The sequence below is a fragment of the Thalia democratica genome, chromosome 8 (genome assembly GCF_965202585.1).
Source record: "Thalia democratica chromosome 8, ktThaDemo2.hap1.1, whole genome shotgun sequence".
Lineage (NCBI taxonomy): Eukaryota > Metazoa > Chordata > Thaliacea > Salpida > Salpidae > Thalia > Thalia democratica.
Window position 1 is genome coordinate 29,434,867 of NC_139172.1, and position 72,089 is coordinate 29,506,955.

At 24.6% G+C, this 72,089-nt stretch overlaps 1 protein-coding gene across 1 annotated transcript; it reads right to left on the reverse strand.

Moving 5' to 3' along the window:
- Nucleotides 1-32,800: 32,800 nt before the first annotated feature.
- Nucleotides 32,801-56,239, reverse strand: LOC145842229 (adenylate cyclase type 5-like). Its single transcript, XM_082949646.1, is given in 24 exon segments — nt 32,801-33,131; nt 33,288-33,412; nt 33,778-33,982; nt 34,277-34,436; nt 36,048-36,154; nt 36,430-36,565; nt 36,843-36,927; nt 36,930-37,023; nt 37,186-37,452; nt 37,697-37,834; nt 38,157-38,232; nt 38,620-38,720; nt 40,054-40,210; nt 41,821-41,936; nt 42,836-42,980; nt 43,330-43,491; nt 43,903-44,030; nt 44,256-44,367; nt 44,535-44,659; nt 45,674-45,823; nt 47,854-48,016; nt 51,136-51,251; nt 51,774-51,865; nt 56,139-56,239. Coding segments are annotated over 24 exon segments (3,129 nt in total). The 5' UTR covers nt 56,167-56,239; the 3' UTR covers nt 32,801-32,990.
- Between the last annotated feature and the right edge of the window lie 15,850 nt (nt 56,240-72,089).

The window sequence follows — 72,089 nt, forward strand, 5'->3', positions numbered from 1 at the left end:
CTGTTTTTAAAGAAAAAATATAAAGATACTATAAGTTAAACTCTAAACAAAAGCAAAATTTTTATCTATTTTTTGTTAAGGTCAAAACATTTTTGTTCAAAAAACTAGGTTTTTTATAAAAGTATAAGTTTAGTTCAAATGTCTACAAATATTTTTTTTCATTATAGACTTGAATTCGTTACATCATTACATATATGCGTAAAATATTAAAGATTTTTTTTACCTAATTAAACAACTTGTCCCACTACTAAGTTTTAATAATCAACAAAAAAAAAATTACCAAGAGTGTAATTTGTTAAAAATAATTTATATTCTATGACTACAACCAAAACAAGTTTTATGAAAGTTAAAAAATTTTTTTAATGTTTATAACACACAGCCGTCACTAAAACAACTTAAATTAAAACCACTTTTATTTTCTCCTGCAAACACTCATCACACACCGAAAAACCCCCAACATAGCAAACGCTTTATGACATCACAGACGAAAGTTGAATGTTTTAATGATGAGCTTTAATTACGCGCATCACATTGCTGATGATGATTTTATATTGGCAGGTTTTGAAGAAGATAGTTTGCAACTTAGTTAGATAATTTGCGACCTCTTTCATTTTATTTACAAAATTAATCGGTTTTTTAGCAGTTATTATAAATTAAGTCACTTTAGTAGTTAAATTCAGCTGATTCTACAAAACCGTTTTTACAATGCTTATACGATTTTTTCTATACACACATTAGCTGTATCTGCGTGTTAGCTAATTGTTTAGAATCAACAAACATTTTTTTTTATAAATTAAATGTATGCTCTTTAAAGATATAAAAGTAAACGTTTATATAGACAAAACTTAAAAAATACGACATTTAACTTCATGAATTTTGTTTTGTTTTTAACTGCAAAACAAAACTAAATAATACGTTTTTAAACTCATTGATAAATTTCGTTGCAATGTTTTGAAATATAGTTTAAGATAAGAAGTTACGTAAATTTATGTAAAGTTTGTTTATTTATTGCTCTGGTTTAAACTTAAACCACCTTTTCTAAACACTAAATATAAAGCAAAAGTTTATTTCAATGGTTACTTTGTTTATAGTTTAAATTCCAGTTTAAAAAAAATATTTACTGTTTCAAACTATTTTAGGTTAAATTTTTAATTGTTAGCTATTTAAAACATAATTTGTTTACTAAGCACTTTTACCTGTTTTTAATAAAACGTCGAACGGTATATTGGCAATTTGAACTTTTTTCTGTATGTGTTTTTAGCACAATGTATTCCATTTGTTAAAAAGTTTTTTTTACTTAATTAGTTTTCCCTAGTAAATTTTTATCTAATATATTGTTGTATACGTACCAAAAGTAAGTTAGTTAAAAATGAGTAGTTCTAACTTTTTTTAATGAAAAATGGTTCAAGTCGTATCAAACAAACTATAAAACTAAATAAGTTATTTAAGTGTAAATATTAACAGGTTTGTTTTTACAAGTATAGAATAATTATCGAACTACAAAAACAAAAACTTGAATTTTTTTGAACGGGAACTTATCTATAGTAAATAAAAATTAGCTGTTTGTATGTGTTCTTTGGATCATAACGAAAACATCATAAACTTAGATTTTTGAGAAAAAGGTTTAAATGCAATTGAAAGAAAAAAAGAACAACATAATTTACTTCGAAACAAAAATACAAAATAGCTCAAAAAAAATCTTGCAGTTTTAATAAAAAATGTAATTGTACGACAAAAAGTTAATCCTATTACAATAAAAAATATCATAAACTGTAACAATGTTAAATCTCTAATCTCTCGAGAACATAAAATATAATGAAGCAACAGCTGTTGAAGGAATTGTTAATTTCAATTTAACATGAATTTAATCACCAGCACGAAAATTCGTTTTTGATGTTGTGGCTTTTTGCATCAGGGCCAAAACTACAGACGTTCTTTGGAAATTTTAATAAAACTAAATTAAAACAAAATCCTTGAAAACTGTTCTGATATTCTTAATTTTGTGTTTCACAAAATCAAAGAGGAATAGCTTAGTTCCTTTTTTATTACTTTTAATTTTTGTTTATAATACTATGAAAGTGAATAATTAAAGGGAAAATAGATTTAAAGTATATTATTGATAGATTGTATATTCTATAACGTTCAACAGAATCAACTTGCAATTTTTCAAATTTTAAAACTAAATTATTTTACTGTAAAGTTATTTTTCATGTTCGTAAACTAGTTTTTTGGAATAAAAATTTATAAACATTCACTTAATTTAAAGGTCAACGATAAGAACTAGTTTTTATATCTTAGTTTAATAGAAGTGTTAAATGTTGATGAAGAAGAAATCTAATGTTTTTTTGTTAAACTGAAGTATCAACAGTGAATAAAAGCTTTAACTATGTAGTTTTTACTGCCTTTAGTTTAAAATTTAAAGTATGTATGCTTAATAGGTTTATACGTTAAGCTTTCTAGTTTTTTTGTCTAATGAAAAGGTCATAACTGATTGAAAACTTAGTTTGATGTAATTTGGAATTACATTACCAACGCAATGTAACCGATACAACAAAATAAAATTACTTTAAAATAAAAATTGATTGATTGATTGTTTTTATCGGTTTCTTAATTTCCTCCGGCTAAAAATTATTTTCAAAACTTTGATATTTTATTTGCTAAACTATTTATTTAACTTTTAACTGATGTTTACTTTTCAAACTGTTTTAGATTACAACTCAAAACAAATTAAAATCTAAAATTGATTTAATGTTGTTTAAAAATGCTTTTATTTTTAAATAATTTTAAGTAGGAACTTAACAACATAACTTTCTAAAAATGGTTTAATTTAGTGATGCTTTTTTTGAATGAAGTCAACTGAATCTATAAAGCTGTACTACTTTAACTTTTTTATGCTTGAAATATTGATAATTGCACAGTTTTTAGATATAAAATATTAAAATTTAGATCTTTAATTTATTACAGATACAAACAAGAAGTGTTCACTTTATACTCAAAAGAAGTTTATAAAATAGCTTAAAAAATTGTTTTGACATAAAATTAAAACATACGGTTCCACTTTAGTCAAACTAAATTTATTTCAACTGTATAAAACACTGTGTTTTATATAAGAAAACAACTTACTAGCCATAACTATTAATTAGCACGTTTTTATTTTAGATAACTCTGTTAAAGTTCAAAGCTAGACATAAAATATTAGCTAGACAAGCATTTAAATATAATAAAACATTCAGCACTTTTTATTAGTAACGATGCCACTAAATTAAAACTTTAATAAAGCAGTTATCATATATTTTTCTCACATTTGTGCAAAATCCAAAACAAACTAGTCAACGAAAAAAACACAAATTTTCTTATATACTTCTATTTTTTCTACAAAATTTAAGCACTTTCTACTCGTATTTTTTCTACCAATTAATTTGTAGCATCTACATGTAATGCTACTAGTATTGCCGCAACAAACTGATATGTAGCATCTACTGGTAGCTGCTACCAACTGATATGTGTTATAAATTTATTTGAAATTAAACAGCAATATCCCCTTTCTTTTATCTGTGGTTAATCTCTCGTTGCTACTACTACTTAATCTGCAAATCTTATAAAAACTGTAAGAGTTTGTTTTGTTCTTTATATAAAGTTTATTTTCAATTTATTTGTTCTAGTTTATTTTTATTTTGAATTTGATACTGTGGATCCGCTTGCAAAATATTTTTTTATTAAATTTTATTCAAGAAATTTTAAAATGTAATACTTTTTTGAGAAAGGTGATATGTTTATAATATTTTAGTTCATATATTCTAAATAAAAGTGTTCTTTTCTAATTATTTTGGTGGTTCGATTTCAATTTCAAATATCTGATAGTCTATAGTTTTAGTTTGTTTACAAGAGGTTCAAATATCACTAAGTAACCAGTTTATATTTTTTGCACTATAGATCACAGTTAAAAATTTAAAACTTTTGTTATTATTGACCAAAAAATCCACTGATTTAATAATAAATTTTTTTATACTTAGTTTTAATTCTTTAACAGATTATTTAACATACGAAGTTTTATTGATTCAAAAGCTAACTCAAGTATATTTTATTTGACCTAAACATTTGAATTAAGGTATTAATAAATAAAAAATGATGCCAAATTTGTTTTTATCACATAATTATTTAGCTTATACACCATTTAAGTATATCTAAAGCAAACTATAATTGTATTAAACCTTTTAATTTTAAAAATATTTTGAAACTTATAAACTACCTTTAAAAAATTTTTTTAGCTCAAAATTTGGTTTAATTTCATTAAAAAAGTTTTTATAAAATAAAGTGTGAATTTTAATTTGGCGTAACTAAATCGTTTTGAAAGTTAGTTTGTTTTCAATGATTAAAATTAAAAACAACAATTTTTACAACACAAGTAAGTGTGCTGAGCTATATGGGTGAAAAATTATGACATTTGCCTTATTTCATAAAAAAAATATTTTAAGGCATTTGCTTTATCGATGTTCATTTAAATTAAACTTTGAAATTTTGAGTTGGCTGAATTTTATATACACGAATATATACAATAAAATTTGAAAGACAAAATATATTTAATGTAAACTCACGACTTGATTCTTCATTGTTAGTATTCATTTCAGTACATAAAGTTTCACAGTCCTGGTAATTAGTACGTTAATTTCAAAAAGTCCAGTTTCGTTATTCACATTTGGCGGGATTTTTGTATGTAAGATTTTAAAATTTAATGATAACTTAGTTATAATAATTATTTTAAATCTAAAAAAACGTTTAATAATTTTGTTAAAAATATTAAAAATAACGGTATAAAAATGTTAGTAATTCTTTAAAATCTGTCTAAAATTAATAAAACAAAAAGTAATACTTGATGTTTGTAACTTTTACTGTTTTAAATAAGGAATTACTTTCAGTCAATTAAAGGAAGGTTATATTTCCAACGTTTTTCACTAACTTATTTATTGAATTTAAATTGAAATGAGTTTTTAGCTTAAAAGATAAATTGAACTGTTTAAAACAAAAAAATTATATTAGTTATAAATTACTTTTTTGCAAATAAACGTTTTAAGGTAAAGTTTAATAAAAAAAAGTAATTTAAATGCAACTTATTCTACATATATAAAAAATACGAAAGTACTAAACTAACAAAAACTAAAAGTAAACCAATATCAAATTAAAAAAAAAATCCATTTTAGAATTATTCTTGATTTGTCTAAAGAAAAAAAACCTCAACTATAACATTCAGTTTGAGTCTATTTAATTGAGTATTTTCAACTTATATTACTTTAATAACAAAATAACCGCTTGATGGTTTACAGCAGTTTTTAAGTTAACAATAAACAATTAAAAAAAATTTTAAGCTAAAACCAATTTACATAATCTAACAAAATATAACTGTAATATATAAATGCCTGTGGCTATATTATAATATTTTTTCACAGTTGTTAACTTCAAATAAACTCGAATATTAACATAATTAAATTTAATATAAGTAGCTGGAAACAAATATTTATTCATTATTTTGACACTTCGATGACAGACGTCTTGTCGTCATAACAATTAAATTTTTGTTACCATGGCAACGTTAAACTTCTTCAAAACAACTATAAACTTCCTGTGGCTACACTTTTTTTTTTTTGTCAAGTTTTAGAATTTTTTCTGTAATCTTTTGCTGACAACTAAGAAAGCTGTTGAAGCTTGATTATAAATTTCTTAACATTATTTTCAAAACTAAAAAGTTAAACTTCAAATTGATATGATATTAATCAATAAATAATAATGTAATACTTTTTTTATATATTTTCATAATTTTTTCTAATTTTGTCTCAACGATAATCAAAACTACTAGCTATAAAACATATTGTGTTTACAATTTGGTATATAAAGTTATACACATAAATAAAACAAAATACTAAAACATTTAAAGTTATAGGGAAAAATATAATTCATATGCTTCTTCAAACGAATAAAAAACTTTATTGATAAAAACTTTCATTAAAACATTGACAGTACCTCAACAAATACAAAGGAAAAACTTTACTATGCTTTCTGTAAAGAAATGAACTATAATACAATAAGTTATAACTAGCAAACGATTAAGCACATTTTTAACCAAAGATAGACTTAAGTATTTTGAAAGAAAAAGTATCAGGCTTTATTTATGATAAAAATAGTTTTACGAGCCAAATGTAAACATTTACAAAAAACTCAGTTTTATCGTAAAAGCCCCTTTTTAAATACAACTGCACAAGTTTATGTTTGCAATAAACATTCTTCTGTTTGTTTTGAACATTAACCACGCTTTTTATTTATGAAAAATTTTAAACAGATGAATTTTCTCATTTTATTAAATATTTCGCTAGAACGTTGTGTATGGAGATTGCTTATAAAAAAAGCTCGTTTTGTTTTTGTTCTACTTTTAAAGTTTTACTGGTCAAGTATTTTTTGTGACCAAATAATGACGTTAGCAAAAGAAAACATAGTTTGCTTACAACACAATTAAATAAGTTTTCATTTACAATTTTTACAAAACAAAGTTTAAAACTTCTGTTGACAAATAACATATATAATTTTGTTTACACATTAGATTTCTAAAAGTATAACAACAAAGCTAAGCGGAAAAAAGTGTTCAATCTTCATAGGTTAAACAATAAAGAAGAATTTTGTGATGTACAAGTTATACTTAAAAACAAAGTTTTTATCTTTAATTTTAGGGATTTTAAAATACAAACTATCAAACACATTACAGTGCTAAGCAAAGTTTAAAGATCGTTAATACATCAGTGATAAATCGATTTACTGCTATTTAAACAAAGTACAGCAGTGTTTAAAGGGATGTGACTTATATATTCAGTTGAACCAATGTATGTTTACTTTGAAACATAAGCGTGTAATGTTTAAACAAAATTGAATGATTAATGACAAGTAGCTGGAATTCGTATGAGTTTACAATAAACTCATTGTAGTAAAATTTAAACTATTTTGTTATTATACCAACACAGGTTAAGCAGTTCAATTTATAATTTCTCATTAAAAATAAAAGACAACATTAGACGGTTTATAAATTTAAGAGTTTCATAAATTTGAATAGAAATACAATTTTCAAAAATGAAAATAAGTAGACACTAAAAACATTTTAAGCAAATATCCAAGTAAACTACTTAATTAATCTTTAAATTAGTTTTTTCAGGGTTTGTATACAAATTAAATATCGTTATTTTGTGACTACCCAATGGCTAGATGATTGTTTCACACAAGCTTTTTAGAGTTTAAAGTTGTCGCTAGAACTAATACAAACTCTTAGATTTATAGATTAAACTGTAATAAATTAGTTTTATTTACTTTTATTAAAACTAAAAAGGCATCTGAAAGTTTTAAATTGTAGCTAAAACTTATAAAATATCTTTGAACTCACAACGTAAATATTTTTTATTTTTTAAATGAAGCAAAACTATAGTATTTTAAAATAAGTAAGCAGATTTCAACGGAAACATGTATTTCTAAATTTGTTTACTTTTAAACAACTTGTAGCAAAAACACAAGGTATTAATGATTTACAAATTACTACCTGAAATAATCATTTTGAGAATTACGTTTGTGCGTTTGTAAAAGTTTAGACTGCAACTAAGGACAAGCTTTTGTATGAAAAATATTCATAGCCAAGAAAAATTTAGTAATAGTTGAACATTACAAAACGAAGCCATCTAACAAGTTGGTTTACTATAAAAAAATTATTCTAGTTATTAAACTTAATCCGGTTTTAAATAAACACAAAGTTTATTATTAAAAACATGTTTTTAGTTTAAGAATATTGTAAATGAAGCTTATAAAACACTATTTTGAAAATAAAGACTTAACACTTCTAAAACAAGATATTTTAGATGTACAATCAAGTTTTCAGTCATTACAAAAGTCTTAAAAAAATACAACTCTTGTTTTTATTATAAAACTTTTCTAGTGTACAAAAAAAAAACGTGCCATGAATTTTTTTAACAGCAAAATCATATATTTAAGAAATTTACTTTATAAAATAATTTTACTAAAGTTCAGCACAATTTTTATATCAAAATTAAAGTTGTTTAGAATAGATTAAGATTTAAAATCCCAGTAGTCTTATAATAACGAAAATGTTAATTTTTTGATTTAATGCTTATGAAAGGTCATAAAGACAAACTTTTGTGTTCATAACGTTTAAATTTGATTATCTTTAATTTGTTGAAACTTACTGATAAAACCGCTAACTTACGTAGCTGTAAACTTTTGTTTTGTTAATTCAAGCAACTGTAAATACAATCAATCCTGAAAGTATAAGTTAAAATGTGTTTTATTATTTAATTAAATCTAAATAGTGAAAAACTAGTTTTTTTTTTTTTAACAAACATATTGTTTTTTTATTTATGTGAACTGAAGACATTTAAATGTTGTTTACAATTGTTTTCCAATCAAACATTATTAAAATGGTCAAGCAAAACAACCGAAAGCAAAGTTAATAGTCGTTGCAGTGTTCGTTTTACAGGTGAAAATAAAATTAGTTTCTTGCTGAGTAGTAAAATATTACTAAGTTGAAATGTTGACATTACAAATTCATCCTCCGCTTGTCATTAATTATATACTTTACAAAAATAATTATTTTATTGTAGTTTGGATAAAAACACTATTTTGTTCACTTTAATAAATATTTATTTGTAATTTAAAATGCAACCTCTCGGATATACAGTTTTCAAAATAGAAAAAAAAAATTGAACAAAAGTTTGCAATTAAACATGTTGATTTAAATTGTTAAAAATAATTATCTGCTAACTTTTGCACCAGAATAAACACTGTTTGCAAAACATAAAAGACTAACTTTTACAAAATAAACTATATCAAAAAGTGTACAAAATTGCACGAGTGCACAAAATTGCACAAAGCTACTTTTACGAAACAATTTTGCACGAGGGAAAAATTGCACAAAGATGAAACTGCACGAACATATTTTTCCACGAAAGGTCGAATTTTTTTTTTGCACGAGAAGACATTTTTGCACGGAGACTATTTTGTACGGGTTGAATATTTTTTCTAATTTTTGTTTTTTTTCATTAATTTTTATTTTTATTTTTGTTTGTTTTTTACTATCACTGTTATCCCTTACCCTCGGTCGGTAATTTTTTTTAAATATATTTTTTTAATTTAATCTTTTTTTAATAGTTTTTATTAGTCATTTTTCTATTTTTACTTTTTATATCACCGTTACCCCTAACCCTTGCCCTCGGTCAGTAACTTATTTTTTTTTAATAGTATGTTTAAGTTTTTGTTTTCTAATTTTTATTTTTTTCTTTTCTGTTTGATTTTACTCTCGTGCAAAAATGTAATTCGTGCAAAATTGACTTCGTGAAATTTTGTAAACTGTATAATTTATTACTGAAAGTTAAAAAAAAAGTTTTTTTTTTAGAAAAGTAAGAAATCACAAGAATTTTAAAACAAAATTCTTAAGTTTTATTAATTTTCAGCATTAATTTAAAAAGTAACTATTTAGATATGTTTTGTAAACTAAAAATTTTTCAAGGAAACTAAAACAAATTTAATTAGTTTTATTTTTAAGTTTTAATCTAAAACCCTTTATATGTTTGAAAAGTTAAATAAATTACAATTTTTTAAAATTTATGATTTTAAAGGCACGACCTGGAGTTTTTGAAGATAAAGTAAAATAAAGAAAAACCAAATAACTTTTAAAGCTACATAAATATCGAATTATTTGTTACAGATAATTCCTGCACAGAGAATTTACCAGATTTGTCAAAGTATTTGAATAAACGTTACATAAGTTCATGTTAATAATTTACATCGACCACAATCTACTAATAACTATAAGTTTTTCTAAATTAAGTTTATTTTTGTTTTGATAATATACTTGAAGTGTTAAGCCGAGACTTTATTAATTTTCGTATTAAACTTAATTTTTCTTTTTCACTATTTTTATTGGTACGTTAGCCTATTGGGAATTTAAAGAAAAACTTTCTGTAAAAACTTTTGTGTTACGTTATAGCTATATTTAACATCCAAATAAAATTAATATCAAGTTTTATAGCAAAGTTTATTTACAGTTTAATTTTTTTTTCTCTTCGTTACTAACATACTTTTGTTTTGTGAATGAATACATGTTTCGTTACAAACTGTTTGCTATATTAAGTTTATTTATACAAATTACCAACAAAGCTTTTGTCTCTCTAATTAAAACAACAAATAATACATTTACTCCTTTTCAGTTACTTTTTTAGTTTAGATCTAAAACCATTTTTCTAAAAAAAATTTTTTGTTTATTTTATACTAATATATAGCTTTAACAAAAAATTAAAATAAATCTCAATTGCTTTTCAGTAAGCTAACTAGATTACGTTCAAAATGTAACAAAAACACATATAAAAAACTCTGTATCTGTTATAAAGTTTTATTCTCTTAGTAACATATTTATGCACTGTTTAAAACCAAAAAAAGAAAAAAAAAACTCAAAACAAGATAAAAATCTGTGCCAAATAAGCCACGTTCTCAAAAACAAACTGGTAGTTATTTTTATAGTTATTTTATCTGCGTTTCTTTTGTTTGAATTGAAAGCTTTCTTGTCATTGTTTTCTTTTCATTGAACAAAAGAAATGGAAATGATACAAATACATTAAAAGTCTTCAGGAAACAAAGAAAATGAAAATAAAACTTGTTTGGAAAGCTACTGTTAATACTTTTTGTTTTTGTCTAATACTTTTCAGTGTCATTTTGAAAATGTGCTATTTTTTCATTGAAAATTATAATAATTTTCAATAACTAACAATAACAAATTATTGTCAACTTCAAAAATAATGAATTACTTAAAAATATTGAATACATCCAGCCTACTTATATTTTGTTAAATTGTAAAAAAAAATTGTAAAAGTAAGAATACTCTAAAAATTAAAAAGTTAAAACTTCAATGATTTAAAACACGACATGCAAAGATTTTTACTCAAAAAACCAAAAAATACACTTTTAATGAGTAGTTGTTCTGAGGCTGAAACCTTTTTTTCTTTTTAACTCCTTGTAAAACAAACTAATATGTAAATACGAACAAACTTATAATTCAAAACTATAATGTATTTTTGTTTCCTAAAACAAGTTTAAGAACGTTTTAAATGTTTGGCAATACCAGTTTTACAACTTGCTAAAAAACGTGTCATCTGTTAATAAATGTAAAGTTGTGCAAACACATAGTTGTAAAAATACTTACTTCTAAGTGATAAATTAGAAACAAACTAAAAAAACCGATGTATATAACATACTATTAAACATTTTAAAAACGTATTAGTTGTTTAAATTTGGAAGCTAAACTTACAGCTAATTGTTTTATAATTTTTAATTCAATTTTCTAAGGCTCCAATTTTAGTTTTAATAAGAAATAAAAAAATTATTAATAGCTTTGACAAACAAAAAGTCTACAAAACCTGTTTTTTATTGAAAATGTTAGGATTGTTTTAAAGATAAATCAATTATCTGATATTTAATTATTATGAATAATTTATCATTTTTAAACCAAAACTAAACCAGATGAAAATATTTATTCATTCTAACTTATTACTTACGAATATTAAGTAAATTTCACTTAAGCACCAAAAATTGTGTGCATAAAAACTGTTTATAGCTTAAAAAAAAAAATTCAACATATTTATTATTTTGACTTAAAAAATAACAAATCTTTTTTCACCGGGCTGAAGACTTTACTCGAAAAATGTAACTGAAACAAGAACCAATAAAAAAATCAAATATTGTATAGTTAATACTGTTCTAAAAACTAACTTTATTAAAAATACAAAATAAATTTTACAAAATAACTTAAAACATGTTTTGAATACACACTATAATCACAATGAAGAAAAACTTACGAACATTTTTCGAGTATTATATGCAAATCGAACTCAATGCATTCATGTTCGTCTTCTTCTAAAGCTTACAAGCAAGAACTAACGAAATTACAAATTCAATTCTCATAGGATGTAAAAACACACACACAAGTTCTAATTAAGCTTAACAAGGAAAATAATATCATCAAACTTTTAATCAATATAGCTGTGCTTGCCTGATCAATTTTTATCATTTGGTTGAGAAAACAACTTTTCATGCATCGATTTATTAGGAGGTTTATTAAAGATCGCAAAATTAATTGAATTACAGTGTTATTTATAGATTCATCAGCTAGTATCTTTTTGTTTTTAAACATTTTTTTTTATTACTTACTTAACACTTGTTTGTTTTAAATATTGTTTTCTTATAATGTTAAGAATAGTATTTTTAATTGATAACCAAAAAGTTCACTTTTATTCATTTGTTTTCTAGTTAATCTATGTTTTTTTTTAATTCAAAAAAATTTAAGTTATAAACTAACGTTTTTTGTTAACTTAATTACTTACATTAAATTGAGAGAAACGATATTACAATATTATTATTTATCTAGATATACAACAGTTAAAACAGATTGAATTATTAATTAAAAAAAACAGTGTTGTTTGTCTTAAACTTAAACTATAACAAACATAAATATAAATGTTTAGAGTTTGTCTTAAAACATTATTTTTTTCAAAAGCTTACGCAATTATTACTTCAACTTGTTAAAAAAAAGCTAATTATTAACGAAATTCTGATTTTAAAATTCCGAAGTTTAAATAAAGTAAAGAACTATTATAGTAACATTAGTCAATTAATTGATATTAGTAAAAAAAATTTACAGACTGTTTTCTCTCAAAATATTAGGTTATAACATAGGTTTCTCTTTTTGTTAATTCTAGTATTTTTATTCTTAAGTGCTGTTTGTTAATTATTGTACGACTAATTATATATAAAAAAGCTTAAAAACAAAACTTATTTATAAAAATCATTTATAAAAATATTAAAAAGTCAATAAAAAACCATTGCAAGTTCTAACTTTAGTTTGAGAACAACTTTTCAAGACAACTTAACTTAAAAACAACCACATAAACCATTACAATCTTGTTACATATTTGTAGTTTTTAACAAACTATCAAAAGATTGATCAATTAGTCATAAATGCACTTTATTTAAGTTCGAGTGAAATCACATTTTAAGAGCTCAATAAAACCAGTTTGTTAATATTCTAAAATTTGGCTCAACAGTTTTTTTAAATTGTTTGTAACGGCAATTAAATTTAGCGTTAAACTTTTAAACGTTTCAAAATTATTCTCGTAAAGAATTTTTAGAAATCCGTAAAATTCTCGGCGGTAATTTCAAAGAAATTTAACAAAAAAAAGTTTTTAAACTATTTGTTTGCAGATGCTATTTACTTTAAAAATACTTTAAATACTTAAAAACTTTCATTTAATATTTAGTATACAATAATTTTTGATACTTTAAGTATTAAAAATCAAGTAATATTAGTTTTTTAATAACTGATGTTTGTTATTTCTGTTTAACGGGTAAAGATTACTTATAATATTAGATCTTTTTAAATTGGAAATTTGATAAACTACCTGGTATTAATAATTATTTTGTTGTTATGTAAAATAAAGTAAGACAAATTATCAAATTAATTAGATTTAAAACGTGTTTGCTTAAAATCTTATAAAAAGTGTTTATATCTATATTTGGTATGTACGGTTTTAAAATAATATTAAACAAAATAATTAAAAAGAAAATATTTTCTTTTTAAAGTATCAAAAATAGCATACCAGTAGAAACCTTTTAGATAAAATAATTAAATTTTACATAAAGGTTAGTACCTCTTTCAAACAAAACCAAGTACAAATAAATAATTAACAAAAAAACTAGTAAAAAGAACTTTTCATTCTCATCGGTGGATAGGTAACTTAATTACCGAATATAATCGTAATAAATAAACTTTGTGTTGAGCTTCATAATACTTGTATCTTACTATATACATTGAGTAAAGGATATGGTAGTATAAAATTTAGTAAACAACGAAAGAGAGAAAAAAACATCTTGCTACGATTAAAAGCATTAATCACTGCAAAGCAATTCAAACGATTCTGAGCTGATTCAAAAAAAAAAAATCTTCTTCTACTCATTGCAGTTTAGTGCAAAAAGTCTGCTACAAAATGAACTGTAATTGTTGAAACAAGTTTGTGCATAGCTGGTAATAAATATGAGAGACTTGTAAGAAAAAGCACAAACGAGAGAATTATACACGCTTACACGTTGAGTCCTTTGGTTATATTATGTTTGGGTATAAAGTTTGAAAAATTTTAAAAATCATTGAAAAATATTACCAAGATAACTTCACACTCGTCCTATATTTATGATTCATAATAACTGATAAATTTTTTACGTTGAAAATATTTTTTTATAAAAAATAAAGTAGTTAAAAACTTACTGCGCACGTATGGTATTTTGTTTCGATCAGGGCTTTATGCAACCTTTATAACTTAAATTAAATTATTATAAATCAATTAACTAAGTTTAAGTTTAAAAAATTTGACACATATTAACCTACACTTTATATTTCAATTAAATTACCCTACGTAGTTTTAATAAACTTATTTAAATTATACACTGTTCAAAATAAAACAAATTCAACCAGTTATTGAAGTAAACGTATAGCTTACTAAAAGTATATATGTTTTAAACTACGTAGGGTACTTTAATTAAAATTTTAGGTGTAAAATGATATGTGTAAAGAGTAAAAAAAAGCTAAAACGAACAAAACTAATAAAATTTACTTTAAATAAAAACTTTTTTAGTAGTTTTGAAGAAGTTTTAAAGAATAACACTTTTGCAAGTCATAATTAAGGAGTAATCTACTCATTATGTTCTTTTCTATTATTTAAAGTTTATGTTTTTTTTCTACGTACATAAAATCAGAAACGAGCAAAATATTTAGTAGTATATAATATATATTAAATTTATGAAAGCAGAAAATAAAATAAAAATTAACACGAATAAAAACAAGAATATTACTCATATACTCTCACGAAGCAATGTAAAAAATTGAAATTACCAATGGAGAGATTATATATAAACTCTTATTATTTTTTAGGTTTTATTTTTAAAAGTTTCAATTTTAAATAATATAATAAAAGTAAATAATAAATTTCCAAATTACACTCCAACATATTTATTTATTTTTTTATCTTTTGTACTTCAAAGACTGTTTTTATAAATTTATTTTTAATAGAAGTTTAAACTACACGGTATACAACTAAACAATTTCAGCATTTAACTTAAAATAAAACTTTTAAAAAGCAATAAAGTTACTCGTTATTTTTTTTTTTGAACTCCTAGACTTTCTTGAAATGTAAAGCTAATTGTCTTTACTAAAAAACTAGCTCAATTTACTGTTAAATGTCAATTTTTAGTACTAATACTTTAGTCGGAATTTTTTTCTAATTAAACATGGAAATAAACAGTTTATTTAATTTGCACTTTTATAAAGTTTAAATATTTTCAAAAGAAGCTTGATACACCAACATTTAAGCGACAATTAAAATCTTATACTCAAATTCCTGAATGTTGATTATTTACTAAATGAAAGAGATTCAGTTTCCTGTAGGTAATGTAGCTTCCTATCAAATAAATTTCAAAAAGCATTAGTTGAAACTAAATTAAATAGAAACTTAAGTATCTGGTACCTTCTGTATATATTAAGTATCGACAGTTTATATTTTGAAACAAGTTAAAATATACACAACACAAACTTAAAAAAGGCTGTAAAATTTTAACATCGGAAAATTTTTGGTATTAATTTTTTATAAAAAAGTAGTCAGCAAGTTTATGACATTAAATATACGTTTATTATAAATAGATTTAACGTTTTTACGAACGTTTTTGGAAACTTTGGAGTTTGTTTTTAATTTAGGTTGAAAAAAGCTAAAAAAGATCTATTTTAAATTCTACAAAAATTGTACAAAGTAACCTACATAAGAATTTTATTTTATTTTTACATATGCTTTTATAGAGAACAAATACAAAATACATATATTTATAAGTAATTTACTAAGAGTTTTAAATTTTACATACATAGTACCAAACCAAGTAAACCATTTTTAAATAATGAAAAAAACAAATAAAAAATTTAAAGTGTAAAGAGTCTAAATACTAAACAATTTTAACTGTACTACTGTTTTTATAAAAGTTTATGCAAAACAGCAATAAATTATCAACTAAATAAAATAGTACTTTTAATTTTAAACATAATCAAGAACATTTATGATAAATACTAAACTTGTGTAAAAGTTAAAGTAAAAGTAGTAATATAATTTAGTTTAAGTGTTTAGGAAAAAAAACTAGTTTGTTGCTGGTTGCCGTACTTAAGCTGGAAAAAGCTGAAGTTTTATTTAATGAAGAAATTGAAAACAAATTGACTAATTTAAAAAAGACAAAAACTTTTATGAATATGAATTATTAAACTAACTTGTTACATAAAAGTATTTCAGTAATTGCTAGTAACACAACTTTAGCTCTTCTTCAAACTTCAACATTATATAATGTATAAAAGTTTCAAACTTTTATAAAACTTTTTAACATCAAAGTTATATAGATGTTATGAGCCGAAATTATATGTTGATGTTAATGAAACCCGTCAAATTATATCATATTCGTATACATCTGCTAAAAAATGCAGCAAATTTAAATTAATATCGATTGACAGTTGGATGTTTATAGGGTAAATTTGAACAGCTATAACAATACTTTAAATCATAGTTGCCAGATTTCAGTTAATTGAAAGCCGAACAAGTTAAAACAAATATACGAATAGCATAGCAAGCATTAACATTCAGGCAACTCTGCTTCTAATAACAAATAAATAAATAAAAAACAGTTAAGCACGTTATTGTTAGATTTTGGTAAATTAACTTTTTTTTTACTTAAGTTGTGATCTTAAAAGTGCACTTGTTAAAACTTACTTTTAAATTAAACTTTAGTTTATTTGTAGTTATAAAACTGCAAAAACAAAACATAATCCATAAGTATTTTAAGTTTACCTCACAACACAGACGAACACAAACTCATTAAACTCTTTGACAATTCCTCTGCTAAATTCTTCATTACTTTGGTAGGTTTGTTAAAATGCACGTCTTCAAAATGGAACTTTTACAAACTAATAATCTAAAAGCAGCATTGCATTTAATTTTCACTTATCAATAAGCCACTTTAAATTTAAGCGAAATATATAATATGTTGTAAAATAGCTCTATGCTGTCTAAATTTTGATTGTTGCATAATTTTCTTTTGCGAAATCCGTTTATACTCTTTACAAAATTTTGACAATAACTTGGCCTTTGTGTATAAAATTAAGAAAGTTACTTTCGTGAGACTAACTTATATAGTTGATATTTTGGCTACATAATGTCTTATGTAAGGATATGCTGTAATTTTTCATTCAAAAACGTGTAAAACTTGAAGGTTTTGGTTAGTTTTTTACAAGGTTAAAATTATGTTTATACTAGTATAACTATTATAAAATAGTTATAAAAAGCAATGACTATCAATTTGTGAGAAAATCTCATATATATTTTATTTTGGCTACATAGCATATTATGCAAGTTTAGGTTGTAAAACGTGCAAATCTTCAAGGTTTTGGTTGTCACCATTCAAGATTTTGGAAATTTTAGTTTATAGTTACTGAATAATTAGCATATAAAATAATATTCATTAATAGCGTTAAAATTGTCAAAACAAATATCATTAACATAAAATAGTTTGTCTGTCTTTTTGTACATAAAATTTGACACATCATGGTAAAAAAATTTGAAAATAAAAGTTAAGGTTGTCTATAAACAAAAATCTGACATGTTAAATTCAAATTTTACATTTGATTGAGGGTATTTTATCTATTTATTTAAAATCAATCTATTCAGACAGTCAGGCATGTTACTTGTCTTTATTTTTAAACATATAAAAATGCATAAATTTTTTGTAATTTTATTTAATTTTGAGTACATAATTTTTATATATATTATGGAAGTTGTCAATGTTTTAGTTAACATTAAAGTACAAAAACATAAAAAGAGCAAAGCTTATATTTATGTTAATACTAATAACAAAATTTTAGCGAGTGTAAATTTACCATGTCATCAATTGTCACTGTAAATCAAATATGACGTCACAAAGCTACTGTTATGTTGAATGATTATGACGTTGTTAATGCATATTTTTTTATGGTCTTTTTCGAGTAGTGTGTCACAAGTAGGTACAAATTAAAAAAAAAACAGTTTTAATTTGAAAATTACAAGATTTTGTAACTCTAACAGTTTCAAAGATAGATACAAAGCTTGTAACATGAATTCTACTATTTATCAACAAAACACAGTTAATTTTATAACATTTATAGAACATTGAAATTTTTACGAGGACATATGTCAAATTTTTTGTTAAACCATCTCACTGTTTATAAAACGTGTATTATTTTTACTTTGGAAGATTCAACAAAATATGTCTTTTATTTTGCCAAAAGCACTTGTATAACTTTAGATATGATTAAAAAATTAATCTATAAATTAATATTCTAAATATATAACAATTGAAATACTTTGTTGAGGAAAGTTCTTAAAGCTATTTTTAACATTTTGGAAATTTTCTATAACAGTTTTTTATTTGGTTTTAGTAAAAAGCTTTTTTTCTTTTTTTGAAAACATTAATACTACTTTTTAGTTACAATTTAAAATTCTTCTTAACTTAGTCTTTGAAGTCAAAACTTTAAACTGATTACATTATACATAAAATGCAATTGAAACAAGTTTCTTATGTGGTCTTTGTCCTTTTGTTTTAGGTTAAAACTGATCAATCTTTAGCACGGGGTGACACTAAATCACAGCGTCACTTTAGCACAAAGTGACACTTTGGCACGGCGTCACTTTAGCACCGAGTAATATTTTAGCACATAATAATTTTAAATCTTTTAAAATGTTCATTTAAATAATGTTTAAATATCTAAAATAATTTACTTAAAAAACAAATAATTGTTAAAACTTGTTGTATACTTTTTAGAATAACGGCTTAAAAAAAATATAAATAAAGTTTTTACTATGAGCTTAAAATGAAATAAGAAAGTTTACAATTTTATATTTCTTTTTATTTATTTAAAACTTACGCTTAAAGTTTAGTCTTATTAGAATTAGTTAATGCATGTAAAAAAATAGAATTAAAAATCCTTAAGCCTGTACTTATTGCTAACTTTATTAAGATGTTTCAATGCAAAAAATTTAAAGTTTAAGTATTAGAATATTTTCATCTAAAATTAAATAGTAAAACAAACTAACAAAGTTTTTAAATTTACTTTTGTTTCAGTTTTAACTAAAGCTTAAACTTGTAACTCATTTAAAGCTTGTTAACTTTTAGTTTACATGTTGCATAGTTCGTTTTTAGATTTTTACAGTACGTAATGCGATTTAAGCAAAGAACAACAAATGGAAATTTAATTCTATGCTAAAATATCACTCCGTGCTAATGTGTCACTCCGTGCTTAAGTGTCACATCGTGCTAAAGTGACACTCTGTGCTAATGTGTCACTCTGTGCTTAAGTGTCACATCGTGCTAACTTGTCACATCGTGCTAAAGTGTCACTCTGTGCTTAAGTTTCACCTGTGCTTTTTTGACCCGTTCCCGATCGAGTAGCTAGTCAAAACTTGTTAATTTTTGATGAATCCTTCAGCTTAAAAAAATATTCAGTCATATATAAAGAAAACAAATAAAAAAAGGTAATTACTTTTTTCTAATACTGTGTACAATTGTCAAATATGAACGAAGGGACATTTTTGCACGAAGACACTTTTGCACGAAGGGTTACTTTTACAAGAAGGAATATTTTTGCACAAAGACACTTTTGCACGGGGTAAAATTTGCACGAGAGGTCACATTTTCACAAATACACTTTTTCAAGAAGAAAATTTTGCACAAGTTAAAAGATTTTCAACTTATTTCACTTCATTATTAATTTTTTTTTTATATACTTTATTTTATTACTACTATCCCTAACCCTTACCCTCGGTAAGTAAGTTTTTTATTTTAATTTTTTAATATTTTTAACTTTATTAATTTTTTTATTTACTTGTTTTTTCAATAAAAAAATTTGCTTATTAATTTTTAATTTTACTATCACTGTTACCCCTAACCCTTACTCTCGGTCGGTAACTTTGTTTTTCTTCTTTTATTTATTTATTTTTTATTTTATATAGTAGTTCTCATTAGTTAATTTTTCTATAATAATTTTTATTGTTACCCCTAACCCTAATTCTGGGTCGGTGTTTTATTTTTTGTTTTTTTTTCAGTTATTATTTTAATTAATTTATTTATTTTTTATATATTTTCTTGTTCTTTTTAATTTGTTTACTTTCGGGCATATATTTTTCGAAGTATTTTCGTGCTATAAAGACTCCTCGTGCAAAAATTTCTTCGTGCAAAAATTTTCCTTCGTGCAAAAGTGTCTTGGTGCATAATTGACCCGTTCTCAGAATTTTCTACCGTAATCTGTAGTTTTTATAAATTTAAACACTTCACATCATATCCAATTTAAAAATATTACGGTATTATAGACTGCGTTGAAGCTAATTAAAAACCAATTTAAATTTATCAAAAAAACAGCAAAATTAAAACTATTACACAAGTATATTCTCAGAATATTATTTTACGTAGTACATACATTTATCTGTTTCTACCATGATATTAAAAGTGATTAATTACCCTCGTTAAAAACATGCTTAAAATGTCTCAGAGTAGAAAAATAATTCTATTGAATGTGACTTTTCAAGGAAACCAGGTGTTTTTAAACTTTTCTATGGAAATAAATTCAGAATTTAAGTAATCATTTTTAATACCGGATAATAAGTATTTTTTTGCCTACATGACTTATATTTTTAAAACTCAGTTTAAAAAGGTCAACAGATATAAGAAAAAATAGATATTCTTTTTCATTGTTTTTATTGAATTAAAATATTAAATAAACTTTTATGTTAATTTATTTGTAAAAAACCTTTGATAAACTTTGAGTATGCTTCAAAAACTTTTTTAATAAAAATTAATTTCATGTAACAGTTATACTAATCTGTTTCGAACAAATTAATACTTAAACTACATCGTGTTTTATGTTTTAACGTAAAGTTTTTATTTGAAATTGAAAACATTTCAATATTAATGTTTTTTTCGTATGTAGTCAACATTATGATGCTAAATTTACATAAATTATTTTAAAATTCAAAATTTATAAACCAGTTATGTTAAAATTATTAAAAACAAAACTTTATATTGACCGGTGTTTATGTGGGTAGGTGCACGAACGGTCATTTTTGCACGGGTTGATTTTTTTATCTTGCCACGACTGTTACTCCTAACCCATACCCTTGATCGGTATTTTTATTTCTTCTTCTTGCATATATTTTTTCTCGGTTTTTATATAACTACCGCTGTTACTCCAATCTCAACTCTTGATCGGTAAATTTGTTTTCTTCTTATTATTATTGTTTGTTTTTGTTATTTATATTACTATCACTGTAACCACTAGCCCTACCCTTAGTTAGTTAATTTATTATTATTTTTTTTTGTGTTTATATTTTTTTACTTTCTGGAACAAATGTCTTCGTGCATATGATAATACATAGAAAGTTTTAAAAACACGTAAGTAATTTTATTTGTTCATTTGCTAGTTTAATTACAATTCTAAAAAGTTTCTAAACCTATTTTCAAAGGAAATATACCTCTTTGAAAGAGCTATAAATCGATTACAGACGAAAAACTTATTTAAAATTCTTTTATTTTTTGGTTTTTTATCACTTACCAAATCTATTTCTTAAGAAAGCGTGCTACTGAATATTTAAAGCTATCTAACCTTAAGAAAGTATTGTTTAGAACATTATAGACTTTTAATTTATAATAGTTACAGTTTGAAAGTATGTTTTTTTTTACTTATGCTAACTATGACCAGTTTCAACAAAAGCAATAGTTGGTTTTTTATAAAATTACTAAATTAAAGCAAAAATATTTAATTGTTAAGAAAAAAAAATTAAGCAATAAAGGTTAAGGTTATAAATGACATACATTTAGTTATAATGTTTTGAAATTCTATCGGTAAAAGAACTGAAAGCCATATAGTTTTAAGAATTAGTCTAGCTAATTAGAGTATTGACCTTTACTTAGCTGGTTATTAGATTGAATTAAAAAAACAACTATTACTACCTATTAAAAAAATAAATATCACTATCTTTTTAAAACAAACAGAAGATATACTTTCTTTATTATTTTAAATTTTGAACAGTTGTTAGACAATGTTTGTAACAATTTAAATAAAGTTATTAAAAAAAAAAGGTTTTAAATTGCACAAACTTGTGTAAGCTTCAAAATTATGAAAACTCATAAAAATTCATAAAAAAATCATTCTGAAACAAAAAAAAACTATAAAATATCATTTGTTTTCAATTCAAACCAACGCCTCGAGATCTCATTAAAAAAAGCTCTAGTCGTATGTAAAAATCAGAAAAAAAGGTAAGGTTTGAATGATTTTTTTAGTATTGCAAACTGCTGTAAAGTATCGATTAAATATTTGAAATCTCTTGATTCAACTACAAGAAGGAACATTTCGAATTTCGGACAATCAATACTCACCTTTAAATACAAACTTATTTTTTTGTTGTATGATTTTTTTTAAAGTTGCGAAACTTGTAATTAAATTTAGCATTTTCGCGTTGGAAGATACACATTATTAAAATACTTTTAGCATTTAGAAAATAAATTTTTAAAACTCACTTGTTTGATTTTCGTTTTAGTTTTTACATTTTTAAACTTATAAAACATACTGTTTAGAAGAATATTTATTTTGATATATAAATACTTAAATACATTTAAAAACGCGTGAAATAAACTAATCATAGTTAATGATTTTTTAAGTTTAGACATTAAAAGCTATTTTAATTAAAAAGTTTTTTTTAAATACCTAATATAAGTATAAAAAACTATAAAAAACATTTTGAAATTTTTTTTTTTTTTATTGCTGATGCTTCTATCACAGTATTGTTGAATATTCTAAATAAGTAATACATATTTGTAATGAGTTTCTTAAATTTTAATTTAAGAAATGATGTTGTTTGATAATTCAATATTAAAATCTTAAAACTAGATACATAGGTTTTTACGTTTCGATTACTTAACTCGTAATTGTTTTTACGTTTGTTATACAAAAATAAATCAAACGTTTACAAAACAAGTTTATACAAGAACAAACTAATTCTATATCGTTTAAATGTCAAAAACCATGTATACTTAGTGTTAACAAGTTTTTAGTTATATTTTATTACCAATACTTATCGTGCCGTAATGCATTGACTAGTCTTTTAAAATTAAAAAACATCTAAAGTTGTTTAAATTTTGAACTTAAGCTAATTGTCAATTATTTTCTATTTATCACTCAAAGTTTTTAGCAGAATTTTGTGTTAACAACTTTTTTTTTTCAAAGTCTAAAAGTCAATTTTTATTTTTTGGTAATACATTTTATTGAAAGACAAAAAAAAAAGCGCTCAAAATATTTGGTCCTAGGACCTGGTGCACGAAAATACCCTTTTAACTATCGAAACCACAGATACCTTTTAACTTCGTGTCCGATACATTTCTTTATATAGACAGTATAAAAGTATTTAAATGTCAAAAAAATGTATAATTAGTGCTAACAAGTTTTTAATTATGTTTTATAATTAGAGTTTATCGTGCCTTTATGCAATTTTCGGTGTTTTTAAAATATTTTTAAGATTTTAAATCTGTTTAATTCTGAATTAAGTTTAACTTGTTGCCATTATATTACGTAAGTCACTTACGGTCATTATTTTTTTTTAAATGAAGAATTTTTTTCAAGATTTGTAAAACTTTAAAACCAAGCTATCTTTAAATACTTTTGTTAAAGCTAAAGAGATTTTTAACTATAAATATAAAGATACAGTATATCTTACAAAATAGCTTGCAACTTAATATATTTCGTTTTAAATTACAAAACTTTGATTGATCACTTAAATAGATTGTTGAAGTGAAAAAATATTCTAAAACATTTTAGACTGTCAGTTTAAAAGCGAACTTTGCTTTCTAAAACTTTCAGTTATTAAAAAGACTTTGTCTCAGGTTATTCATAAAATTCAAACAAATGCGTGATAAAATGTAATACAAGTTTTATTAGTATTTATAAAAATAATACAAACGTGTATGTTTAAATGTTCGCAAAGTTTCTAAAACTACAACTATATATTAATTAATAGCTTTAATATAAAAATAAAATATGCATGAAAATTTAAAACTATAGGTATGGTATTTTAAGGCATAATCTAATTAATAAAACTCTAATAAAATACTATACAGAAATACTTTTTTTCACAATTTTGTTTTCTGATATATAAGCTGACTTTTTTTGCACTATTAACTAAACCGAAACATGTTTATGTATTTAAAATATATTACTTTAATAATTTCAACTTCTACAAGTTTTCAACTAAAAAACTCAAAAGATCCAAATAATTCTAACAAAAAAAAAACAAACACTTATAAAACGGTCTTAAATTACTGAAAATATAATTAAACAAAAAGCTTTCAAGACTACTGCAAAATCTTTTTGTGAATTTACAAAGCTTTGTTATGTTTATTTGTTAAGTAAAAAATATCAAGTCACGACGAACAAAGAAGTTTAGAATAAATTTTAAATTTAAGAAGTTTTAAACGAGACAGTTTTCAGTCTCGAAAATTTCAATTTAACATTCGAAAGTTGTTTGAATGAAAATTGTTAAAATTTATTAAGCCTGCAAACAAATCAAACTTAAAAATTTTGAAATATTTTTTTGCAATTAAAAATATTACATGTATAGCTGCATTACTTTACGTGAAAGTAGTAAATCAAAAAATTTTGACTTAAATACCTCTAAATACTAATAAATTCTTAATGTTAGTATCAATTGAGTTCAAAGTCAGTTAGATGACTGTAAAAGTTTTAGATAACAGTTTGTTTATTGTTAATTATTAGAAATTTTAAAGCTTAAATTAAAACATCTAAAATAATTAAAAAAAAAATAAGGTATCAAAACTCAACCCTCGTTAATACGGCAACACAAAAGTTAAAATAATTAAAAAGCACAAAAGTCTCTAGTCTAAAAGTACCTTATGGTTGTTTCATACAATTGTAGATCATTTCTGAAAACATTTATTCTTTCAAAACAAAACTAAAGTAAGTAAACTAAAAGGTAACTGAAATAAGATAGTAGTAAAAGTTAAGTATACAAGAAATATTTTATTAAGTTAAGAACAACATATGTGTGGTATCACTTAAAAATGTGGTTTCTTCTTATGTGCATATGTGCTTTTAATTGAGTTTTCTGCTAACCGTACAAAGTTTACAAAATCTTAAATTTTTTTAGTATCAAGTCTTTTTTTTGTGTTTCGACAAAGCAAAACATTTTTATTTGAAATTAGGTTAGTTCTTCTAATGCAATACAGTATTTATTTTTAAACTTACTATAAAAATTAGTGAAAACAAAGAAACAAATGTTACAAAACATTAAAATATTGTTTTCTTCTTGTACAAATTCTTCTTCTCCTTTTATAAAACTGCATTTATTTTTTTTAACAATTAGTTCTTATACTAATTATAATGCAGTTTTAATATGTTACAAAATGTTATTTCTAAAGTTTATAGGCTTCTATATCTTAAGTTGTGCTTCTTTTCATATTATTTCAAAATACTTGCTACAAGTAGCAAATTTCACTTTATATTTGTTTGAAGTTTTCAGATCAAACCAGTTAGAGTTATTTCAAAAAAACATTTTACAACGACCCGAAAAAAGAACCTTTATTTTCAAAAAAATTTTCTTAACTTACGTCTTGAAACACATTAGTTGAAAATAATTTTTAACGAATACTAAAATTTTGAAGTAACAAATAAAAAATATTGCGGAATTTTTGTTCATCTGACGTATATAAGTAAATAAGCATTAAAAACGACCTTGACAGATTTATTAATTTATAATTTGCTGCAAAATTTTGTTAACAAAATTATCAAAGAAGTAATTAATAAATTGGGTAAATTAGTAAAACTCTCAGATAAACCATGCTTTGGTTAGTTTCAAAATACATTATTGGTGTTTTTTAACCTTATAAATACTGTCTTGTTACAGTAAAATTTTTGACTTATAAGTTTGATTCATTTTTATCACAGTTAAACACGTCAATTGTTTAAAATTAATATTTTGCTTTTCAAAATGATCTTCACTCTTTCTTTACTTTTAAGTAAATAAAGTGTTTGAGAAACTCTACTTACGTAAAACTAAGTTTAAGTTAGTCTAAATAGCTTCAAAGAAAGATTATAGTTGTCTTACTACATAGAATATTTTATAACTTACAAAAACTATATAAAACTTTTACTATACATATTAAAGATAAAAACTGACCAAAACTAAACTTTAAGAGATTTAAAAAAAAACATAGTTTGAAAAATTACTATTGACTGTTTGTAATGCATTTAAGTTATATCCCGTTTATTAGGTAAAATGATCACTATATTTTACATATATATTTTAATCAAAAACTTTTAATTCTAACTTAAAATATATTTTTGGCTTTGCTAATTTTCATTAACTTTTTTACAAAACGTTATACTTGATAAACATCTACTATATAATAATAATACTTCTTTCTTTCTTCGTTTGTAGCATTACAACTATCAAACACCAAAAAAATACTTAAGATTAAAATATTAAATTTAAAGAACTACTTGTAAATGTAGATGTTATTGTAATATTTTTATATTTAAGTAAGATCAGTATTAGTAAAACATTCTTTATCTCTTTCATAAGTAACCAATACAACTATTAAATATCAATATAAATTCTTTAAGTTTTGAACGTCATAGCCAAACCTATTTTAAAGCACTACAATAAGTAAGTCAAGAATTTTAACTTACTTATTGACTTTTCTCTGCGTCGATCATATTTGTAGTAACACATTTTAGTTTCTTCAATATGCTTTCAAAATGTTTTGAGGCTTATAATGTCTTGCTTTCTGTTCCAATTAGTTTTCCCTAATTAATTGATTAATATAAGATGTTTAAGTTGATTGAATTATTACTTTAACTTAGTTACATTAACTTTACAATCTTAAAGTTTGCTATTAGTGTTTAACTATCTTGATTTTTAACAATTTGATTCGTTTTTATCGTTTATTGATACAAGTATGACATTAAAGTAAGTATATGTATGTACTTAGGTTTTACTCTTAAAATCTACACTAAACCGTTTAAATTTTGATATAACTTCATCTTTCATTTTGATAGGTAAACAATATTCAGTATTTTTCTGTATGTACAATCATGTTAAAGTTTTGTATTATGTTACTACTGAAGACCACTCAACTTGAAAATAATTTACTTGTTTTTTTTTACTAATACGCTTTGCAATTCAAAATAGTAAATGCCGGTTAGATTGTAGTATTTGCACTCGGGTATATCAAGAGTGTAACTGTCTATCGCTATTAGTGACGAGAAACATTATGATAGTCGGGGTAGCAATGAATTAAGATCTTTTATAATAAAGTGTTAAATGCTAAGCACTATTTGTTGGTAACAGCTATTACTGATTATGTTTTAAATTTCTTCGTTTACTGCAATCTATTTATATGAGTCGAGTAATTTTTATTTTTGGTAAATCAATCGTATTTTAACAATAAAATAAACTCACATTTTGATTATTTAACCGTAGTAAACCAAAACAAGTAATTTTATATTTATAAACGCAAGGCCATAGGATTTATAGAAATAGTTGAGGTTAACAATGCTTTTTATATGCTATAAAACTTTTTTGTCTATAATTGAATATTTATTCAGATTAAAGTTTTTTTAGTTGTAAAGACTGGACAACGTTTTTTTTTACTTAAACTAAATAATGGATTGAAAGACATAGTTTTTGTAACACAAAGCTAGCTCCTTTTTAAACAAAAACTTTCTTTTTTAGCAACATATTTTAAATTAGTACTTATAAGTTGTAAAATATTTAAGTTTACAATTCTAGCTACATACCGCAACACAATAAGTTTATACTTTTAACTATACAGACACATCTAACTAACTTGTTTTAATTTATTATGTGAATAGTTAAAATAAAACAAACAATAAGCAACCAAACTCATTGTGACGTCGACTTTTTCAAAACACGTGGTTTTTGAATTGTAGTATTTGCACACATGTATGTGTTGATAGTGCAACTCTTTAGCGCCAAAAGTGACGAGAAACAACATGAAATAATATTGTTTTGATGATTTGTTAATGCAGAGCATTAAATATTTGGTCACAGACTGATGCAACTTTTTTGATAAGTAGTCGTTCAAAAAAGGAATGATGTTTTTAAGATACTTATTACTGTATTGCACATATAAAACGAAATGAATACTATGAATAATTTCGATTTTACTTTTTCTTAACGAAAATTCCTGTAGAATAGCGATCTGCTGTTAGGCGTTTACACTATAAGTTAAGATTAGAAAAATACAAATGGTAAAAATATATTAGAAAGTAATAGCCTGTACTTAAAAGTTTACAAATAAATAAACACAATTTTTAATTAATTTTAATAACCTCTACATCAGAGTTACCCAAAGAAGTTACATGTTTCGCTATCTAAAAAAATTGATATAAAGTAATTTCCGATTTTCTAACCAACAATTTATTGAACTTTAAAATTTAAAAAGGCAAATATATTTTTACACTAACTAATTGCAAGACTATAAGAAACGCGCTGAGCTATTAAAGCGGGTTGATTGTAAGTAACCTGGCTTTTATTTCTAAACATTTAAGCTTTTAAAGTAGTATAAATTAACAATTGGTACTCTTACAGAAGAATTCTCGTAGCGGTTTAAACCAAAAACATAAATTAAGTCTTGTAAAACTAATAGTAACTGATGATATAAAGTTTATATAGCATACTTTAACATAACGTCTTCTTTATTTGAACTAATAAGTAACTCTTTAGCGCTAAAAGTGACGATAACATGTACACAAATAGTTGCATCAATGAAACATAAACTATTTGAGTAAGTTGTTGAATGCAAAGCTGAATGATGTGATCACACTCGATTTATGTTTGCGACAAGCTTTTATTGTTATGTTGACTAATTTATTGTGTGAATATTTTTGAAGTTTTTGTGTTATATGTATGTTAATTTATTTATTGTTATCTTAATTTAAAAAATTTCTCGTTTTTTGTTTGGAATACATTATCCAAAAAACAAAGACAAAAATTTTTAAGTAACCACAGTATAGTTACGTTATCATAAAAGAAATGAACTATTGGGAACGGGTCACTTTTGCACGAGCGTCACTTTTGCACTAAGGGACACTTTTGCACGAGCTTCACTTTTGCACGAAGGGTCACTTTTGCACGAGAGGACACTTTTGCACGGCGACTCTTTTGCACGACCGACACTTTATCACGAGGGGACACTTTTGCACAGCGTCACTTTTGCACGCAGGGTCACTTTTGCACGAGGGGACACTTTTGCACGGCGACTCTTTTGCACGAGCGTCGCTTTAGCACGAGGTGACACTTTTGCGCGGCGTCACTTTTGCACGGAGGGTCACTTTTGCACGAGGGGACACTTTTGCACGGCGACTCTTTTGCACGGAGGGTCACTTTTGCACGGCGACATTTTTACACGTCAAAACTTTTGCACAACGTTACATTTGTATGGCGACAATTTTGCATAGCGTTACTTTTGCACGGCATTATATTTTCACGGATATACTTATGATCTGCGAAAATTTTAAACAATCAGTCAGTTTTCAACGGAACTTCACTTTTGCACGCTTCTAATTTTTATTTTTTCAAATATTGCCAGTCTATTGTTAATGTCCTTGGAGCGTTAGGTTTTTACTTTTGTTGTTTGTTAATGCATTCAAATATTTGACTTTGATCGTTTTACATGAAAGCGTAAGTAAATACAAGTTTGTGGTTAGAATGTTAATTTATATGTTAACGTATGAATTTTATATCAAATTATGTTTTTATCTTTGTTTTAATAAATAAACTACTTGTGTTAATTTTATTTTTTCTATATGTGTCTTTAGTTTAAGTGGTCTAAGTTTTGAATCCTAGGTATATCATATGGACAACAAACTTATAACCGTATAGTAAAATATATAAAAATACATAGTTTTTAATTAATAAATTAAAGTTCGAAATAAACTAAAACAATTTACTTACACTTAAAGTTTTTTTTTATCCTAGTTTCTAAATAAATTTAATTTTTTGGCCCTGGTATAATTCATTTATAAATAATTTTATTCATCTTTCTTCTGTTTGTTTCTAACATAAACTTTTACTGTTAAATATTTTTAATTTTTCATTTTTAACCTTTAATATAAATGTCTTATAGAATTTTAGCTTTCAGTTTCATTTTATATTAAAAATTTAGTACCAGATAAAAAACATTTTACCAAAATGCAAAACTGATGTTCCGTGCGAAAAAGTTATCGTGCCAAAATGACGCTGTGCAAAAGTATCGTTATGCAACAATGCTACCGTAAAAAAAATGTCACCGTGCAAAAGTGACGCCGCGCAAAAGTGTCCCCTCGTGCAAAAGTGACCCTCCGTGCAAAAGAGTCGCCGTTCAAAAGTGTCCCCTCGTGCAAAAGTGACCCTCTTTGCAAAAGTGACGCCGCGCAAAAGTGTCACCTCGTGCTAAAGTGACGCTCGTGCAAAAAAGTCGCCGTGCAAAAGTGTCCCCTCGTGCAAAAGTGACGCTCGTGCAAAAGTGTCCTCTCGTGCAAAAGTGACGCTCGTGCAAAAGTGACACCCACCCGAACTATTAGTTGCTAGAGTACACAGAAACTTTAAAATATAATTTTAAATTTGTATGAAAATTTATATGGCAGAGCTTGTGTTAACATTTTTTATAAAAGTTATATATATTGAATTTGATTTCATAATACATAAAATAAATACTAAGTATTCCTATTTACACTTAATGGTTATATCAAAAATTAATATAACGAGTATGTAATCTAAATAAAACCCTATTTTGTAAACTACTTCTAAGCTAAAATGTGGTATTACTTATTGATTTAGAACATAAAAATCTAAAGTTACAAATTTAAATCTTTTACAAAAATGTATCACTGATATAAATAACAGCTTTGGTAATACAAATAAATATCAAGTGTACCCCAAAGTTAACAAATCATATTAGAATATATACCTCTACATTCTAAAGCTTTTTAGCTACAACCGCATCACTTTTATACATTATATATTAATATTTATATATATATATACTGTATATTAGTGTAGGAAACCATGTACACTAAAATTAATATGTCTAAAAAAACAAAGAGATTGATAATACAAAAAACATCACAATTTTTTTTTGCTTTATTTGTTTTAATTGTTTAATAAAATAAAACACAAATGTTATACTATATTTAAAGAAAAAAGACGTGTAAAAGTCAACAATTGCCTAGAAAGCACAAGTACGTAAGTACACCGTAATTATACTAAAGTACATTTTAGAAAATTTTTTAAACACTGTGAGTTTTAATTATTATTATTTTTTAAGAAACATAGTAGTTAGTTTTTTTAAACTAGCGTATTTTAAAAGTAGTTTTTATACTTTTAGTTTGAACATAAATAAAGTTTAAATAACATATAAAGCTAAAACAGTGCAGAAAAGTAGTGTATAATAGAGCAATTACCTAAGAAATAAAATAAAACGTGCAAAAATACTTTAAAAAAGTTGTTATAAATACAAAAAAAAAATCTTTATTAAAATTTGTTGAATTTTAAGCAAGAATACTTTCCATTAAATAAAATACTAAGTTCATCAAAAAGTTAGAAAAAAATATAAATTTTGATAATTAAAATATTATTAAAATAACTTTTATACTTCAAGTTTAAAGTCTATATTAAGTTGTTAAGTCTACCACATTAATAACTACTTAAAGCTCGTTAGAATGACAGATAAGTTCTTAAAACTTTTTAAGCAAAAACTTGTACAAAATATTATTATACTTAAATATGTAAATTGCAAAGTTAAATCGATATTAAACATTTTTAAAAACTTAGATTTCGGTTGCTTTGAGTAATAAATTGAAAAAGATATTTAAAAACCATAACACCAATTTGAAAACCTTATAAACATATAACCTAAAACAATATATGTTTAAACAACATAACCTAAAAAAAACTAGTTGAAATTAACCTAAAGAAAGACATAAGCTAAACAAAGTTAATTACAAAATAGTTTGTTTTACAATAAAAAGTATAAAGTATGCTTTTGTTATCAAAGTTTTTATAATTCATAGCAAAGTTCTGGTAACTGTATTTAATAAAAATATTTCGTATACAGTTATCGTGTAATTTACAAAATATACAAACAAATTTTTTGTACATTTTTTTGTGTATACCAAAATTTAAACTAACATAAATGCAGGTTTATTTAGCAACACTTCTCTAGTTTGTTTAAAAAGTTCAATTTGTAATGTTATGCTGATATTAGTCATTATATAAAGTTTTAATCTACAAAGTTAAGACATCAAAAATTGTAAGTGTTTCTTATCTAAAAATATCTGTCAGTGTTTTTTTTTTATGTAAACTGTTCGTGAAAATTTTCATTCCTAAAATGCTTTCCTTGCATTGACATTCGAAACCTGAAAAATTCACATTCCATTCTAACGTCATCACATATTAAGACGACACAAAGCCAATACACTTTCTAATATGATCTTAATACATCACAAAGCCTCTTTGTCCAAACAGGATAAGTACGTCTCCTTCGTTTTTTTTTTAATACTTAACGTTTTCTTCATTAAACTAAAACTGTATCGCTCTCATAAGCTGTTACAAAACTGTTAACATCTTCAATTTTTAGAAAGTACTTTTGTCCGTATAGCCGAATAAGTTATAAACAGGCTCAATAAGCAAAATACGTTTCTCGCATTTTCTGTGCCAAATGCCTCTTCGTTTCCATTAACGAAGTATGTTCAATTCTAATCATCAACAATCACTTTTCACGTTTTGTTTTCAGCTTTTAGGGGGTACGTTGGGGCGGGGACCGTTAAGGAAATACGTCATCATTTCCCCTTTCCCCTTCACTTTGACAAGACCCCTGGGTTCCAATTCGAAACCCTTGGAAGATAGAAGCTTGTACATTTCTTCCGGAACCTATATAAAATAATTAATGTTAAAAGAAAACTAAAGACTAGTGTAAAAAGTTAATATAGAAATATTACTTACTTTCTTTAAACTTTCATATAAATCGTAGGTATCATGGAAATATATACTATTTGTGAACTTAGATACCTTATAATATATATAAACCTGTATTTTATCAACGACGCCGGTACTGTCCATTCTACTAGCAACGTTTACGGTGTTTCCCCAAATGTCGTACTGTGGTTTATCCGCCCCAATCACCCCGGCAACCACCTTTCCCATGTTTAACCCTGGATAATTTGTTAAATAAACGTCAAGTTATAGTTATAAAAATAAATACAACAGCAAATACGTTATCAAAGTTATATGTTTTCAAAGCATTTTAAGACCAACCAATCTTGAAATTAACGTTGTCAAACAACTGCTGGTTGATTTGAACAAGTTATGATTTTCTTATATAAATTATAAATAACTCTAACTGTTGATTTGTATATAAGCAACGGATTATTGATTTTCAATACATTCAAAAAGCTTGAAAAAAAGTATACAAATGTCTTATATGATAATAAATAAATAAACCAATTCTAAAAAAGAATTTGTTGAAGGCTTATAATTGGTATAAATAAATAAAATAACATAATATAAACAAACAAACCAATTCTGAAAGTGAAGTTGTTGAATGACTGATGATTGATGTAGGCCAACTGATGCTGCAGTCTCATGGCGAAGGTTGCTAGGCAACATATGTGGGACATCCCCTTTTGGTCGTGGGTGGAATCATTTAACCCTGACGCCGCCATGTATGTCGATCCTATTGTTTTTATTTTTTCCACCTGATAGAACTCCTCTTCACTTATTATCTGAATGTTAATTGTAGAAGTTAGAATACCAGCTTACATTAGAAAATTACTTTTTGCAGTCTCTTAAAGTAAACAATTCGTTTTAGCTAGTTCTCGAAAACACCAACAAGTTAAAAGGTTAAATTTAAAGAAAAATCGTACAACATCTAACATCTTAGCAAGTAAAATATTTTGAAAAAAAAAAAAATATAATTAAAAATTGAATTACCAAAAACTAGCATTAACAGTCTTAAGCTTAGTTTTTAAAATATCGTAAGCTAATGTAACAACATTTAATGTACGAAACATACATACAGTATCAAAATCTGCGATTATCTCGTTGAGAAGTCTGAGACACTCAACACCTTCGTTGTTACTTTCTAATTCAATGTAGAAGTTTGAAAAATTAACAATTGTTGCAAACATAACTGCCACACACTCACAATTCTGACAAAATAACTCGTCTGAATTCCTTCTGTTAAAAGTAATTTTTATACTTGGTATTTTGCTTTAGTTTATGTATACATTATCTTGTATTATGCTTCTAATTCTTAAATTGACCTTAAATTTATTTATCGCGTTAAATGCAGTAATAAATTTTTGGCATATTAGATAGCAAAGGCATATATTTATCTAGGTAAGTTTTTACTTTGCAAGCTTTTTTTTTGTACATCATAGTTAGTTAACTGTTATACATTTTTTTACGGTCGTGTAAGTTTAATTTCAATACAAATTATCATAATAATTTGTTTTTTTTGGCTTAGTTGTCAAACTTTGGGTGCATATTGACCTTTATGTGTTTTATGTTTCAAAGCTTTTAAGTAGTCTTATTACTAAACTGTGATTAAACTTTAGTGTAGATAAAAATATTCTTTTTACTCTTAGTCATTTCTTTAATAATTTGGTTAAAAAACAAAACAATTAACTTTAATTACCAATATAATACCATTGTACTTAACAATGTAAACTCGTATAAGCTAATACAAATGGGGAGGGGTCTAAATTTCATGAAGACAAAATTGCACGAGGTTACTAAATTGTACGAGGGGACTAAATTGCACGTATACAAAACTTCACGTAGGCACAAAGTTGCAGGAAGAAAAATTTGCACGAGAGATAAAATTGCACGAAGACAAATTTGCACCAAGGGTCAATTTTGCACGAGAGTAAAAAAAAAAACAAAAAAAAAAGAGTATATGAAAAAATACAGAAGAAATAAACTAAAAGAAAAAATTAGAAAAAGAACAAAAAAAGTTACTGACCGAGGGTAAGGGTGGGGAGTAACAATGATAATAAAAATAAAATAATAATAATAACTAAAAAAAATAAAAAAAATAAATGTAAAAATTAATTAATGAGAAAAAAAAGCTACCGACCGATGGTAAGGGCTAGGGGTAACAGTGATAGTAAAAAAAAATTAAACTAGAAAAAAAATAACATCAAAAAATGATAATAATAAAAAAATTAACAACCGAGGGTAAGGGTTAGGGGTAACAGTAATAGGGGAAAAAACAACAGTAATAATAATAAAAAATAATATAGAAAAAATTATTCAACTTATACAAAAATGTCTCCGTGCAAAGTTTTCTGCTCGTGCAAAAGTGTCTTCGTGCAATTTTGTCCCCTTGTGAAATTGTGTACGCTCGTGCAAATTTGACAGCTACCAAATACAAATATATGTTTTGAAACAAATTAGCTTGTCATTTTTCAGTTAAAAATGTGATTGTAGAACTTCAAAGAAAAAACGACCTAATTATTTGATAAATATAAGACAGTTGATTCATTGTGCTTGTTTGTTAAGCTTTATGCTTGTATATGTTTTTGTTTAAAAACTGTTAGTTATTTGTGTAATAAAGTGTTACTCAAACAAAAAATAAACAAATTTATTTGTCTTTTAGCTATATTTTTTTTACAACTATGAGTTATATCTAATACCATAAGGTAAAATTTTTGTTTGAAGCAAAAAATAAGAAATTCTACTAACTAAACTTGTTAGACGAAGTTTGATTAACTAAATTAGTTTTAGTATTAAAAAAGGTTTGGTTTTCGAAAAATTGGAAATTCAAAAAAAATCCGCTAAACTTACGGTTCTCTTTCAAGGAAGTATTTAGCCACGTCAACAGGTAATATATTGTGTAAAAGTTTTCTATTATATGCTTGTTTTCTCTGTACATCTTCTCTTTCTTCTGCTGCCTATCAAATATGTCTTTTAAAAAAGTTAGAAATAAACAAAACTATTAACGTTTAAATCAATTTAATGTTTACTTATCTCAAGTTAATTGTATAACCTTTTCTAATAGAATAAAACAGTAACCTTATAAATGTAAACCTTATTTATACTTTTATTAATTAATTTAAAAGCTTCTACATTTTTACAACGTTTTCTTAGAATTAATTAGGATTTAATTCTTAGAATAAATTAACTTATTTAATCTTTTAAGTTTTAATAAAAATAAACTTTAACAAACTTGTTTATTCCACAAGTAGTCAATTTTAGCAGTTTGTTCAACCTGTCTACCTTGAACATATATAGCAGCTACAAACAAAAACAAAATAATTGGAGTCATCAAAACAAGTGATCCCATTTGATTTTTTTCATTATACCTTTGAAAAATTATTAAAATTTTTAAACTTTATGTTAGTACGTCTTAGGAAAAATACAACTTGTATTAACAAACTTAGTTTCTGTTACTAATTTTCTCTTTATTTTTTGAGGTTAGAACTCTTTAATTAAAATAAAACTTGTTAAACTATTTTAAATTCGATAAAATAGTTTTAACAGTTTAAAGCTTCAGAAAAAAAGGCAGTAGTTTTAAATTAGTCAAACTTTTTACGAAGAAACTTTACTTTATTCTAAGCTCTTACAAAACAACAGACAAACATGAAAGCGGCCATGTTGAGGTCATGGGCGTTTTGAAATAGCGACGGGTTTACCATTATGACGTAACAAGAGTATATGATGAGTTGGAAGAATAGAAATAGAGTTTTCCATGGCAACAAGTATGTGATGACGTCAAATGGATGCAAGACAGGAATGATAAGATCAGACAATAGGTGAAGTACTGAAATGATAATGTTTCTTTTTTATATAGGAAAACTTAAAGTACAAACGGTTTAAGTGTTTGAAAGTAATTTGATTTAAACAATTTTAAGAATAATAATTTGAGTTGCTGTATTTTGAAAAATACTGAAATTTGAGTCATCATATATATATATATATTTACCTGTGGAAAATCGCAAATAACTTCAGTTTTGCATTCAGATCTCCCTCCAACCGAGTTTACCTGTAACTTGAACTTTTCCCTCAACAAATCCAAGTATGACGTCATGTTTGTGTCGTCATAAGGTGACGTCACCGAGGTTGGTCTGGTGAACTGGGCCCTCCCCGATCCTGCGGTTGCTAAGGGTACTTGCCTCACGGCTTCTGATTGGATCTTGGTTGTCAGGTTGGCAACGCAGTCGGCCAATGAGACGCTCGTGTTTAATCTAAACTGGAAATTTTTTTCATTAACTAAACTATAAATTAACAAATCATTTAGTAAGACATGTTGTTAGTTTTTCATTAAAACGACGTTATACTAAAAAATGAATTGGAAAAAATCAAGACTTACAAAATCTAAAACAATACTTCATAAATAAAGTTGAAAGTGTAAGTTTTCAACAAAATTTAGAAACATATATTATTTGGTGGAAATTTAATTATAAGTTTTTAGGTTATACAAAACTTAAACTAACAAGATTTGAGACGGATACTGCGGACAAGAAAAGGGAAATCACCAAACAAATAATTAGATAAATTCTGTTTTTATTCAGGGCTGATGTAATTTTTTTATTTTTTATGTTGACTTCTACTGAGGAGCTTTTCTTGCTTATCTGCGGAAATTATTAAAAATAAATGTTTATTTTCTTTTATATTTTATACATTAATTTAGTGTTTTTATCTAAGCTTTTTTTATATAAAAAGTCTTAGAAACTTTTATAAATTATTTTGTGTTAATGAATAATAAAAAAGAACAAAAAAATTTTTTTTTAGCTTAAGTGTGTGTATTATTGTAGCTATATTTTTGTTTGTTTTATGTTTAATCTTGTACAATATAGGTAAGTGGTCGTCTGAAAACGTACTAGTACATACTTTAATTGAAGTAATACAAACTTTATTCGCAGTAAAGTATTGTAAACTATTGAAAAAACTTACAACATATCTGAATGTATGTGAAGTTATTATCAGCAGAAGGGTTGCTCCACATAAGCTCAATGTTATTAACTTGTCTCTGCAAGTAAATATTTATAATAAATACTTTTTTTTAACGTTGTACTCTGCAAAAAAAAAAATTTACTGTGAATTTTTACTAAAGTACTTTTGGAATTTAATAATAAGATTATTCTGAGTAAGGGGAGCTGCATTAGATTTATAACTTTGTTGTGTTCTTACACTTGACTATAATAACGTTTACTAGTATAGTAGTCATTATGTATTTTCTTAAAACACTCGACGTATAAGCCTAATAAAAACATAATATTTTTTTAATAAGTATACGTTTTATCTAGAGAAAAGTGCATTACATGATAAATATTTTATGCTGTAAGGAAAAGCTTAGTTTTTGTTTCAACAAAGCGAACAGTGGTACTATCAGAAACAGCTGTTTGAAAACACTAACATGGGTATTATAAGAAATTGTATTCCAACAATGCAAGTGCAAATAAAAGCGGCAAATATTGAAAATCTTGTGAAACTCAATTTTTGTTGGTTTGAATACTCCTGTTAAATAAATTTATCAGTTATCTAATTGAAGACTTTAAAATTCTAAAACAAAACTTGCGGTTTAAACAACTTTTAATATGTCTATAAATATTTGTTTTTATTTTATTTATGTTTATGTAACTTTAATAAGTTACTAACAATAAAACAAATATTTTTTAATTTAGCTCATTTAATCATTTTACAATATTTAGTTAAAATTATCTCACACTTTAAAATACTGTTCAAAACTTGTCATAATGAACGTTAACATAAAATAATGCTGTTGAAATTCAACTAAACATATTTCAGTTTTTACCGAAAAGTATAGAAAACGACCTTAGAAGCTTGTTATTGAAATAATAAAATTTTAAAATATATATGTCTAGTTTTAGTTCTAGCAGATATTTTCTTACAAAACCTCCAATAAAATACAGAGAGTTGTTTGTTTAATTTAATTTAGCGGCCTTGAGTTTGATTCAATGAAAAATTTAAAATAACGTTTGCTAGACTGATAGTATGGTAACTTCCACCCAAAAGTAATTTGTTTTTAGCTTGATTCAGTTTTCAGCCTAAAAGTCTAAACAGTTTTATTATGTCTGTATAAAACGGTAAAAGATCATTTTTTTTCGGTTTCTTTTTATTAGCATAGTATTTTTTTCACTTATAATCAATATACTATACACTATTGCTGTTTAATACCTAAATTAAAGATTTAATCTTAACTTTTTATAAAATTGTCTTTCTTTCCGTTTTGTATAGTGTTAAAAACAACGAGACAAATTAATCCTCTGATTTCAAATCACAACTTCTTAAACCTCATAAACATCTTGCGTTATTTTAACACAAGTAATTTAAATCTAAGGAAAAAAATGACAATCCCAAATAATTTTTGATGTTTCAAACAATATTTTATACTATTTTAAAAGTGCTATCAACCTCAAAATAAAAAACTAAAAGTAAACCCCAAACGACCTTATTGATAACTTATTGAAACTTATAACAAGTTCAAATAGTAAACGGAATGTTTTTTGAGTTTGCGCTGTTTTCAGTTCATTTCATACTGAACAAAAAAAAACACATACAAAACAACTCTGTATACACAATCTACATGCTACTTACAACGTCATTTTGAAGTTTTTACGGTTATCAACACTGGATAAAGCTTAAATAATACCATACTTTGTTATAATTTTTTTATATCAAACTTGCTTAAGTCGAAAAATAATATCTAAATTCATCTATATAGAGGTTAGAAAAGTTTAAATTTTGTACGCCTTGCTATTACTTAAACTGATGTCAACTCAGCAGGATAATAAGATTTCGTATTTAGAATAACAAAAATTCAACCGACTTTAAACACTTCATCTTCTGAACAGCAGTTGAAATGGCTTCCCCTGTCGATGTCCTGGAAACCGTTTGAACCAATTGCCTGGTTGAGAAATTCCAGAACTTCTCCGTCAACTAAAACCTGTTTGTTTGATTGACCCAACACGTCGTCTGCGCCTACACTGGAGAAGACGAAAGAAATTAAAATATTAATATTTTTTTCAAACACTTAAGTTTATATAGTATTTTCAACATGTATTTTTTAACTACGTTTAAGCTTTTTGAATGAAAAACTTGGTATTCAACATACTTCTTTTTTCTGTTAGTCTATGTGGCTACTCTTCGGGTTTCTTATATTTGTTAATTTAACTTTAAAAATTAAATAATGCCTGGTCTTTATACTTTAGACTTTGATAGTGACATTTCTTTCTTTTAAGTAAAAACTATGGTTAAACCTTATGTAGTGAATATGTATAAATATTTTCTGTTTGCAAAAAAAATGGTTTTATTTTTATCTTCTATATATATAAGTCAATCGGGTTAAAAAGTAAATATTAATTTAAACATTCAAGATACCTTTACAAAATCCTTAATTTTGTAAATCATAAAATTACATCAATCTGTGGTTTTATAAGTTTATAAAAGCAATTTTTATCTTTGTAAACTTTTTGTCTTTATTTTGAAATACCACATGCCAATCGTATGTAAGTTTTTCATAAACCCATACAAGATTTTATCACAATTAAGAATTTCGTTTTTTGATTTTAGTATTAAAAGCTTGTCAATCTATCTAAAGTGTTTTTTTTTGTTCTTGTGTGACGTATGTTTAAGTTTTATCAAAAGTTCCATGTGACTTTTGAATTCATAAAAACGTCATAAAACTATAAAAACAAAAGTTAGCTGAAACTATAACATTAAGTTTTGGTTAAAAATAGCTTCGTTAATCTGTTTATATGGTATAGGTTTCAAATTTGCACGAAAGGAAACTTTTGCACGATGTTTATTTTTGCATGCCGCTGTTTTCGCACCAGGTTTCATTTTTGCACGAAGACTTTTTTACACGGGTTGGATTTTTTCTAGTTTATTTTATATTTTATTTTACTATTACTGTTACCGCTAACCCTTACCTTTGCTTTGGTCATTAACTTTTTTTTCTTATTTTCTGTAAAATTCTACTTTTTACAACTATCACTGTTGACCCTAAACCTCACCCTTGGTCGTTATTTTTCAAAACAAATTTTGTTTTTTTTTTTTCTTTTTTCTTTACGATCACTATTACTTTTTATCCCTAACCTCGGTCGGAATTTTTTTTCATTGTTTTTGTAATTAATTTTTAAATATTTACTCCAATGAAAAATTACCCTTTGAGCAAAAGTGTCGCTTTGTGCAAAAGTATCTTTGTTTGTAAGTGTCCTTTCGTGCAAAAATACCTTAATGCATATTTTTCCCGTCCCGTTTATATGGTACATACCGTTTTTGCTGGTAATGATTTTTTTTTGGTTAAAAATCGAAATGTTTTAGAACATGTACAAAATAACTTTTGTATAATCTTTCCTATTTTAGTGGTTGGTTGGGATCTAATGGAACAAACACAAACAGACCACAATTGTATATAAACACGAAGCTAACTTTTAAAACCCTAATTTTAGCTACATCTGCAAACGGAATGTCATCGTCACTGTTGTAGTTTGAATCTGTTATGACCTAATTCTCGATTTCTTGTTTAACCGTTATTTCACACTAACCCGATGATTTCGAGTTCCTTATTTTTTATCACATCACAATAACATACCCGATGATTTCGAGTTCCTTGTTTCCCCTTTTGCCCCTCTTATCTCTTCGGCCAGAAAACTTTCTGTCCATTTTCGAACTTCCAATATGAGAAGAAGAGGATGGCCTTGAAACCGTCTGTAAAATTAATAAATATTGTTAATTATTATTATATTATTACATATTATTATTTTATAGTTAAAAGATAGTAATTTTTTTTTCCGAAAAATGCATAAACAATGTGATTAGTTAATTGTCAAAAGTAGTCTTGTACGTAAAATAGACAATAAGAGTAAATATTTTCAGCAGTTTTAAGTCGACGTATAAAATCTGTTTTATTAACTAAATCGCGAGAAAACGGTTTATTAGGACTGTTTATAAGTTGAAAAACTGGTTGTTTTAAATTTGATGATAGTTTACGATTTTTATTAAAATGATCATACGTCATTAGAAGCATGTAATTTTTAACAAAATATCTTAAAATTAAATAAATCCGTTGACACAGTGATTTAAATGACAAAACATTTCGAAAAATAGCGTACTATTTTCCTATAAAGTTGAATATTTAATATTAAATAAGTTCGTTGTTTTTATTAAAATGTTATCATACATAAATAATTTAAATGACATTTTGACCTACAAAACTTGATTTTTGGCGATTTTTTAACTTTTATAAATATACTTTTAAGTTCTAATAAAGCTTGGAACGAGATATATAGCTAAAAGAAGTTTTAAATTTCAAATTTATGTACAAGGATGAAAACATTATAATTTTGTTAAATACCATTAAAAAACGAGCTTTAATTAAAATATTACAAATACGTTTTACTAGTGTGAAGTATTTGTATTTCTAAAACTGTAATTCTATCACTTTACAAATAAATATATGTCCTGATTTTTTTATCAGTTAAGTTGTTTGGAGAAGTCTGTTATTTCCAATTTTTTTTTACAGAGTTAATTTATACTTTCTTGCGCATTTAAAAATTATATTACGAATACACTTAAAGCATAAGCATGTATATTGTTATATAAAAAACTTTATCTTTTTTCTTCTGTCCGACAATCAGAAATGTTTCGATATTTCTTTCCTTCAGATAAGAGTCTCTTTCATGTCCGAAACCCGGTTCCACGTCATAATCGTCGTTTAAATAGCCCAACGTCTCCTTCGTTATGTGAATTCGACTGTTGCGTTGTTTTAAGTTAGTAATATGACATAGTAAACTAAAAGTGATATTCATTTTAATTTCATTTTAACAGCTCATATGCTTTTCCAAATACAGTACTTGATTTACAAAGTGTATTATAAATAACTCTTTCCTAAAAAATGTATATTTAGAAAAAGTTTTTACTCTACGATTATAACAAAACTAAAAAACTGTTTAATATTTTCAATAAACATCGCAAAAAAATATTTTGCTTAAATATCATTTTTGAAGCTGCAAAAGTTAAGGCTAGTTTGTTAAATGTTAAATAAGCCAACAGCTGATATGTAAAAAGAAAAACAACCAAAAATATAACTATGACGTCATACCCGGCCATCCCACCGCTTTCCATGTGATTGGCCAATGTGGCATCGTTGCTCCAAACGTCGAACTGCCACTTTTTCAGTCCCAGAACGCCGCAGTGAACCCGACCACTGTGAATGCCGACTCTCATGTTCAACTGGGGAATTCCCGTTACTTCTCGAACTAATCTGTGTTATTAATTTTATAAAAGTAAAGGCAGTTATAAATTACAACTCTAAAACCTTTAAAACACAAATGATGTTAAAAAGCATTAAAATTTTTAGTCAATTGGAAATTTACTAATGATTGACAACAAAAACAAAATTGTATGTTGTAACTAAACCAGTTAAAAGACTTATTTTATATTTCTATACTCTTGGATATCTATAACTGTTTATACTTCGTGGAAAAAATAACACTAGTGCTTAATAATTTGTGATAATACATTCAGAAAGAATTGTATTTGAAAATTATGTTTTGATTTGAATGAAACAGCTTGAAACATTATCAACTTGAATCATTATCAGTACAATTACGTTAAGTTGCAACCATATATTATGTACCATCTTTAAACATCTAAAACACTATTTACAACTAACGAAATGGTGTCAATCATGTCAAGTCCCATTTGCACGCATGACTGAGCATGGTCCGGTCTCGGTTCAGGAAGTCCTGACACGCAATAATAACAATCTCCTAATATCTTAATTCTGAGGCAGTTGTTCTCCTGGTAGAAACATTTTTCTTTTTTTCTTTTATTAAACAAGGTAAGAACTTTAAAAAACATATTGTTTATAAACGGCTAATATTCTTGAAAGCTAGTTAACATATTATTTGATTTATACCAATAGTTAACTTTTTTTAAAGATTTTTTTTAACTTTTAAATTTTTAGGTTATTCAGATTAATTCAGTTTTTTTAACCAACTTATTTCTTTTTTATATCTAACTCACAGCAGCTAACTTGTCAAATCTTCTGAACAATTGATGTAGAGTTCTTACAAGGAAGGCAGCACTACATTGAGATGCCAACAATGTAAATCCTTCAATATCAGCGAATAGTATACTGGTAAAATATTATAAAAGTTATATATAAAATGTATAGAATGTAGAAAAGTTATTTTGTGTAGTGGTTTTAAAGTTACTTATTTCATTTTATTATCATTAATAAATATCTTACAATACTAATGTAACTGAAATATAGTATGTAAAATAGTAATATGATAATCTAACCTGACATTGGTGTATTTTTGAATGTATATTTTATGAAATTGTTGATGTTCCGGTTTCGCTTGATCGATGTCAGCTTTCATTTCCATAGCAACATGACGTGGCAACACTGACAACAACAATCCTTCCTGTGTAAAATGTAGAAGTATTTAATTGTAATTTATTTACATTATAATAAAAGTAAAATTTATAAAATTATGCTTTTGTGTATAACGTTTTACGTAAATTAGTAAAATTTTCATTAAAAAACATATGGTTTTAGCACGTACTAACTAAAAAAAGCACGTAGTAACTAAAAAAAACAGTTATTGGTGGACAGAAGAAAATAAATTTTTTTTAGCTTACTACTTTGTACATTTGTTTAATCAAAAATAAGCAAAATTTGACTATTTTGTACGAACAAAGATGAAAAGTTCTTTCTACAAATTAAGGATTATTTTTCTTTTTTATTTTGTCATTTTTTAGTAACTATACTTTTGAACAACTTATATATCTAATGTCTTTATTTACTAAAACAAATTTATTTAAACAAATCTTTTCTTACATTTAGTAACGAAAATAACAAATTTATTTTTAAAACTTTAAGAAATTTAACTTCTCATAAAAAAAGAGAACCACCTGAGTTCTGCTAAATTGTTAATACACCTATGTTATAGCTCTTATTTTTTAACTTACATTAAACTTCACTAAAAATATAAACTAACCTACGCTCAATATAAAAACTAACAAACTTCTTAAACACAGTTTTCTCACATGCTGAATACTTTTTTAAACTTATACTTGAGGATAAACTTTTAGACACTTTACGTTTGACCACACTAAAATTTTATTTAACAGCAATTTTTTAGAATTTACCAAAGCTCCCATTTTATACTCAAGGTCTTAAACTACTCAAAAAATGTCTAAAAAATTATCCAACAGTAGTAAAAAATCTTAAATTATTTTACGCTAAAACTTTAAACTATATCTATTGACTGTCAGAAGGTGTGTTCTACTAGTAAACCGATGGTACTATATACTTTTTTAAACTTATACTTAAGGTTATACTCTTGGACACTTTGCGTTTGACCAAACTAAAATTTTAATTTTAACAGCAATTTTTTAGAATTTACCAAAGCTCCCTTATTTTTATTTTCTCTCACCTGTTGAAGATTCTGCTTCTGAAGACTGATCCTTGCCTCGATGCAGCTCTTGGTCTCGGTGAACGCCTTCCTCTGGACCAATTCTGCTGACCACCTCGCCATAAGACACACCACGTAAGCGCATGAATACATTATGACGTCAGCTAACAACTGTGTGATGTCATGATGTTAAATTATTTCAGGTTTAGCTATGAACTATTAAATTATTAGTACAACTAACATAGTATTTTTTAAGTACTAGAAAAAATATTAAACAATTAGTGAATTTATTCTTTCAATAATTTATTGTTACTTATATTTATTTAATATTTTATATATTTATTAAACAATTAGTTTTAAATTTTTTATAAAGCAATAATGAAAATTTTAGCTTAAATTAGTTTTAATTATGCAAGATTTATAAAAGTTTTATGTTAGTTTTTTTTTCAAAGTTATACTTAACATAAAAATTTGACACTTAAAGTATGTTACTTATGGGAAAAAATGTGCTTATTAAATAAATCTTGTCCTTTTTAATGAAAACATAACCCCAATTTATATACTCTCTAGCTGCTAGTACTAAAACAATATAATTTTTTGTTTTTAAACTCTAGCGATGGTCATAAATCAAACAGAATGATAAGTTTAAATCAACTTAAGTTTAATTGTTATTTTTCTATTCCTTTTTTTTAAACCGAATAGTTAACTAAAAAAATATTTAATCATTGTAGCATAGTTTTAGTTCTAACTAACTACTAACTTTTAATCCTAAAACTAATTATTTTAAACTTTTAATTAAGCTATATTGAAGGTAAGTTTAAACAAATATTAAAATGTTATTTGCTTAGTGTTTAAAAAAAGAGGTTGTAAAAAGACGTAGATAAAAATAAATGTTAAAACTTTTCACACTTCAGATTCAAAATAAGAAAAAAAAAAGCAGTGTCGCTTTTATAACTTTTTAAAAAACAGAAAACATATGCAATTGAAACTTAAAATATATAAACTTACCTTACTAATATTTTTTCAGTTTTTAAAATAAATAAATAGACCAGGAAAAATATAGACTAACCAAAAGCTAAATTATAAAACTTAGCTTTATGCAAAATGGTAAATTAACAAAAAAGTATTTTTTTTTTTTTTTTTTTATAATTTACATTAAAGAAGTTTAGATTAAAATAAGTGTTCTAAAAAAAAAGGGTTACATGTAATATGTTTAAAATAAAATCTTTAAACATGTTGAAGTTATGTATTAAGGATATAAGTAATAAACCAAAACAACTTTCAAAACTTTGGCACATTACTGACCACAATACAAGGTTTGAAATTATTTTATTTTAAACTTACTTGTAGCTTTTATTGTTTCTTGTGACTTAAAATATAACATTAGTAATACTTAAACAACAATTATAAAACTAGAACTTAACACCCTTGAAGTGAAGTTACATTCAAGGTTAACGGAAAAATAACAAATGCACTTAAAAAAAAAAGTAATAAACTCATCATTATTTTGACTAGATAAGTAGGTTTTTAGAATTTATACAAGATTTACATGACATTTCACCTTTTACACGAAGCTACTTAATTTTATCTAAACGTGAGTTTTTGTATATTTTTAATTCTGCAAGCTATTTATAGAAACCCTGGATGAAGTTTTTTTTTGTTTATTCAAATTAGTAGCTGTTTTTTTGTAATATTTAGTGTTGATAATTTTCATAAAAGTTTTAGTGTATGATCAGACTTTGTTAAAAATGTTTTTATGTATTACTAAAACTTTTAGTTTGTGTATAACATTTTTTCTGTTTTAATGTTGTTTTAATCAACTAATGTAAATGTAAAAAAGTATTCTTATTAGAAGCTAAACTTGAAATGCATTTTCTACCGAAAATATCGGAATAAAACTAGTAAACGTTGTCGCACCGTTTTGACTAATCATAACTCTTTGTCAAAAATTTTTATTAAAAGTAGAAACGAAATAGAATCATTTTTTTAACTTGCAAATTGTATACCATTCTACTTAGATTAGCTATAAAAGACGCATTTTATAATGTATTATTGTATTTTTCAATAAAACAAAATCTAGTATAGATATAAATAAACTTTCCTGTTATGTACTATCTGAAGACAAATAAGATAATTCAACAAAAGTTAATATGAATTAATTTATGAAAATATTAAAAACAAATTAAGATCCTCATACAAACCTGTTGATTATGGACTATTTTGTTGGGATTGGCCATGTAAGACACAGTCAGATGAGCGGTAATGAGAAGTAGACACGTGACCACTAGGTGGCTTATTGGGATCGGCATCATTGTGAAGAGAATGTAAATTGTGAAGATCGTCAGCCACGCCATGTAAGAAGAACTGGAAAGTTCAAGAGTTTAAACTGTATTTATTTAAACTAATGATTTATCTAAAAGTTAAATTTAAAAAAAGTGTAAAAACCAGTTTAATATACTAGTACAAAGAACTAGAAAGTGTTAAATTGTTTTTTAACTTTATGAAAATTTGAACCGGAATTAAAAAAAGTTTTAAATGTATTTACTTTAAATAAAAGTTTACTTGAAAACAAAATAAATCTTAATCGAAAAAACTTGTTTAGTATATTTTTATTTGTTGAACATAAATTTGAGAAATAATTCATTCAAAAACATTTTTATTAAATAAATAAACAAAATCGATTACAGCTAACAATTATCAATTACTTTTGTTAGCAACTAATTTTAGATTAAATTATGAATAAGTAAACAGGTAGTGGTTTTATCAGAAAATACTTAGTTTATACCAATTAGCACATTAAGCAAAACTAATAAGAGATAGATTGAGAGTCTTTGATTACATAATTATAAATAAGTTAATTAGTTCATTAACCACGATAAGCAAACGTATAAATATAAAAACAAAACAAACAAAAAATATAATAAAATAAGCGACAAACAACAGTCATAACAACTTATAAAGGTTAGATTTATAAATGTATTGTTTCTTGCATAAAATAGATTTGAAGGTTTTTGTAAATAAAGATTCTAAAACACTTATATAATAATCATTACGTGCTTTACTTATAATTGAAAAATTATTATCACTATAACTACTTGCACAATCAGAATTGCTTATTAAGTATTTGACAATCGCCAATGACCTGTTAGATGGATTTTTTAAACCCGTGTCAATCCAACTTCTAAAGGACTTTTAAAAATGTTGGTCTCTTTTAATTTAAAAGAAATCTTTGGTACGTTCTACCGATATACAGACTATTGCAGTAAACAGTTTTTTTTCAATTTTATAAGCCATGAAAGATAATCTACGACATAATTTACGTATAATCAAAAAAAAAATTAACTTTACTTTTGTATATAAATACCTAGAGTAAAGAGAATAAACACAACTTGAAAATATTAGCAATTTGTATTTGTTTAGTATTGTAGTATTAACAATTTGGTATTGAGAAATAAACAACTAATAAAATTGCAAAAATTTAAGCCAAAAAAAATCAAGTTTTTCCAAAAGTTGTCTGACGTAAAATAATACAAAGAGAAAAAACGAAATGTATAAATATGCATTTTAACAAATTCTATTTTAGTATTAAGAAAAAATTATAAATTGAGACAAAAACACAGCAGGTTCTATTTAAAGAGCTATAGAGTTACACATTATCACTAAATGAGAGAAAAATGTGTTGTTAAGTAAAATTTATTAATCTATAAATAAAGTTACATATGAAAGTTACATTATTAATAGTTGTTAAAGCAATACAAAATTTTATTGTTTATTAGATGTCAAGATGGTGGAAAAGTTAAAATAAATATTTTAAAAGCTTTTGTAATTGAGTAAATCATTATAAAATATATTTTTATTTTGTAAGTGTTAATATGTCTGTATGAATAATTTTGCATTTTTTTCTTAACTAAATTGTATAAAAAAAATTATTTTATTTTTAATTTTTGTAATTCAATGAAGTATTTAAATTAAGCTGAGTTTTTAATTTGTTTAAAGTGTCAAAGTTAAATCATATACTTAAAACATCCTTTTTTTGCAACAGAATTATTAGAAGTTATATTGTTTGTTATTGTTTTCTTAAACAAAAGAGAGCGTTTTAAAGTCTTGAGTTTTCATCAAAAAATACTTAAAACAAACTTGCATTTTAAAGCTTTATTAAGTTTAGTTTCGTCTAATTTGTATTAAAACGGTTTTGAGTAACTAAGAAAAAATTCAAAACAGAGTCCATGCCAATTTTGTTAGTAGCTCCAAAAAATACTCATAAAATAAAACTGAGTTTTAGTGAACTCAGAAAAATAACGACATTTTTGAAGTTGATTAATACTTATTGCAAAGTACCGTCCGTTAACTCTTTTGAGCATATTTGTTCAAGCTTAAAACGTCGTTCGCTGGTTTTACACTAACAAAAACAAGAAAAGACAAATAATACGTCAAAACAACCTTAACTGAGAGAAATAACACTTGTTCTACCTTTTTTAAAATAAAGATTGTAATGAATTATTCTTTTTTTTGACTGTAGAATTTATAGTGCCAAATGAGTGTACTCAAAGTAGAATTTTCTTCATAATACTAATTTTTTTTATTTTTCAAAAGTTGTTAAGTAAACACAATAAAGTAAAAAATAAATCTTATAAGAAAACACTTATTTTAAGTTATTCTTTATAATAGTTTTGCTAATAAACAAATAATTAAATACTTTTCTATGATCTAAGATGGGTATTCTAATAAACCAAAAAAAAACAAGTAGGAAAAACTGTTTAATTTAATTTTAAGTAAAAAATAACTATATGATCAAAAATAAGAGATCAAAAATCTAAGTTGAACACTTTGTCTTTTCGTAAATTTTATGAAAAAAATTGTGTAAAAGAAATACGATATTAACTTTTATCTGTTTAAAAAGCTTAATTAAAAAATTTTTTTTTTACTTTCGTATACACTATTACATGGATAAATACATATTTTTTCAAGGTAAAATGAAACGTAATACAAACAAAACTCTCCATATATACATAAAAAAGTTTTTTGATGTTATTTATTAAGCTTAATAACTCAAAAGCTGACCAATTACAGAAGTTGAACTAATAACATAGAAAAATTTGGAGAGCTCAAAGTCTTCATTAACAAAAGAGAAATTTAATTTAATACAACAATAAGCGAATTAAATCTAAAGAACAGAAATTTTAGCTATATCATAAAAACTATAATTCAAAATACATTCAAAGTTTTTCTCAGAGCTCTCAGAACTTTTTATCAGAAAACAGTACAATCTCAAAAAAAAGTTAGACTGTTTATAAAAAACGACAAAATAGTTGTTAATAAACTTAAAGAACTCATATTATTTTGTATGTAGTATATCAAAGCTTATTGAAAGTTATGAAACTATTTTTTTTTATAAGGTTTAAATCTATAACCAAATTAAAATATAAAACCAATATCAACCTGATGTTTTAACTTATAAACTGACAACAATTGTTTATACTGACCTGTGAGGTTCAACTAATGCAATCATTATGATGTTGATGACGATCAAAAACGTCATTATGACGTAAGAAATGAATTTCACCACCTGATGACGCACTGTGTTACATTTGAAACACACCTGTAAAATATTTTATCTGTTTAAATTATAAAGCATAAATTATAAATATGTTTTACTAGACAAGCTTATGAACAACTTTTTACCTTAACAGTTTGTAGTTTATAATATTATCATTTTAATCTTACATCTCATTCTGAAAAATTAAGATAAAATACTATAAAGTTACTGGATAGGATAACAGTGGGAAACGTTTTATAAAAACTTAAAGCGAGTTAAATATATATATATTTAAGTAGATTAATAATTTCCTTGCTCATTTGTTATATTTTATAAAAACACGTAAATTAACATTTTTTTCTTTTTTTTCAACAAGAGTACAGTTTGTTGTATAGTTTTAAAAAAGTCATAAATAAAAACTTAAATAAAATTATTTAAACTAAGAGTAAAAGGAAACTAAATGTATTTGTAATTTAATTTTAGTATAAAGCTCTTAAACATTTTATGCAAAAGTATTAAAATGTAAGTTTAACTAATGAAGTTTAGGTACACTTTAAACAAACTAAAATTTAAATTTTCTTATACCTGCAGTAATATAGATAGTAACATTACAATTGCCATTCCGAAAGCAAACACCGGATTCATTGCAAACTTATCTGGTTTGTAGTAGTAAAACACTGTAAATAAAAAAAAAACTATGGAAGCTGTTAATGTAATTAGGAAATGAAACGAAAATGTAAGAAAATGTATTTTTTAATTTAAATTATGAAAAATAGTTGTCTTCTTCAGATTGGATTTAAACTGTATTTATTAGTCTTTTAACTAGTTTCAAGCTTAAATCACATAAAAGAAATAGATTATGACAAAAAAATACTTTTGTAACTAAATCAAATAAAGATTACTCACTTATTAAAATTGTAAAAAATAACTTTATTATCACAAACTTGATCAACAACTAACTATTCAAAGGTACATACGAGTACATATAATTAGAAAGATATGATAGTTACGTGTATCAAAAAGAACGTTTTAATAATAAAACGTTCTTTTTGTTTTTCAACATTTTAACTTGCCCTTTCCCTTGCTGACTCTTCAAAATACAATAATTATTTTGAAGCGATTCTTGTCTGCTCTAAAGCTTCGCAGTAATAAGATTATTAATATTATGTACTATCAGAATTGGGTTAAATCAGCTTAAAATATCATCAAATCAGTTACAAAATTCAAATTAGTTTTGTCAATTCTTTTAAGTTTAAACAAAACGTTTAACAAAATGAAATACTCTAAGTTGCCAAAAATATCAGTTGTTTACTTAACCTTTTATCCTAAATTTAAAAAATTTTAAAACAAAAATTATTAGTGTTACATAAAATTGACGGTTTTTTTTATTTTCAGATTAGTTTTTAAACAAAGAATACTGATTAAAAAATTATCTTTAAATTCAATCTCTACAAACTTATAAAAGTAAATTTAATTAAAAACAGCATAATTTATGATATAAAAGTTTTAAATAACTCTTGTAAACCTTTAATTTACACATATAGAGTAACTATTGTAAATAAAAAGCTTAAATGAAAAAAACAGTTTAAATTACAACAAGTTGAAATATTTCTTTCTTAAAAGTACTAAAACTCACCACAAATTTAAATATTAACTAACTTGATTGTAGGCTCATTTAATAAATTTATTAAATTACACAGATAAAATGTTTAAAACAAATGTAACTATATCCAATCAATATTCGTAACAAGTTAACGAAATAAATTATAAAACAGTTAATATTAGAGTGTTTATAAAACCTTTAATTTTAACAAAAATTAAGTAAAAACTTTAGGAAGCTATGTTCCCACTCTTTAAAATCAATTTAGGACTAAATACAATTTAAATAGTTAAAAAAAATAGTTTCGAGTCAAATATTTTATTTTTTTAAAACATTTTTAAATTAGGTATGCTTTAGATCGAATAGACATAATTTTCAAAGCTTTCTGCTATCAGTATACTTGATTGTCGATTGAAATTACGCATGTGCTAAAAACCATTGTGTTTGTTTTAGGAATTGTTTGAATAATTAATCCACAATTAAATTCCTTAGTGACGGTGAGAAGAAATAAAGTAAAATAAAACTTGTTTTTGAAGTAACAAGAAAATTTAAAGCTTCAACAAAAATTTCTTATCTTAAAAATATTAGAAGACAACTGAACAAAAACAATATAAATGAATGATTAAAATATAACTTAGCATTTTATATCGGAACGGGTATAATTGCACGAAGCAAAATTGCACGAGGTTACTAAATTGCACGATTGGACTAAATTGCACGTAGCCAAATTTGCACGAGGGCACAATATTGCACGAAGACGATTTTGCATCAAAGGGTCATTTTTGCACGAGAGTAAAACAAAACAGAAAAAAAAATCAAATAAAAAACAGAAATAAACAAGAACAAAACTAAAAACTAATTTAATAAAAAAAAAAGTTACTGACCGAGGGTAAAGGTTAGGGGTAACAGTGATAAAAAAAGAAAGAAAAGTAATTAATAAAAATTAGTATACGAAAAAAACAATTTAATTATTTTAAAAAAGTAAAAAGCTACCGACCGAGTCTAAGGGTTATGGGTAAAAGTAATAGAGAAAAATAAAAAGAAATAAGAAAATTATAAAGAAATAAAATAAAACATATCCCGTGCAAAATTGTCTGCTCGTGCAAAAGTGTCTTCGTGCAAAAGTACCTTCGTGCAATTTTATCTTCGTGCATTTTTATCTTCTCGTGCAATTTTGACAGCTACCCATTTTCTATATGATTGACTGTCTAATAGCGTTATAATTTATAGAACATAAACGTATATTAATGTAATTAGCCACTTAAAACAATTATGAATTATCGTAAACTGAAAAATTTTATGAATAAAAGTTCTATTAGAATACCAGTCGTTTGATGAAAAAGATTGTATATTTGTTGTACGAATAAAATATATAATTTTTAGACAAACATCAAAACAAATAAATAAAGTTATAGCATAAAATTAATTGTTAACAAATCAAGTCGTACCTAGATCATAATAAATATATAACAGCCTGTTTCATGCATATGTCAATTTATAAAAGAGCTAATTTAGCACATTTCGCGGTTAAGTTCACCTGCGTTTCTCAATGTAAACGATCATGCCGTAAAAATAATTTTTATCCGAAGTTCACGGAACTTTTCCGATATAACGGTCTGATTGAAAGTCCCGATTTTTCAAATTTTATTTTAAGAAAGTCCACTTTTGTTTAAACACTTAAACTATAGCTTCAAAGTTAAAATATAGTTTCAAACATCAACAAAAGCAAAAGTGTTGCAGTAAAAGTTTCTAAAATAACTTTATTAAAAGTTCAACTTTCCTTATATTTTTAATTAAGTGAAAAATAATTTATAAATTAGAATTCAAAATTAAATTTAAAAGATATTTTTAAAAAGTTATGTGTTTCAAAAACAATCTTTTTATTTTAAAACTAAAAATGTAATAGTACTACCATAAAATATAAATAAATTTGAAACTTACAATTTTTCGAAATGAATTACTCTTTTGAATATTCAATAGTGCTCAAAAAAATAAGCATAACAAGTTTATGCTTAAATTATTAAAAAGCTCTAAAAAGTGTAATATTAAAATCATAATTATAACAGTTTAAACTTTAAATAATTTCAAATAGTGCATACTCTAGCAAAAAATTGATTTCAAAATTAGACTGAATTGTCAAATTAGAAATCAATAAAGTAAAATTTAATTTTAAGCTTCATTATGCAACATAATCGGTTATAAAGTTTTTTTTTATCTCACATAGCTTGTAAAATAAAAATAGGTTACATCATTTAGACTTCTAACATTTGAACTTTATAATATTCAGAAAAACCGGTTTCTAAAAGAGTGTTTAAATGTACAAACAGTTTGCTGAGAAACCATTGACGAAGGTATGTTTTTATTCATATTAAAACAAATTCTAAAAGCAAGCAGAGTTTTTTTACGAGCGAACATATAAAAAAATCAATTTTGACACTAATTTAAATGAGTCATTCTACAAACATATGAGTTATTTTTATAAGTCTTACTAGTAAATTGTATTGTCAAAGTGCTCAGTTCTTTTAATTTTATGTAAATACGTTCACCGGGTAATTCAATAAAAAACTATTGAATTAGAGAGGAAATATGCAAATTAGCTTCAATTTTACCAACTCTAGTTTACTTACTCATTTTTATATGGATATTAGTTTTAAAAAATTGTTTTTTTATTAAATACATCTTTTAAAAAGTTAATAATGATAATGTATGGTTGGTACGTATATATAACCAAAATAGGCATATGCAAATTACCATTGACTTTGAAACATACATAGAAGTCATTTTGTTATACAAGTTACTTTAAAAAATATTTCTTTTGTTAAAGAATCGTTGTACGCTTATGACAATATAATGCAAAACTAAAATACTTTTCAAGAGTCAAAACATATATAAACAGTTTCAAAAAGTTTGTTTTGTAATTTAATTCATGGTACTTTAAGCATATAATTTTTAAACTAAACATTTTATTCATAACAAATCAACTTGCTACAACTATCAGATCAATTTGTTTAAAAGTTTTATTTCAATGATGACAGATTCAAATAGTTACTAATTTAAACAGTTTTTATGTTTTAAAACATTTATAGGTTGATGGTAAGAACGCTTAAAATTTTTAAACTAGTGACATGTTTGTACATAAATCTTAAATCTCGTTATTTTTTTGTTACAGTCTACACATGTGTTTAAAAATAACGATTAGCTCACATATAATTGCTGAATTTCTTAAACACGTGAGTAAGAACGAAACGATTACGTTATATATATAAGTATAAACAAAAAACTAGCTAATATAAAAACCTGAAACTAAAATATAATAAGCTTAAATCATAAACATTTTAATAATGTGTTACCTGACAATACAACGCATAGAAAGAACATAATCCATGTGAGATAGGATAGCATCTTCACGTTTGTTCTGAAGAAATATCTCTGATAAAGATCTTCAAAAGATGCAGAGTCGTATGAAAGACGATATTTACCCGCTTCCTTCTTTATAAAGTTCCTGTAATTTGTTTTTTATGTTGCTATAATTTTCAAACTGTTAGTAATCTCGTTAGCAACTTTGTTATTAAAAGTTTTATGTAAAATAAACATTGTAAAGTGTAGGGTAAACTTTTATAATCAATACTCACATAAGAATGGAAAACTTAAAGTAATTGTTTTCATTTCTCAGGACATGTTTATCCCATTCATGTGTCCCCCAGTGTTAAGAAGGTAAGAAACAGAATACTTAAACCAAGTTTAATAAGAATGCTCTTTGTAAATTAAAAATTGTCGTATAAATAAACTTTACATGTTTTATTAAAACTTTACAATTAGGTTCATATAAGAAAACTATAAATTTTGAAGTTTTAATAAAACATGGTCTCTACGCAAAAATAGCTAAGTTTATAAAAAAAAAATGTTTGGTTATCTTACAAACCCACTGTAAATAAAAAAACACGAAATAGTAAATTTCTTCACGGTAAAATACTATTTGTGCAATTTTTTTAATAAAGTGATAGCAGAAAAAATAATTGACGAACTTTGTTTTTAGAATAGACAAATAAAGGCAAACGAAGAGAGAAATATCAAAACGAAGCAATAAAAAAACTAAAAATAAAGTGAGTTAAATAAACAAGTTACAAAACAAGTCTCAACGAATTTGTCGAAGAACTTTATTAGATAATTCCATAATACAAAATCACTGAAAACAGCTTTATATATTTTTAAACTACTTCAGCTTTGTCTCATTAATTTAAAATGAAGCAGTCATAATTGTTAAAACATAACTAATTAAGTGACTACAGCTAAAGTGTACAATTGGACATTTTATAATTACCTAAATATCTTATCGGAACTTCCGGAGTAAGAAACTGATTTAAAGAAAAGAAATCATAAAAACTTTATTTTAACCTTTATTGTGTAATAATTCTACTATTTTAACTGTTTTAAGATTAACCAGAATAAGTTTCTAACAAATGATTAAACATTTAACTTTTATAAATAGACAAATGGACAAAAAACAATTAATTCAATTGAAGAAACAGCTGTCTTAAAAATCACTAAAAAAAAATTAAAGAAAACTGTCGTAGTACTTATTCACCTTAAAATAATTTTAATTATTCATTTTGTTTGTTTTTTTAGCTGAAACTATTTATATGTATGTAAGAAAAGTTATAAAACATACTATTAAATTTCATCAGTAAAATTATTTATTACTTTTTAAGGTAAAAAAAGCTTTTACTTTGCAATTTTATTACTCTATTTATTAAAGTCAATAAAAGTACTGCTTACTTTCTGTCTAAACTATGTTTATTGCACGTTTACTTTTGTACTACACCTCAATTACTACTATAAGAACTAAAGAAACAGATTTCAGACTCTTTAAAAATAAAAATAAGTAGTACTTCAAACACTAAAAACAAAAACTTATAAATAAAACAACAAGAAAATCTCTGCATGAAAGTCTAAAAAAAATCCATTTAAAAACCCACATTCAGTTTCACTTCTCCAGCTAAATGCTAATTTGCATTGTGACGTGGTAAAGGTCACGACCCGATTTATTTATTGGAATTTATTGAGACAAATCACGTTGACGATAGTTTAGTGGGTCGTTACAAGGCAACTAGGTCACAAACAGATGCTTAAGTATTTAAGATTTTGTTTCTAGCTTTACACGAAATTTTGATTGTTATCAAAACGTTGGAAAAGTTGCAATCGTTTTCACAAGCTATCAGATAACATATTTTCTGATACTGATTTATTGCTGAGACTAATAAAATAGTTAGTATAAGTTGCCGATGAGCATAAACTGCAATAAGAGTAGTACAAAAATGTTTATTTGAATAGTTTTTTCATTGTCTGATCATATTTATTTGCAATTCTAAAAGTATTTATTTAAGAGACTCGTTTTAGCTGTAATATTAGAAGGGATAAAATTAAACAAGCTGAAAAAGCTATCGAAATATAGTACTTTTCACTTAAAGTTTACACGCATTCTAAAAACTAAAATAGATGTCTACCCTTTTTTAAATTATTTTTTAACCTTTGTTTGTCTGTTTTTGATCAATATTAAAACTTGAAATTTTCTAATGAGTTTACTTTCTGTTTATATAGAACTTAAGTCTCACGGTAATTCAATTCAGGTTTGTGCTTTATCAAATCTAAATTATACTTTTGTTCACATAGAAACTAAATATTTTGAAGTAAATTAATACTTAAGGCTTTAACAAAGTAAGTATTAATATTAAAATTAAAACTGCTCTGTGTGTTTTAACTAAACAAAGTTTACAATTACTTTTTTTTGTAATAAATATTATATAGATAGAACCTTTCGTTGTTTTATAAACAAAAAATCCGTTGATCTATATAAACTGTTTATACGTATATAAACGTTCGTCTAAACTATTTTAACTAAATATTAACGTAAAGAGAACTGATAACGTCAATAATATCACACCCACTAACCTTTTGATTAGCTTTAAGAACGTTCATTTGTCAATAAACTAATAAAAAAGATTAAAAATGACATGTTTTAATTAGGTCCAAGTTAAAACTAAAAGTCAAATACTGTTCAAAATTCATTTTAGCTTAAACAATTAACCTGAAAGTTTGAAACATCTTTAAACATGCTATAGAAGTTTTCGTAGGAAAAACATGAACATTTATTAAAACTAAAAGAAACACTTAATTTATGACCAGGCTTCTTTACAATTATTTCAATCTTCTATAGACAAGTTCTTGTGATTTCAAGCTGGCAGTTTTAAAATTTTTTTGAATTTTCACAAAAAAAAAGAATTAAAATTAAGTGAACAATCTAATAAAGCTATACAATAAGGGTTGATAAACTTTTATTTTAGATTTTTATTAAAAAACAAACTTTTGGTCAGTTAAGTTATGCAAAAACTGAATAAACTAATATTAACCAACCAGATGGTTGACAAGTTGGCGGGGTTCTTAGGTGATTCCCCGACTTCTTCTTGTTCAAGAGGAGGCTTGGAGATTTTGGCGGGAAAAACTTGGCCCTCTGACTCCCACTTATGGGTTATGTGGAAGTTTCCCTTCTTTTTTACCTGAGGGGATTCCGCGTGGTGGCGCTTTTGGTAGTTGTCATTGCGACTTGGGGGCTTGAACGAGTTGAAGGATTTTCCCTTGAATGATCCGAGTCTCGTCGTCACGCTCGAACGATTTGAAGGACCGTCGGTTGGCACTAAAAAAAGTACCAAGCTAATAAAAAAAGAGTTTAGTAAAGTAAAACAAATGGGTACTGAAATTAAAAAATAACTTAACTAAATGATTTAAACTAGAATTTGGTGATGTTTTAGATTAACTTTAATTATCATATCAACAGACAAAACGCAAGTTATTGGAAAAAGAGTTAAAAGCTCACTAAAATTATAAAAAGAACGTTTAAATTGTGTTAAACAGAACAAATTTAGAAATTATTTGTAAAAAAAATTTGTGAAAGTGGAATTGTACAAAAAAAACTTGTGGCTAGACTTATACAGGTGACTTAAGTACCTTTAAACTAATTGTGGCTTTTAGGTACTCTATTATTTCCTTAACTTCTTTGGCAAGCAAAAAAAAAACAACATTTTGTATGTAAGTAAATCTGTATAAATTACTACAACATAAATATAAAGAAGTACTTTTAGAAAATTTTAGAATTTTATATTTTATAAGTTTACGGTAATTTTGAGTAGGCACAAAACCTTATGAGTTAATTTTGGGTAATTAAATACATTTTACTAATTTATACAAACACTGACGTGTTAGTTTGTCATCATAAAAATACTGTTTAAATAAGAACAAATTTAGTCTAAAACTGTTTAAACTTTAATTGTGTAAACTCACAGAAAAGATTTACTAACTGAACTATTTTAGCGGTAAAAATTAACATTTCATAACTCAATTAATCTTCACTATTTTTCTTTTAAACTTATACTTATTCAATATTTAACATAAGTTGTAGAAAAGTTAAAAGACACAGTTTTAGTTAAACAATTACGTTCATCTTTATCTATAAAACAGTGCAATTTTATGTTTCTATTTTTAATGAGCACATATATAAAACAAATATTGTACAACTTTTTTATTTATGTTCAAACACTGGCTGACCAGAAAAAAGCTTATATGAAGTTTATTAATACAAAAACCAATAGAAACACACACTTCAAAATTTGTTATCATGTTACGTAACTAGAACTTGCTTACGAAATAAATCAAACAAAAACTATCTCTTATTTAAAAATGTAAAAATCTGTTTAAAAAAAAATCGTATAACTATAACTTTTTACAAGTTTAGCAAAGTAATTTTAATAAGCAGTTGGTGCTTTGTTTTAAGAAAAAACAACCAAAATGCTTAGAAACTGTTATCTCAGTCAACATATTAAGTTAGTTGCAAAAATGTTTTCAAATTGCACTTTCTTTACCTACAATTAAAACTTTGTTCAACTTTAAACTATTGAGGTTCGACGGTTATATTAATTATAGCTTGTTTTAAAAGGTCAAGTATTGAATATAAGTTAGCTTTAGTTTGACTTTGTTATACTATGCTATGTTTTGTATTTTGCATCTAATTTGTAGAAACTCGTTAAAGTATGCATTTTGTGTAATTAACATTCGTTATAATTCATGTTGAAATGATTGCCTTATACTCATCATTTATGATTTTAAAATTTAAGTTGTTAAAATACTAAATTAAACACACTTACCAGCTAGTTTACTACAATTAAAAAAACAGTCCTCTATATTATCGTTTTCTTAACAAAAACAGCATTTACGATATTTCATATTGAAGCAGAAAAGATAAAGCATACAACAAAGTTTTAATAAAGAAAATTAATTGTATAGTTATATATTTAAATTCGAACTTATATAAGTGAGTTTTTTAGAAGTATAGAGTACTTTTATCAGTAAGAACGATAGTGTAGTTTGTGGTATTCAATTAATCGCTTATTTATATTATAATAAGTAGTTATGCCTAAAAATGATTTTTCACGTTTTTTTGTACATACAAAGTTCAAAAAATAGTTACATAAAGCTTTAAGTGTCATTATTTAGATAAAGGTTATAATCTTTTTTTATTTAAACACAAAATGTTTTAACAGGCTCTTTTTTGTATATATAAACAGCTTAATTTTGTTAAAATTTAAGTATTTAATTTTTAAGCAAAAAATATTATCTTTAAAGGTGAATTTTAATTGTTTAGCAAATGTATTGATTAAGATATAACATAGTTTAAAATATAATAACAAAATACAAATTTAAATTTTTTTATTTAGTTTTAATTAATTAAAAAAGAAATTTAAAATAAAACCGTTGTTTCTAATAATTGTTGTTAACTACGTTAGTTAAGGATAAGTAAAAATTAATTGCGATCCAATAAAACTTTACAACAGTATAGAAATGCTAAATGCTTAATAAACAAAGTTAAATCAATTCGCATATAACTTTAAAAAGTAGTTTATATCAACCATACACTTGCAATTTAGGAAACAATCGAAATTAACTTATTTTAATTTTCTCATATTTCTTGGTACTTAAAAGTTTGTTTGTTTATTATAAGTTATCTGACCACAAAGTCATCAGAATATCACTTGGTTGATATCACGTAACATTCTAATTGCAGTATAACAATATGTTCGTAAAAACTTTTGCTAAAATAATTTTCGCAAAAAAAATTATCTTTTAATATTTTTAAAATTTAACTATGACATGCAAAATGCAACTATTATTTTTTTTGTTTTAGTAAAATTTTCAATTCTAAAAGCAGTTTTTTAACAAGAACAATAAATCCTGCTAGGCATGTAGATTTACGTATTGTCCAAGATTTTGTCATTAACACATAAATTTAAAGCATGATAATAGTAAGTAACATATTTAAAAAATTTTTACTATAGATGCCTAAACAAGATAAATAAAGAAAAAGTTAAATATATTTTTTTAGAAATAGTGTAAAAATGTTTCAAATGATCAACTGCAGACTTATTTCTGTAAAAAATCTTTATAATATTTTTTTACTTATTCTTATTTACCTGAAACAAATTTCACTGTTTTAATATAACGATTCATAGCATAAAACTATTTTTTTAGACTAAAATATTAATAGAGACTAACGTATCAGAAAATAGTTATAAAGTGGTACAAATCCTTAATACTTCTATTTTTGTTTTTGTACAAACCTTAAATGATGATGTTGTACTTTAAACGCTGTATAGATCAGTTAAAAGTGAAAAAACGTTAGCTGATAAGATAAGAATTTTTTGTGCATATGACTATAACTTTGTAGAATAAAAATGATAACGTTTTATCATTGAATTTTTTGACCTTTTTATAGGAACAAAGAGCTTGTACATAGATATTTTGGTAATTTCTATTAAATTTACATTATAAGTAAAAACCTTCTATAAAGATAAATGTATAAACTTTACATGTTTAGGCCATTACTGATTTTTTTGATAAGTTTTCGACTTGACTTCTAAATTTCGTGAAAGTTTGGATAATTGAAAAACTAATATTTACTTTAAATTTACTCAAATTAATTTTATAAAATTAAAAATTAAATACAAAACAATCAGTTAAAGTAAACTAAGAATTTTTTTAAGCAATTGTTAGTTTTAACAAATATAAACATTTGTTTAATTCAAATACTTTTACAAAAAACTAGTTTGTTTAAACTTAAAAACATTGTTTGCTACAACATAACAATTTAGTGAATGACGTTCCATGATAATTCTGTTGTATAAGTTGATAACAAAATAATATCCCCTATAAGATTAATTAGAAACTAAAATAAAACATAAAGTAACAAGGAAGCCGATGTAGTACAAAATACTAAATTAATTTCGTAAAACGAATACTATATGAAAATAACCATCTGGGAATATTTATTAATATTTTTTTATCTTAACGCTTTTCCAACGCTTTTCTGCCATGAACTTATTTGCTCTTTTGAAATAATAGCTTAAAATTGAAATTGTTCAGTTTTAAACCAAAGCTAGACAGACACTTGCCAACTTTTGATACCTATACAATGAAAATATTTTGACAAAAAAACGTACTCAAAAAATATTGAAGCATTTAGTTTTAATAAACAAAGCTCTTTAACATTGTTAAAAGTATTCTATTGATTTTATGTGCAACGGCTAACATTGTAAACAAAGTGCAGTTTTCATTCAACATAACAAGTACGAAACTTCAGTATTTTGTTTTGTTGATGAGCATTATTAGTCAATAATGTACGCACTACATTTGACTTATGCAAACTGTTTATTGTTAAATAATTTTACTTGCTAAATAACAAATTCTTCTTGTTGAGCGAAAATCGATTTTAGAAACTCTTTAAATAAGGCTAATGAAATCTTTTTCTTAACAAATCAGACTAAGCTTTATTTATAAAAAAATGCAGCACCGTAGACTAAATCATAAAACAAAAAACGTATACACAGTTTTATTATCTAAAAGAATACAAACAAATGTGAAAATGATAACAAGTTGACAAAATAACTAACGCGAGGGTTTGCTGTCATTTAGGTCCAGTTTCGATAGTTTCGGTCGAAAAAGACCGAGAAATCTGCCGGACCTCGTTTTGGTGTCTGGCCGAGGACTACTAACTGAAGAGTTTTATTTTTTAGAGGCTCAGTTTTCTATTTTTACTAATTGAATAGGTATTATTTTTTTTGAAATGTAAATCACTTTAACAATAGCATAAATAACTAAGTGCTTGTGAAAAAAAAGTCTTTTAGTTTATTTGTGATTTGCAAACAACCTAACTCTTACGTGCTTTTTAAAAATTACAAAATAATACATAAAATATTAAATTCAAATATTCAATTTAATAAGTCACTATCAAAAAAAAAATTATTAAAGATTTTCTAACCAAAATTATAAAAAGATAAAACAAGAAATTAAAATAACAAACTTGTGTTAGGTTTTCGTTTTTCGCTATTATTTTTATTCAAGCTGTTGTTCGTTTGTGTTTCAACAACAACTTCCACCTTACTCAGGTTTTCTCCGACCATTTTCTCCCTCTTTCCACTTTTCCCGCCTTTTTTAAAGGTAACTCCGGAAAGCAAAGGATCTGAATGTAGAAAATATTAAATTTTAATTTATAGTTGCACGATAAAGAAAGTTTTAACAAATTTTCGAATAAACCTTGTGTAAAATGCGTTCACACAACTTTCATGCTTTTCAAACACAATTTTTCGTACAATGACAGATTGTACAATAGTTAAGTTACAATACTCTTAAAATATCTCAATTTTTTCATAGACAAACAAAAAAGAATAAAAAATACTGTCATCTAAAATTCTAAATCATAAAGTTTCATGAGCAAGTTTTTATAACTTGATTTAAAGTATGTATGATAGTTTTATTTCTAGTGGTTTTTAAAATATTATTACAACATTTTACTGCCTTTAAGCTAGTCATTTAAGTATTCTAAAAAATAATGTAACAAAAAAAATAAATATAGCAAACACTTTTAGTTATTTTGCATACTTATAAAAACTAAATTAAAACAAAAGCAAGCTCTAAAGATAATAACGCAGTTTGAGAACAGTTTATAATAAAACTCAATTTAAATTAAGTTTAGAAGCTAGGAAGTTTAATAAAACATAATTTATTTTTTTCTATACGCACTTCCTTTAGAATAAAACTTATGATTTTATTAGAAAACCTTACACTTTTGCTTTATAGAAATAATGTTATGAAACAATATCAACTAGCCACAATGTTTAAAAAACATTTATAACACATTTAATAAAACTTTATTATCAAATCTATCACAAAAAACTTAACCACTTTTAAAAGCGTATTATTTTTTCTTTTACTTTATCTTTAAAGCTAACTTTTAAAAACTTTAATGACAAACATGCGTAAAAACAAAAAAAAATCAATAAATAAAAAAACCTCTAACAATATTCTTGTTTAATCATATAATCTAATACTACTGTTTTTTCTTAAAATTTTTATTCACATATTAATATTTGATTAAAACAAACATGTGAAGCTTCTTAACTGTCTACATTGTCAGAATAAAAGACAATTACATGAAGCTGTGACAGGTACAACAAGCTGACATTTTTATACAAACTGAAATGACAAAAAATAACAACAACAAAATTATCAAAACATAAAAGAACGATTTCAAACCTTTAAGTACTGATTATATTGAGAATATATAAAGTTTCTCAGACTAAGGTGAGAGTTTATTCTGACTTTTAACTTCCTACCAAATCTCTTTCTATCCTCAAAAATTCTTTAATCTAGTTTAGTTATTTTTAGTTCTTAATTGAATGCTTAACAAATGGTAATTAGCTTAATTAGCATTCATTAGAGTTCAAATATGTAAGTAATTTAGTTTTCGAATATTTTTTCACTTTAAAAAATATAAAAATCGTTTATAAGTTAATTTCGTCAGTTGGTTATAGAAAGTTCTTTTTAATTTTTTGGAGATTAAAGTATTTTTTTCAACTTTTGTTTTGTTTTTGTGTTTTTCTATTTCATGTAATATTTACAATATCTAGCTTTAGTCTATAGTTAAAAAATTAACCAAAGGATGCTTTTATATAAAATTAATTTAAATACTTTGAAAAAAGTTTAAAGAACAAAATTAGTTAACTTTTAAATTATCTGCTCAGTTTATACATACTTTTTATTACAAACTTTCAAATGTTTAAATTTTTTTGCAGAAATGTTCTTCAAGTTCTATTAAACAAACTGATTTTGGAAGCGAACGTTTTAAATTCAGCTGCTGCATAAAAATATAATGCAGAGATATTTCTAGCCACCGTTTAAATATAAACACGCATTCGTGCGCTCAACACAAATCAATAAATCAACGCTGTTTCTACAATAAACTGTTGATAAATATTTAATCCTACCACAGCGTTCCGTTAAAAATTAATATTATATTTGTGCGTACTTTTTCAATATATTGATATTAGATTCTACTGGATTTTTTGAATTTAATTTTTTACATGAAAGACAGTAAAGTTTTCTTCCTGACATTTTTATTTCTTATACAACTGTGAAACGCTGTTTTTTTTTTTTTTGTAAAAATATTGATTTTGGATGTTAGAACAAAAACAATAGATGCAATTTTTGTTTTTACTTGGTCCTAAAGTGCTAAAGTGTTGCAGTTTTTAAAGAAAAAATATAAAGATAATATAAGTTAAACTCTAAACAAAAGCAATTTTTTTATCTATTTTTTGTTAAGGTCAAAACATTTTTGTTCAAAAAACTAGGTTTTTTATAAAAGTATAAGTTTAGTTTAAATGTCTACAAATATTTTTTTTTCATTATAGACTTGAATTCGTTACATCATTACATATATGCGTAAAATATTAAAGATTTTTTTTTACCTAATTAAACAACTTGTCCCACTACTAAGTTTTAATAATCAACAAAAAATAAATCACCAAGAGTGTAATTAGTTAAAAATAATTTATATTCTATGACTACAACCAAAACAAGTTTTATGAAAGTTAATTTTTTTTTAATGTTTATAACACGCAGCCGTCACTAAAACAACTTAAATTAAAACCACTTTTATTTTCTCCTGCAAACACTCATCACACACCGAAAAACCCCTAACATAGCAAACGCTTTATGACATCACAGACGAAAGTTGAATGTTTTAATGATGAGCTTTAATTACGCGCATTACATTGCTGATGATCATTTTATAATGGCAGGTTTTGAAGAAGATAGTTTGCAACTTAGTTAGATAAATTGCGACCTCTTTCATTTTATTTACAACATTAATCGGTTTTTTAGTAGTTATTATAAATTAAGTCACTTTAGTAGTTAAATTCAGCTGATTCTACAAAACCGTTTTTACAATGTTTATACGATTTTTTGTATACACACATTAGCTGTACCTGCATGTTAGCTAATTGTTTAGAATCAACAAATATTTTTTTTTTTTATAAATTAGATGTATGCTCTCAAAGATATGAAAGTAAACGTTTATACAGACAAAACTTAAAAAATACGACATTTAACTTTATGAAGTTTGTTTTGTTTTTAACTGCAAAATAAAACTAAGTAATATGTTTTTAAACTCATTGATAAATTTCGTTGCAATGTTTTGAAATATAGTTTAAAATAAGAAGTTACGTAAAATTATGTAAAGTTTGTTTGTTTGTGGTTTAAACTTAAACCACCTTTTCTAAACACTAAATATAAAGCAAAAGTTCATTTCAATGGTTACTTTGTTTATAGTTTAAATTCAAGTTTCAAAAAAAAAAAATTTACTGCTTCAAACTATTTTAGGTTAAATTTTTAATTGTTAGCTTTTTATAACATGATTTGTTTACTTTTACCTGTTTTTAATAATACTTCGAACGGTATATTGGCAATTTGAATTTTTTTCTGTAGTTTTATTTAGCACAATGTATTCCATTTGTTAAAAAGTTTTTTTTACTTAATTAGTTTTCCCTAGTACATTTATAACTAATATATTGTTGTGTACTTACCAAAAGTAAGTTAGTTAAAAATAAGTAGTTCTAACTTTTTTTAATTAAAAATGGTTCAAGTCGTATCAAACAAACTATAAAACTAAATAAGTTATTTAAGTTTAAGTATTAACAGGTTTGTTTTTACAAGTATAGAATAATTATCGAACTACAAAAACAAAATCTTGAATTTTTTTGAACGGGAACTTATCTATAGTACATAAAAATTAGCTGTTTGTATTCTTTGGATCATAACAAAAACATCATAAGCTTAGACTTTCGAGAAAAATTTTTGAATGCAATTGCAAGTAAAAAAAAACAACATAATTTACTTCTAAACAAAAATACAAAATAGCTCAAAAAATTTCTTGCAGTTTTAATAAAAAATGTAATTGTACGATGAAAAGTTAATCCTATTACAATAAAAAAGATTATAAACTGAAAACAACGTTAAATCTCTAATCTCTCGAGAACATAAAATAAAATGAAGCAACAGCTGTTGAAGGAATTGTTAATTTCAATTTAACATGAACTTAATGACTAGCACGAAAATGCGTTTTTGATGTTGTGGCTTTTTGCATCAGGGCCAAAACTACAGACGTTCTTTGGAAGTTTTAACAAAACAAATTAAAACAAAATCCTTGAAAACTGTACTGGTATTCTTAACTTTGTGTTTCAAAATATCAAAGAGGAATAGCTAAGTTCCTTTTTTATTACTTTTAATTTTTGTTTATAATATTATGAAAGTGAATAATTAAAGTGAAAATAGATTTAAAGTATATTATTGATAGATTGTATATTCTATAACGTTCAACAGAAACAACTTGCAATTTTTCAAATTTTAACACTAAATTATTTTACTGTAAAGTTATTTTTCAAGTTCGTAAACTAGTTTTTTGAAATAAATCTTTATAAAAATTCACTTAGTTTAAAGGTCAACGATAAGAACTAGTTTTTATATCTTGGTTTAATAGAAGTGTTTAATGTTGATGAAGAAGAAATCTAATGTTTTTTTGTTAAACTGAAGTGTCAAAAGTGAATAAAATGCTTTAACTATTTAGTTTTTACTGCCTTTAGCATAAATTTTAAAATATTCATGCTTAATAGGTTTATACGTTAAGCTTTCTAGTGTTTTTTGTCTAATGAAAAGGTCATAACTGATTAAAAACTTAGTTTGATGTAATTTGGAATTACATTACCAACGCAATGTAACCGATACAACAAAATAAAATTACTTTATAATAAAGATTGATTGATTGATTGTTTTTATCGGTTTCTTAATTTCCTCCGGCTAAAAATTATTTTCAAAAATTTGATATTTTATTTACTAAATTATTTATTTAACTTTTAACTGATGTTTACTTTTCAAACTGTTTTAGATTACAACTCAAAACAAGTTAAAATTTAAAACTGATTTAATGCTGTTTAAAAAAGCTTTTATTTTTAAATAGTTTCAAGTAGGAACTTAATAACATAACTTTCTGAAAATGGTTTAATTTAGTCATGTTTTTTTTGAATTAAGTCAACTGAATCTAATGAGCTGAACTACTTTAACTTTTTTATGCTTGAAATACTGATAATTGCACAGTTTTTAGATATAAAATATTAAAATTTAGATCTTTAAATTATAACAGATACAAACAAGAAGTGTTCACTTTATACTCAAAAGAAGTTTATAAAATAGCTTAAAAAATTGTTTTGACATAAAATTAAAACATACGGTTAACTTTAGTCAAACTAAATTTATTTCAACTGTATAAAACACTGTGTTTTAAATAAGAAAACAATTTACTAGCCATAACTATTAACTAGCACGTTTTTATTTTAGATAACTCTGTTAAAGTTCAAAGCTAGAAATAAAATATTAGCTAAACAAGCATTTGAATATAATAAAACATTCAGCACTTTTTATTAGTAATGATGCCACTAAATTAAAAAATTAATAAAGCAGTTATCATAAATATTTCTCACATTTGTGCAAAATCTCAAAAAAAACTAGTCAACGAAAAAAACACAAATTTTCCTATTTACTTCTATTTTTGCTACAAAATTTAAGCACTTTCTACTAGTACTTTTGCTACCAATTAATTTGTAGTATCTACTTGTAATGCTACTAGTATTTCTGCTACTAGCTGATATGTAGCATCTACCAGTATTGCTGCTACCAACTGCTATGTGTTATAAATTTATTTGAAATTAAACAGCAATATCCCCTTTCTTTTATCTGTGGTTAATCTCTCGTTGCTACTACTACTTAATCTGCACATATTATAAAAACTGTGAGGGTTTGTTTTGTTCTTTATATAAAGTTTCTTTTCAACTTATTTGTTCTAGTTTATTTTTATTTTGAATTTGATACTGTGGATCCGCTTGCAAAATATTTTTTTTATTAAATTTTATTCAAGAAAGTTTAGAACGTAATACTTCTTTGAGAAAGGTTATATGTTTATAATATTTTAGTTCATATATTCTAAATAAAAGTGTTCTTTTCTAATTATTTTGGTGGTTCGATTTCAATTTCAAATATCTAATAGTCTATAGTTTTAGTTTGATTACAAGAGGTTTAAATATCACTAAGTAACCAGTTTATATTTCTTACACTATAGATCACAGTTAAAAATTTAAAACTTTTGTTATTATTGACCAAAAAATCCACTGATTTCATAATAAATTTTTTATACTTAGTTTTAATTCTTTAACAGATTATTTAACATACGAAGTTTTATTGATTCAAAAGCTAACTCAAGTATATTTTATTTGACCTAAACATTTGAATTAAGGTATTAATAAAAAAAATAATGCCAAATTTGTTTTTATCACATAATTATTTAGTTTATACACCATTTAAGTATATCTAAAACAAACTAAAATTGTATTAAACCTTTTAATTCTAAAAACATTTTAAAACTTATAAACAATCTTTAAATAAGTTTTTAGCTCAAAAATTGGTTTAATTTCATTAAAAAAATTTGTTTTTAAATAAAGTGTGAAGAGTAAAGTCTTAAAAATAAAATATATTCGGCGTAACTAAATCGTTTTGAAAGTTAGTTTGTTTTCAATAGTTAAAATTAAAAACAACAATTTTTACAACACAAATAAGTATGCTGAGCTATATGGGTAAAAAGTTATGACATTTGCCTTATTTCATAAAAAAAATATTTCAAGGCATTTGCTTTATCGATATTCATTTAAATTAAACTTTGAAATTTTGAGTTGGCTGAATTTTATATACGCGAATACATACAATACAATTTAAAAGACAAAATATATCTAATTTAAACTCACGACTTGATTCTTCATTGTTAGTATTCATTTCAGTACATAACATTTCACAGTCCTGGTAATTAGTACGTTAATTTAACAAAGTCCAGTTTCGTCATTCACATTTGGCGGGATTTTTGTATGTAAGTTTTTAAATTTTAACGATAACTTAGTTATAACATTTATTTTAAATCTATAAAAAACGTTTGATAAATTTTTTATAAATATTAAAAATAACGGTATAAAATTTGTTAGTAACTCTTTAAAATCTGTCTAAAATTAATAAAATAAAAAGTAATACTTGATGTTTGTACATTTTACTGTTTTAAATAAGGAATTACTTTAAGTCAATTTAAGGAAGGTTATATTTCCAACGTTTTTCAGTAACTTATTTATTATATTAAAATTGAATTTATTTTTTAACCTAAAAGATAAATTGAACTGTATAAAACATAAAATTAATAGTAATTATAAATTACTTTTTTGCACATAAACTTTTTAAGGTATAGTTAATTTAAAAAAATATTTTAAGTACAACTAATTCTACATCTATTAAAAATACGAAAGTACTAAACTAACAAAAACTATAAGTAAACCAGTATTAACTAAAAAATATTTTCTTTTTTAGAATTATTCTTGATTTGTCTAAATAAAAAATCTCAACTATAACATTCAGTTTGAGACTATTAAATTGAATATTTTCAACTTATATTAGTGTAAAACAAAATAATCGCTTGATGGCTTAAAGCAGGTTTAAGTTAATAATAAACAGTTAAAAAAATCTTAAAGCTAAAACCGAATTTACATAATCTAACAAAAAAAAAAGATTAAAAAACTGTGGTTTTATGGTTTTAAATAGCGTAATTGGTCCTCAAAAATAACACATCTTATAATTGTGTTATTTTTAACGCAATTGGTTTTATGATTACAATAAAAAAACAAACCAGATCATATGAATTTATAAATAAACTATAAACTTTTACAAATAAAATCTTAAGGTTGCAAAAAAATCTAAAACAAAACACAGCAAAACGTTTAATGAAAAGATGTTTTATATTTCAGAAAACAAATTACACAATTAAAATAATAATCTAACAA